Source organism: Neomonachus schauinslandi, chromosome 5, assembly GCF_002201575.2.
Source record: "Neomonachus schauinslandi chromosome 5, ASM220157v2, whole genome shotgun sequence".
NCBI lineage: Eukaryota > Metazoa > Chordata > Mammalia > Carnivora > Phocidae > Neomonachus > Neomonachus schauinslandi.
The window spans coordinates 160,355,319-160,426,534 of record NC_058407.1 but is presented as its reverse complement, the minus strand read 5'-3'; the positions used below and the strand labels follow the sequence as shown (position 1 = coordinate 160,426,534).

Below are 71,216 nucleotides of genomic sequence, written 5' to 3'. Positions count from 1 at the left end.
TAAGGACATCTGGAAAAGAAGAGGTAGGTAGAGATAGCACAAACCCAGTCAAGTAGTCTCATGCTCAAGAAAACTGATCTCACTGCCATATCCTCAGGTTGGTGTGTGGTTCCAGTGGGAACAAGGCAAGTCTTTCCCAGTCAAGTAATGTGGTGGGATACATCATAGTGGGAAGGAAGAAAATCATGGTGGACCAGCAAATCTGGAAAGGCCTCCTCTTAGAGTCAAGCCTTTCAGGTATAATTCAAGTGATATTTGCAGTTGAGGGTGTTCATAGATATGCTTTTAAACTGCTGCAGCAAGGGGAAGTTAAAGCAGTTGTTCTGGAATGAATGCAGTTTCTTGACATCAGGTGTTATTTTTTTTTTTTAAGATTTTATTTATTTATTTGACAGAGAGAGACAGCGAGAGAGGGAACACAAGCAGGGGGAGTGGGAGAGGGAGAAGCAGGCTGCCCGCTGAGCAGGGAGCCGGATGCGGGGCTCGATCCCAGGACCCTGGGATCATGACCTGAGCCGAAGGCAGACGCTTAACGACTGAGCCACCCAGGCGCCCCGACATCAGGTGTTATTGTCAACAAAGCTTTTCATTCTCTTCCTAAAGTTCCAAGTTCTTTAAAACCCCTTCAATTGTTAAACTGTATTACACTGTGTATATACTCTATATGTACTAACTCATTTAATCCTCACAGCAGCAGCCCAGTGAGGTTGGTTCTCTTACTACCACCATTTTACAGATGAGGAAACTGAGCACAGATAGGTGTGTAATGACTAAGATCCTGTAGCTAGGAAGTAACAGAACTGCAGGGATCTTCTTTGACATTTCTAACAACGTTTTCAGATATAATTCATATACCATACCATTTACTCTTTTAAAGCATACAACTCAGTGGTTTTAAGATGTTCTCAGAGTTATGCCACTATCACCAAATCAATTTTAGAACATTTTCATCACCTGCCAAAAAAATCCATACCCCTTATCACTCACCCCCATGTCCCTCATTTTTCTCCACCACCAGCACCTGACTACCCCTTATATACTTTCAGTCTCTATGTATTTACCTATTTACATTTCAGATAAATAGAATCATACAATATGTGCCCTTTATTTTCTGGCTTCTTTTACTTAGCATAATGTTTTCAGGGTTCATTCATGTTATAGCAAATACTAGTTCTTCATTCCTTTCATGGCCAAATACTATTCCATTGTATGTATATTTATTTACGATGGAATTTATGTGTTCATCAGTTAATGGACATTTGGATTGTTTCCACCTTTTAGATATCATCAATAATGCTACAGTGAACATTCATGTATAAATTTTTGTGTGGACATAGGTTTTCAATTCTCTTGGGTCATACAGTATACAATTGCTGGTCATACAGTAACTCTACATATAACTTTTTGAGAAACTGCCAGATGTGTTCCAAAGTAGCTGCAGCATTTTATATTCCCACCAGCAAGGTTTGAGGGTACCAAATTTTCCACATCCTCACCAATACTTGTTATTATCTGTCTTTTTTATTCTAGCCATCCCAGTGGGTGTGAAATGGTGTCTCATTGTGGTTTTGATTTGCTGATGACTGATGACTAATGATATTTAGCATGTTTTCATGTGTGTATTAGTCCTTTGTATATGATCTTTGGAGAAATGTCTATTCAGATCCTTTACCAATTTTTTAATTGGGGCTTTCTTTACATTTTGCCAAGGGAAGAAGCCCTCCCTTTTCAGGGAACTTTCCCCATTGAGACAGACATTTGGCAGGACTGCTGATGGCATGAGTGAATGGTCATATAGCATCCAGGAAGAAGAAGGGGTGAGTAGACAGGCAGACTGAGGCAGCCAGACCTAGACAGGCAACAGGGAGCCACCAAGAAACCAAGAACTGGGTTAGAAGTCAGGAGATTGGAACCTACCTCATCACCTTTCCTGATCCACTATAAACCTTGGACAAGTCAAATCATTGATATTCTCCATGCCCCAGATTTCATTTCTAAAGTGGGTCTGTTAATGCCTGGCCTATGTACCTTGTAAAGCCACTGGGGGATTAAAAGGTCTAAGTGGAGATGTCACTCAAGAATCAAGTCCTCATACAAAGCAGAGAACATACCAATGTGTTCATTTCTAAAATTCCACAGATTTTGCTTGCTGCCTACAAGGTGTCAGTGCTGGGCAAAGGAAGTAAGATGAGGTAAAGGAGAATTTTCTAGGTGGCAGAATAGAAAACAAGGAGAAGCAAGGAAGAAGTTGTAACAACCAGACCTGTGACTGGGCCTCACCTGACTGTGGGAGGTGCTGATGCCCAGTCCTGAGGTTCCATGAAATAAGTAGACAGCACCCCGGCTCTCCTGCTCTCCTGGGGCCCCAATGGCCACGTCTGTCAGCTTGTCCCCATTCACATCCCCCAGCACTGTCAGGGCTGCCCCAAAGCGGCCCCAGGGGTGGCCCTGCTCCCCACAGAGAATGACCTCACATTGCCACTTAGCCCTCTGTAGAACAAAACCAGTGTCAGGTCCCAACCCAGGCAACCCCTCCACCCCACACCCAGGCCTCACCCAGCCCAGCTCTCATCAGACACTCACCCCCTGGGGCAAGGGACACACAGACACCTGGCCCCCCCGGGTCGGCTTGTAGTAATAGGGAGCCCCAATGAGGACAAGGTCAGAGCTGCCATCTCCATCCACATCCACAGTGCAGAGGGAGGCCCCAAAGTAGGAGCCAATCTGCAGGGCAGAGCCTGAAGTCATCCTGCCTGCCCCTGCCAGAGGCACCCCCTTCTGCGACTGGACCCACTTCTCCCCAGCCACCAGGACCTTCCCCCCACAGGCTCCCAAACCCCTTCATCTCCTCCCCCTCTGCCCCTGGAGACCCTGCCACCCTCATGTTCCACTCTGGCTTCCTCAACACCCAACCTGAGTCCCTGCGACTTCAGCCTTTGGCCTCCATTGCCCAGACGTCTGGGTGAAGATGACAGCTTTCCCGGTATGTTGATGGCGGGGGGCCCCCAGGATCAGGCTCTGGACCCCCTTCCAAAGAGCCAGCTCAGTGGAGTAACCTGAGGAGGGCAGGCCTCAGCACAAAGGCTTCCTCCCCACCCTTGAGCTCCTGCCCTTCCCAGGCAGCTTATCTCCCACCTGTGCCCGCAACCTCAGCCTTTTCTCACCCAGGTAAGAGTCCCTCATGTCCACATTCTCTTGAGACATGTTGATGAAAGTGGGGCTCATATTTGGGGGGTACAGGAAGGCACCTCCAGACCAGCTGAAGCTCCCCACAGCCCCCAGAACTGGTCCATCCTGGGAGGAAAAGATTCCAGGGCTGAGCAGGCCTTAGCCCAAAGAAGACAGCCTATTCCAAAGCAATGCCTACCACCGACTCTGCTCATTATTTGGAATTCTCTTCCTCCACTCACTTATCTAACACCTTACCTTACCTTCCCGCCTCCCACTCCTCCCTCCTCCTACATCAATGGCCTGAAAGGGACCCCACTCACAGGTGTGAACACAGCGCTGAAGCCCTCCTGGGACATCTCCAATTCAAAGGAACTACTGCTTATGGTCTGCGTACCTGGGGGAAGGCATGACACCTGGGTTCCAGAGGGAAAGATAGGCTTTGCCAAGTCTGAGAAGGACACCTCAGCTTTAGAGGATCTAATGTTGGAGATTAATACCCAAAGGGATGTGTTGGTGCCCATGGCATGGGGGCCAGATTCAAGAAGGGAAAGCATTTATGGGTGAGGGTTTCTGAAGTGAATACTTTCATCTGTAACTTACCCTCAATGGCAAAGATCTTCTCTTTCAGTTGGTTTTGAATGTCTCTCAAAGCATCAAAATTCTCCACTTTAAAAATGTACTCATGGGAGGGCTTCGATGCAATGTCATTTAATTCTTTCCAAGAATGTGTCTTTTGAAAAGCCAATCCCACCTGTCACCAGTAAAGACCAACTCAGTGAAAACAATCATAAATCTAATATGCCTAGCAAATGTTGGATGCTGATATCCTCCAATAACCCCACAAGGTCAATATTATTACACTCAGTGTACAGATGAGAAAAATGAAGCTCAGACAGCATCAAGGAGTTTAGGGAAAAGGATCAAGGTCCCCAGACTGGAACACAACTTTCATCCTGAAGGTAGTAGAAGCTGAGAGATCTGGGAGTTTTGTCCTAGAAAGGGAAGTTGCCTTAAGAGGAAGCAAGGGGGGCGCCTGGGTGGCTCAGTTGGTTAAGCGACTGCCTTCGGCTCAGGTCATGATCCTGGAGTCCCAGGATCGAGTCCCGCATCGGGCTCCCTGCTCAGCGGGGAGTCTGCTTCTCCCTCTGACCCTCCTCCCTCTCATGCTCTCTGTCTCTCATTCTCTCTCTCTCAAATAAATAAATAAAATCTTAAAAAAAAAAAATTTAAAAAAAAAAAAAAAGAGGAAGCAAGGGGAGGAAGTGGTGGCAAGGCATGTCCACATCCTACCCCAACTGCATAACGGATGATACCCGCAGCTTCAGCCATAGGGATGACATCCTCATAACCCAGGGGGTCGCCTTTTTTTTGCCCGTCGGTGATGACAATGAGGATCTTGGAGGCATCTTTTCGGGCCCCTCTTGAGGTACTGAACAGTTGGTTTCTGTCAGAGAAGAGGATCCAGAGACCTATGAACAGACCTGCTGCTAGCCCTTGATGCCTTTTGAGAAGGAGATGCCTCTTTCTCTTGGAGGCCCTGGCCCCACCCATAGGCCCCCACAGACCAAATCTCAGTCCCAACCTGTCCCTCTCTCATGGAGACTGATGAGGCCTAAAGGAAGACCCAGATGCTTTAGGGAAGGACCTAGGAGAAGTCAGGACTCACGTGACCATTTGGATGGCTGTGGCTGTGTGAGTATACCCTCCCAGCTGGCGTACAGAATCCAACAGGACTAGTGGGTTTGAGCTGTATGTGAAGTCTTTGAAAGTGAAGTGCACCTGGAAATTGCTGGAAAACTGCATCAGGGAGAACTGGGAGAATTGCAGAGAGCTGGGAGCCAAGGCCACTTGACCAGAACCCTGGGCACTCTACCCACAAACCTCCCACAGGGGCCCTGCACACTTGCCTTCCCTCCCCCAAAGGCACACCTGGGTGCTAGGTCTCTGGAACTGATTCATCACAGCTTCCACGAAATTCAGCATCTTTGTAAAATCACGGAAGGAGATGCTGCTCGAGCCGTCGATCAGGAACACGATATCTTGCTCTTGCCTTGGACACTCTGAGAAAAGAGGTGGCACCAGTCCTCCAAGGAACACTCCCAGAGCCTAGGACCCCAGCCTCCTGGCCATAAGAATTCACCGCCCCCTGACCCAGGGGCTTCCCCAATCCCTGCCTAAAACAGGGCCCTTTGGCCTCCTAAAGTCCTTAAAGAGGCTACATTTGTGACACAGCTGCTCACATATGTGTAGCCAGCCTGGTTTATAAAAAAGTGAAGGTTTTTTCAGACAATTCAGATGGTAAGAAGCTGGGGGCCCCTCCTTCTACCTTGGCTGTCTGTGTCCCTTTCCCAAGCCTTACTCTACCTCTTCCCCCACATCTCCATGATCTAGCAATGAAAGGGGACTGCTTCAGCCCCTGGCCAGAGTCTGTCCTCATTAGTCAGTGCCACACTGTACTTTTGTTAAATATTTTTAATGTCACCCCTGGCAACAGCCACACACTGGCCCTATTCTGTTCTCAGCTTAAATATGGGCCCTAGGCCCCTCCTGAGTGAATTCAGAATTGGTTAAAAAAAAGGAAGCTCTCCCAAACCTCCAAAAGGAGACCTCCCAGCTTCCCCTTTCTGTTCCAGAGGTTCTACCTGGGTGTTCTGAAGGGAGCCCAGGCTCCTATGGGTGAAGTCTAGAGTCTAGGAGGTAGTGGGAGGGCACTCCATTCAGTGGCCAGATGTCAGTCTCCCCAGGGGCCTGAGTGTAAATGTGAAACCAGGGAGGGGCTTAGGTCTGCCATGGCTGGGTGTAAAAAGCTCATTGTTCTTACCTCCTTATCTCCCAACCTTATCAACACTAGGGAAACCAGGCCCTATGCCTCAACCTGCACACACAGACACACACACGCACGCATACACATGTACATATATACATATGTGCATATGCATGCGTGCATGTATGCACATATACATATGTATACACGTGTGCACACATACATTCGTGCATACATATTCACATATACATACACACATATACAGATGCATGCTTATATACACACATACTCATGTATACATTTGCATGCAAGTGTACATGCAGACACACGCATGCACATATATATACATATGCACAGATATATGCATCCATACACACACACACATACCGCTCAGACTGTCTGCACCCTCATCACCCATTCCTACAAAGCAATTGGTTATACCCCAGGGTGTATTGGGTCAAAATAAATCCCCTTCTCCCTAAAAATAATAGCAGCTAGCATTAATTGAGCCATCAACACGTGCCATGCACTGTGCTAAACCCTGGCCATGGATCATCTTATGTCACTCTCAGGGTTGGGTGTGTCATTATCCCCATCTGACAGATGAAGAAACTGAGGCTCCAAAAGGGTAAGGTCATAGGAAAGTGGGACAGAGACAGGGCAAGGTGTAAAATCAGGCAGTGACTTCCCAGGCCACATTTGGTACCACTATCCCATCCAGGAATATTTTTTTCCAGATCTCTCTTTTTTTAGCCACTTTTGGCCCCACTGCACTCCCAGTCACAAGTGTGTGTGCTCCTCAAAGGAGCTAGCGGCCCCCAACACTCACCCTGCAGAGCAGCCGGGAGCCTCTGGGCTTGCCAGGAAGAGGAGCCCAGCAGGAAGCAGAAACCAGTCAAGTACATGTTCTCCTGGCATGTATGGTGCACTGTGGGGCCACAGGCCTAGGGACAGAGGCGCCTGATGGGAGGGGCTGCTCCTGCTTCCATCCCATCCTCCTATCCCAGTACCTTCACCCTCCCCAAGACCCCTAGCCCCACCAGCCCCAGGTTCCCACTCCTTCCCTCAGGACAGCTCCACAACCCAAGGCAACTCACCAGCAACTGAGAGGGGTTAGTGGAGGCTGCCAGGGACAGGCCCAGGGACATGTTCACAGCTTCTGGGGGAACTGAGGGGACAGATATGTGCATGGTTACCCTGAGGACAGAGGAAGCTGTATAAGATCTGGGCAGGGGTCACCCCAAGACAAGGAAATCTGACCGGTGAAGGGCTTTCAGGTCTTGATGGAGCCATGGGGGTACAGGGGTGTGATGGGCAGGGAGGCCATGAGGGGGTCAAGAAGCCTGTCTAAGGAACCATGAGAGACGATGGACTCTGAAAAACAAACTGAGGGTTCTAGAGGGGAGGGGGGTGGGAGGATGGGTTAGCCTCGTGGTGGGTATTGAGGAGGGCACATTCTGCATGGAGCACTGGGTGTTATGCACAAACAACGAATCATGGAACACTACATCTAAAACTAATGATGTAATGTAGGGGATTAACATAAGAATAAAAAAAAAAGAAGCCTGTCTAAGGTTAAGGGTCTCAGACAGAGCTGGAGCTGGGAAGTGGGTCTTCTGTGCTTCCCAGAGTTCCCCAGAGCTTGGGGGTCTGGACCTGGGTCCCAAGGAGAGGCAGTGACTCACTCTGCAGGTGGATGGGCTCACACTTGCCCATGCTGTAGTCACACTGGTAGAGGCTGCCTGTTTGGTTGGCAGCCTTTATCTCCTGGGGGGCTCCAACCACCACCCTGGAGGGAGACAAAGAACACTGCAATTAAAAATGTAGACAGCAGAGCCAGACTGCCGCTTCACTTCTCTAATCCTCAGTTATCCCATCTACAAAGTGGAGATTAATAACAATGTAAGTTCCACATGGGAGGAATTTTTGTCTGTTTTGTTCTCTGGTGTATGCCTGGCTCCTGAAACATTTAGTAGTAGGTGCTAAATAAATATTTGTTGAATGGTTGATACCTACGTACCTCATAAGGTTATTGTGAAGACTAAACCAATGCTCACCTAAAAATGCAAATCAAAACTACAATGAGATATCACCTCACACCAGTCAGAATGGCTAAAATCAACACAAGAAACAACAGGTGTTTATGAGGACATGGAGAAAAAGGAATCTTGTGCACGGTTGGTGGGAATGCAAACTGGTGTGGCCACTGTGGAAAAGAGTATGGAGGCTCCTCAAAAAGTTAAAAATAGAAATACCCTATGATCTAGCAATTGTACTACTGGGTATTTACCCAAATAATACAAAAATACTAATTTGAAGGGATACATGCACCCTGGTGTTTATAGCAACATTATTTACAATAGCCAAGAGATGGAAGCAGCCAAAGTGTCCACCAATTGATGAATGGATAAAGAAGATGTGGTATTTAGAGATAGGTATAGATAGAGATATTATTCAGCCACATAAAGAATGAAATCTTGCCATTTGCAATGACATAGATGGAGCTAGAGAATATTATGCTGAGTGAAATAAGTCAGTCAGAGAAAGACAAATACCATATGATTTAACTTATATGTGGAATTTAAGAAACAAAGCAAACAAACAAAGGGAAAGAGAGACAAACCAAGAAACAGACTCTTAATTATAGAGAACCAACCAATGGTTACCAGTGGAGAGGGGTATAGGGGGATGGATAGAATAAGTGATGGGGATTTAAGAGTGCATTTGTCATAATGAGCACCAGGTGATGTATGGAATTGTTGAATCACTATATTGTACACCTGAAACTAATATAACACTGTATGTTAACTATACTGGAATTTAAAATAAAATAAAATAGATCAGTGCTGGGTGCTTGGCACAGTGCTGGGCACTTAGTAAGAGCCTGATAAATACTAGCTGTGATTATCGAGATGGCATGCCAGCACCTGCTTTTAGTCCAACTCTTCATAGCACTGGGGGAATTGCCACACCAGACAGAGGATAAGAGGGTCCTGGGGAAGGACAGGACCCTATGCATGGAGAGGAGTTGATGAGAACCAAAGGCCAGTCACCACGCAGTCTTTACCAGGTATTGCCATACTGGACCACGCTGTGTCCAAATCCAGCACTGTCCATAAGGAAGATTTTTGGCTGGTCCGTGTCCAAGTTGAAGCAGAGAGAAGAAGCCAAGGCTGGGGAAGGGGGTGAGAAAAGAAACTCTGGAGAAGGGTCTTCCTCCTGTTCCATCTCCCCAACTCCTGCTCTCCCCTATAGGCCCAATGACCCAGCATCTCCTGGACTTCTGAACTCCCAGGCTCAGGCCTCCCTCAGCCCTGCTTCTCTCCTGCAGGCAGTCCAGAGACAGCTCTTCACCCATTGACCTGCTCGCAAGTTTCAATTCTCCATTTTCACAGAGCAACACACAGCTCTAAAGACACTCCTTTGCCGCCCTTACTACTGGGGGCTTCCAGGAAGAAGAATCCAGGAAAATTGGGCCAAAGTGACACTGTGAATAGAGCACAAGTTTGACTTGTTCTGCCTACTTGGGAAATCTCTGGATTGTTCAGGCAACTGGCTCCTTTTCTAACATCTCTTGAACTCCCCTAAAATTAGTTCTTCAATATACTCTTCCTCCAAAAACTCCGGATCCCAAACCCTATGTAATTCCAGATCCCCCTCTTAATGTCTGGGTCTAAAACATGTACAGTCTCAGCTCTCTCTCTCTCTCTCTCTCTGAACCCCAATCTTCTCATATCTTCATTGGGGCCCGTGACTTACCCATCAACAGAAAGAGGGATGTTCTGGTCCTGGTCATGACTGGAAGGTCAGACATGGGCTTCGGAGCTCCTCAACCACTGAGGGAACAGCTGAACCAGGGTGCAGAGGAAGCAAGTAAGCAGAGAGCTGGTCAGGAGGCCAGAAGCAGGGAGGGAAGTTGTCAGCATGACTCAGAGGTGGAGGGTGGAGAATAGGACTAAATTAAACAGAAAAAATGGTCAAGGCAGCCCACACATGCTGTGTTCCAGAGTCTTTCTTTTTTCTTTTTAAGATTTTATTTATTTACTTGACAGACAGGGAGAGAGAGCACAAGCAGGGGGAGTGGGAGAGGGAGAAGCAGGCTCCCTGCTGAGCAGGAAGCCCAATGCAGGGCCTGATCCCAGGACCCAGGATCATTACCTGAGCTGAAGGCAGACGCTTAACCAACTGAGCCACCCAGGTGCCCCTCCAGGAGTCTTTCTAACCAGAGATGTCTTGGCTTGCTTCTTTTGCCTTACCAAACTAGGTTTAGGTGGATACAAATCCCCTGCCCTGCACCACCTCTCCAAGGTTCTCTAGTTGTACTGGCAGAAGGTTCCTCTTGACCTTGAAACTTCTGTTTGCCTGGGGAGGGAAAACTGACAGATACCAGGGTAAAGTTAGGGTCCTAATGAAGACCCTGATGGGAACCCTCCACTTCAGACCTGGACACCTCTGGGCTAGAAGTCAAGCATCCAGGCCTTATGAGAACAAAGTGAGTATTCAGTCATTTACTCAACATGCTAATTTGAGGCTGATTATGTGCCTCTCTATTTTTTTTTAAAGATTTTATTTATTTATTTGACAGAGAGAGACATAGCAAGAGGGAACACAAGCAGGAGGATTGGGAGAGGGAGAAGCAGGCTTCCCGCTGAGCAGGGAGCCCGATGCGGGGCTCGATCCCAGGACCCTGGGATCATGACCTGAGCCGAAGGCAGACATTTAATGACTGAGCCACCCAGGTGCAGCGTACCTCTCTATTAACAAAGAGATAAAACACAAACACAAGCCCTGGGGTCAGTAGAGAGGGCAGATGTGCAAACAGCAAGATGTTGTTATGAAATGAGAAGCCCACTGACAACAGAATAGCTTACCCAAATTAGAAGGGTGTGGATTTCCGGAAAGTCTTCCTGGATGGGCACTTGAGCTGACTCTTGAAGGCAACTGACTATAGGGGAGTGTATTTCAGAAGGGGTAACCAAATGTAGAAGAGGCATAAGAGTGGGAGGCCTCTTGGGAAACTGATGAAGGGAAACCAGAGAGTGGGAGGTAGGAAGTGGCAAGAAATGAGGTCAATACCATGGGGGAATGGGGAAAGGAAAGCAGGCCCCAGGTCTGGAAAGCCCCTTAAGGCATGTCTATTTTATCCTGAGGGCAGAGGGAAGAATTGAATTAAATTAGGAAGACTGAGATCTTCAAATTTACATTAGAAAGCTAGAAAGAGGGGCTGTATGGATCAGGTTTCATTGGGAACTAACTGGAGACAAATCAGTTAAGAAGGAGGTAATGGGGCCCTATGGGGTGAGCTAGTGGGGGGGGGGTTGGGATGGACTGGAAGTTGACTGGTCCCTAAGGGGAGGACTGTGGTGATGGAGGGGCAGTGGGCTAGGACAACTTTGGTTTTTAGAAAACCAAAATTTAGTGTTTAAGAGCTTGGAATCTTTCAACCTCTCTAGGTTCCAGTTTCCTCATCCACAAAATAGTGGTGATAATAAAAGTACACACATCCCTGGGCACCTGGCTGGCTTAGTCAGTGGAGCACATGACTCCTGATCTTAGGGTTGTGAGTTCGAGCCCCATGTTGGTGTAGAGACTACATCAAAAACTAATGATGTACTATACAGTGGCTAACTGACCATATAATAAATAAATAAATAAATAAATAAATAAATAAATAAATAAATAAATACTAACCCTCAGATTCACCAAATAAAAAAAAGATTATTTAAAAATAAAATCTTCAAAAAAAAAGTACACACCTCCTATTGTTGCTGGGAAGGTTGAGTTAGTAAGTGTGAAATGCTGAGAAGAATGTGTAAGAGCTTCTGTTATTGGCTATTATCAATGCTATGCTGTGATGATTATTGTGTTAGTAAGAGGGGACTGAAGACCTTCCAAGAGGAGATGTCCTAGAAGAGGGTTGAATGAATGGGGCTAGATCTCAGGAGAAAAGTCTGGGTTGGAGATGAGTTTTAGATCCATCAGAAGTGTTGGATGAGATCCTGATGGGAGTGTAAAGAGGGAAGAGAAAGATAGGCAGAGGAGGGGGAGAAAGCCAGTGTTGGCAGCAGAGCAGGAGCCAAAGAATATTGAGAAGAAAGGAGTCCTCAAAGAGGGAGAAAGAAGCCAGGAGGAAAAAAAGGGGGAGCATCATGGAAGGGCTGCCTTGAGAGGAGTATAAACAGAATCACAAGCTGCCAGATATCAAGTGAGGTAAGAAATGAGGAAGTCCCAAATTCTGACAACAGAGGCTGCCAGAGACCATCGAGTCAGCTGTGCCAGAGTAATGGGAGAGGATCTGGGAATGAGGAAGGTGGGCAGAATGTCACCTGGAGATAAGGAGCCCTGAAAAGACCTCCAATACAATATGGCTGGAGAAAAGCCCTGGAATTCTTGGAGATGAAGAAAATTTGAGGGAGAAGGAAATGGTGACAGAGAAACCCAATAAAGAGAAAGGAGAAGTGACACAGATTCCAAAGAGAATAAAAGACAAACCAGAAAGGACTCAAGTCAGAAGATGTCTGTGAGACTAAGAGCTCACAGGCAGGGTGAGTACCAGAGAGGACCCCAGCCTTCAAAGGTGCCCTGAATCCTGATCTTTCCATTGCCTCCTTTCCTCGGGCTTGGGTTCCACCCTTGGTGGGTGAGAGTACACAAGACAAGAATATTGGACAAATAAGACTTCATTTCTTCTTTCAAGCTGCCCAACATACTTCCATGATACTTCAGAGAAAAGCCAAGCAAGGTAAGACATCTCACCTTTAGCAAAAATAACTTAAACCATAAAAGTGTAGAACAGAATATGTCTTTAACTCAACCCATCCATTTTACAGATGAGAGCAGGGAGGCTCCAGCCAGGAACTAAAATTCACAGACCCTTTCCATTTCAGTGAATCATGGTGTGACACTTCCAGAAAAAGGATGGCAACTGAGGGAGATAATATAAGCAAGGAAGAAGTGGACACCCAAGTCCCCTAATCTCCTCAGCCCAGTGGGACCATGAGTCAGTCACATCCAGCTCTGTCCATCTGGCACCCCAAAGGTGTTCAGAGGGAGAGGGTCTGGGGAAGTTTGGAGGGCAGCCAGCCTTTCCCACTGCTGGCATCCCTCACTCAATAAGTTTCTGCTCTGTCCCTGAGCCTAGATGTGCTGACTGAAGGAGATTCTGGCAGGGTGGTGGGGCAGGACGGGCTGCATCTGATCTGTCACATACTTAGGGGGAGGGAGGTTTGTTAGTGGAGAAACAAGGACAGAAGCTGTTTTAATTCTCGTCTGATTTGCCTGAGCTAAGTAGAACTGAATAATCTTGGGTCTGTCTCCCACGTTTCTTTTCCATGGAAAGAGAACAGAAATCTGGTGGGTGGAAACCCTCATATTTTTCAGTCCATTTCCACCCCAACCTTACTCTTGGGGCCCGAACGGATTTTCCCTAGAGTTTCTGCCCTTCCTCCTACTACATGAAATCTGTCTCACTTCTCTGTCTTTGAAGGACATTGCCCACCTCACCACCAGATTTTCTCAAAACAGAATTTATTTTAATTCTATAGTGTAGAAACACACATGCATACTCAGGTTCTCAGGAAGAGGCTGTCCTCCAAAAGCAACCGGTTTTTGCTGAACTCCCGGAGCTCTAAGCATAGAGTTCTGTTATGATGGATGATTTGAGAGTGCTAGAGGATTTTAGCCAGTGGTTGGGAAGCTTGGAACATGGACAAGAGAAGCAGGCATAGGGTGATAACATCTTGGTGGCAGAACAAAAGAGCTGAGGTAATACTAACATATCATTGTACACTTTATGTCTGTTAGCTCACTGAATCTTCACAACAGTCCTATGCGGGTGGGGAGTTTCTATTATCCCCATTTTACAGATGCAAAATTGAGGCACAGAGAAGTTGAGTCATTTGTTTCAAGTTGCCCAGCTAGTACAAGGTAAAGACAGATTTCAAGGCACCAAAATCTTGACCACACTGCTAATGATCTTACTTCCTCCTCTCTATCCCATCTGCTGCCTGGGCAGCATTTGTTCACTCAACCATTCATCCCACACACAGGAGCTGCTCATGTGACCCAGGCTGTGGGCTAGTTGCTGGGGAAGCAAGACAAGCAGGAAAGGGTGCTGGCCTTCAAGGAGATCATACCCTACAAGGGAGACAATATTTTCATGCATTCAAATCACAAGTTTTACTAGGCAGCAGGATGACTTGAATGGCTCAGGGAGGCAGTGATTAACTCTGCTTTGATGAGTCTCAGAAGGAGATGCTTGGGGGAAAAAAAATGCCTTGATACACCAGGGATTGAGGTAGGGACTATAGACTTCAATATAGGAACTATGTCCTGGCCCCTCTATCCCCAGCATTCAGCACAACACTGGACACACAGGAAGCACCCAATCAATACTTGGTACCTGCATGAAGTTAAACAATGGCAGAGCTAATACCAGGCAAGGGAACAAGTCTATTTGTACAGAAGATCCAATAGTTCTGGTCTCAGTCACTGTTGCAGCTCAGCTATGTGCCTGGGAAATAGCACTTGCTCCTGTTTGTTGCTGCAGCTTTTATAAGCTGAGGGCAAGGGTGAAAATTAACAATCAGTCTTCCTTAGTGAAAAATAAAAGGTGACACCCTCTCAATGAGAGCTCATTGAGAGCAGACACTCATTTCTCTTTGTCTTTCCAAGGATGGCCATTAGGACTGGAGTAGATATAACTAGGGCTCAAACATGTCTGTTGGGCATGTGGATGAATGAGTGTGATAAGAGGGTAGATGGGGGGGTGCCTGGGTGGTTCAGTTGGTTGAGCATCTGCCTTCGGCTCAGGTCATGGTCTCGGGATCCTGGATCGAGCCCCACATTGGGCTCCCTGCTCAGTGCTGAGCCTGCTTCTCCCTCTCCCTCTGCCATTCCCTCTGCTTATGCTCTCTCTCTCTCTCTCTGTCAAATAAATAAATAAAATCTTAAAAAAAAAAGAGTAGATGAGTTTGTGTGTGGACAGGTGAGCAGGTGACTAGGTAAATGGAAAGGTGAGTGGATGGGTGGGTAAGTGGGGTGGATGGGTATGTGGAAAGGGAGTCTGCACAGATTTGAAGTTAATGGACCAAGTGTTGAGCCCAGATCACCCTGGGATCTGCTCAATAATTGTATAAATCAGAAGGCTGCCTCAGAACAAGGCAGAAGCAGCCTTTCTAGGAGGCAAACTAACTTGAATTAGGGCAAATTTTGGATACAATAGGGATTTGTTTAGGTTGAGTAAAAGGCTTTAGGAAATAAGTAGAGGAATGTTAGGGAGCACAGCAAATGTGTACCTGGTGGATGAGGAAAATCCTGGGGCAACAGTGAAGGGAAGAGGAAGGAGCACTGACTTGGCTCATGTACAGACATTGGCAAAACCCCTGGGAGAGCCAAAGTGTTGCTCTTGCTCTAACTCCCACTGCTGGTAAGTGATTTAGCTGGAATGAGAAGAACATAATACTTAATTTGTACTTAAGTTCTGTGAAATAGAGGCAGAAGAGAAAAGGAGAAGCAAAGACAAATCACTGGGAGACGGGGGAAAAGAAGAGGAAATGATGTAGTCAGAGTAAGGGGGGGTAGGGGCTGAAGTGTTGATAACTGGTCTATCTCCTTCTGTGTTTCCCTTGGAGAGAACATTCATACTTTCTATCTGAAGGCTCCACAATGCTGTCCCAGTCCCCAGCCTTAAATTCAGCTCACAGAGGTGAGCGGGCCAAGCTGGGCTGGAGTCCAAGCTATGGAAAGTCTGCCTGACCTTGGTCAAGTTAACATAACCTCACTAATCATCAATATCCTCTTCCACAAAATGGGAACAATAATATCCACCTCACTGGGCAGGTGTGAAGAATTTCTTGAGAACTGGATTGGCCTTCAGGACAGGACTTATCCAGCCCTGTCTGAACTAGAGTCTGGTCAGCATACTCCTTAAAAATATATGAAACCTTGAGCAATGGGCTGATTCCACCTGAGCTGCAACACGTAGATCAAGATGCCCTTAAACCAGAAAAGATAGCAGTCTTCTGCCTACTCCACTCTGTTTGTAACTCAAAAACAATTCTAAATGAAAAAGTAAGTGCAAGAAACGTCCTTGAAGTTCTGGTTTTCCTTCCAATACTACTTTGATATTTCTTTGGGACTGACAAATATTATATCCCTTTCAAAAAATTATTCCCTCATTTTTTTTTGATGCCTTGACTTTAATGGAGCCTTAAGCACAGGAGCTGTGGGAGTTCTGGCTCAGAGCTGCTATCCCAGGTTAAGTATTACCAGTGCCCCTTTCCATCTCCAAGGTTGTCCTGCCTAAACATACAGTCAGCTGGGATAGGCAGCCTGAGTTTAAGCAACATGGGAAATAACCTAATGGGTGTCATAGACTTCTTGACCAGAACTCCCCCAAAAGTCACCCCTCTCCGATACACACATATATCCACTTTCCTTTCTAAGTCTGTACAAGACTTAGCATTTGTAAAAAGCTGCAAGCTCCCTCAAAAGCAGAAAACGTAAATGCATTTACAAAAAAGCAGAGGGAGTAAGTTCCCTTGCTACTACTGCAAGCTATACATCTGTCATTCGTTCATTTGCAAGGATCCATTGAGCACCTGCTCAGTGCCAGGTATAGTACCCAGGGCAAAGAAACAAATAAACTCAAGCATTTTTTCAGATAGTGATAAAGGTTATAAAGAAAACAAAATGGTCCAGAACATTCTTTAGAGTGGCCATTGCCTTGGGTCTGGTTTCCTAGCAGCAGTCTGAGATGGGAATTTGGGGGCTAATGATTATTGAAGGAGGCTCTTAAGAGAAGGGGATGAGGGAAGCAGGATATAGCAGAGAAAAAAGCTAAATGATAATGAGACTGGAATCTAGCTTCAGCCTGATCCCAGGGGGAGCTCTGGAACAGGAATTGCATCCCAGAATGGGCCCCACTTTGAGACCAAGGTCTGGTCTGTGGTACTTGCTGTGTCCATTAGTCATTGACCACTGGCCATTCTTCCACCTTCTCCCCACACCCAGGGATAGAGACTGCTCCTGTTCAGCCAAGGATGATTCTCCAGAGAATGGGGCAGCTGTGAAACTTTAGCAGCCAACACATTCAACATAGAGAAATTGTTCTTGACCATTGTAGAGGAATGTGGGAGGGGAACATACAGCATCTAGTGATTATAGAATCATTTAATCTCAATTTCCTTTTAGGGCAAAATGAAAGAGCAAGGTGTCCTAGGAAGGTAGGGTGGGAGCACAGAACAGCAGGCATCTACTGTCTTGGAGAGAACATGGGCCAAGAGGGGCTACACCTGGGAGAGGCTAGGCTGGAGATGCTTGTGGGAATTAGGGGAGGGAGAATTCCAGAGAGTAGGAGTAAGGCTGGGTCTTCAGGCCCAACTTCTATATCTTGGTCTTGGCTTGGTAGCTGGGTTATTCTCAACAGGCAAATGTATGTATGGCAGAAACTGGCAATCTATGCATTCAATTTTTGTTTACTCAGAGGGGCCTGGAACTTCAATGGACAGCAAGGGATGAGGGCAGATTAGGGGACTGATTTCAGCAATTGTTCAAAGTCTGTGCCAAAATGGGAATGCCCACAGAGAAACTGGAAAGGAGATGGCTGTGTTTATTTTTCTTTTTATCACAGTAACTGGACCAGGGGATTGTGGAAATAAATGAAAACTAATAAAATGCCTGTTCAGTCAAAGACTATTTATTCAGAACTTGCTCTAGCAAGAAAGTCACTTGCTAGACTATCACTTGCATTTTGACAGGTACCCAAAGACAGGCAAAGAGGAATGGATAAGCTTTATCATATAAAAGAGGAAGTCTTTAGGTGTGCCTTGCCTGGAGGCTGTCGGCTCAGGGAAGCTGGAAGCTGGTTAACTAGAAGCAGGACATCCTGTGATTGGTTAGGGGAGCATATTTGGCTTTCTCTGGTTGGTCCTAAGTTGGATCCAAGGACAAAGATTAGTTATTAATCAAGGCCAGTGGCTCATTTTGAGCTAATTATTACAGGTGTTATTGTTTGGCTTCCTGGACCACTTGCTGAAGATGTGACTTCCTACAAGTCTGACTTACAGGTGGCAGGCTGGCTTCTTTGTCTGAATATTGTAGTTAATGGGTGGGTTTCTCGGGCTGGTTACTGCAGATTGTGGGTCAGAGTTCTGTTTCAATGTATGGACTGTCCATTACCCATTTGTATATTCATTCTCTCAAGATATAGAAAATGTGAAGTACTTCTTATGATGAGCACTGGGAATTATATGTGATGAATCACTAAATAATATTTCCCACAGGTGGGAAATAAAGAAAATGTGAAGTAGTTACATATAGCCAGATACTATATAGTCCTGAAGAAATGTTTTGTACCACAGGGAAACAGATTTCTTTTTATTATGTTATGTTAGTCACCATACAGTACATCATTAGTTTTTGATGTAGTGTTCCGTGATTCATTGTTTTCATATAATACTCAATGCTCCAAGCAATACCTGCCCTCCTTAATACCCATCAAAGAGCAAACCCATCCCGCCACACCCTCCCCTCCAAAACCCTCAGTTTGTTTATCAGAGTCCACAGTCTCTCATGGTTCATCTCCACCTCTGATTTCCCCCACTTCATTTTTCCCTTCCTTCTCCTAATGTCCTTCATGCTATTCCTTATGTTCCACAAATAAGTGAAACCATATGATAGTTGACTTTCTCTGCTTGACTTATTTCACTTAGCATAATCTCCTCCAGTCCCACCCATGTTGATGCAAAGTTGGGTATTCATCCTTTCTGATGACTGAGTAATATTCCATTGTATATATGGATCAAATCTTCTTTATCCATTCATCTGTTGAAGGGCATCTTGACACTTTCCACAGTTTGGCTATTGTGGACACTTCTGCTATGAACATTGGGGTGCATGTGGCCCTTCTTTTCACTACATCTGTGTCTTTGGGGTAAATACCCAGGAGTGCAATTGCTGGGTCATAGCGTAGCTCTATTTTTAACTTTTGAGGAACCTCCACACTGTTTTCCAAAGTGGCTGTACCAACTTGCATTCCCACTAACCCCTTTCTCCACAACCTCTCCAACATTTCTTGTTTCTTGCCTTGTCAATTTTTGCCATTCTAACTGGTGTAAGGTGGTATCGTAATGGGGTTTTGATTTGAATTTCCCTCATGGCTAAAGATGATGAACATTTTTTGATGTGTCTGTTAACCATTTGTATCTCTCTTTTTGAGAAGTGTCTGTTCATGACTTCTGCCCAATTTTGACTTAATTATTTGTTTTTTGGGTACTGAGTTTGAGAAGTTCTTTATCGATCTTGGATACCAGCCCTTTATCTGTAGTGTCATTTGCAAATATCTTCTCCCATTCGGTGGGTTGCCTCTTTGTTTTGTTGACTGTTTCCTTTGCTGTGCAGAAGCTTTTTATCTTGATGAAGTCTCAAAAGTTCATTTTTGCTTTTGTTTCACTAGCTTTTGGAGATGTATCTTGAAAGAAGTTGCTGTGGCTGATGTCAAAGAGGTTACTACCTATGTTCTCCTCTAGGATTTTGATGGATTCCTGTCTCACATTGAGGTCTTTCATCCATTTTGAGTTTATCTTTTGTATGGTGTTAGAGAATGGTCAAGTTTCATTCCTCTGCATGTGGCTGTCCAATTTTCCCAGCACAATTTATTGAAAAGACTGTCTTTTTTCCATTGGATATTTTTTCCTGCTTTGGCGAAGATTAGTTGACCATAAAGTTGAGGGTCCATTTCTGGGCTCTCTGTTCTGTTCCATTGGTCTATATGTCTGTTTTTGTGCCAGTACCATCCTCTCTTGGTGATCACACCTTTGTAATATACCTTGAAATCAGGCAACGTGATGCCCCCAGCTTTGTTTTTCTTTTTCAACATTTCCTTGGTGATTTGGGGTCTTTTCTGATTCCATACAAATTTTAGGATTGTTTGTTCCAGCACTTTGAAAAATGCCCTTGGTATTTTGATCAGGATGGCGTTGAAGGTATAAATGGCTCTGGGCAGCATAAACATTTTAACAATGTTTATTCTTCTGATCCATGAGCATGGAATGTTTTTCTACCTTTTTGTGTCTTCTTCAATTCCTTTCATGAGTGTTCTGTAGTTCCTAGAGTATAGATTCTTTACCTCTTTGATTAGGTTTATTCCAAAGTATCTTATGGTTTTGGTGCTATTGTAAATGGAATGGATTCTCCAATTTCTCTTTCTACAGTTGCATTGTTAGTGTATAAGAAAGCAACTGATTTCTGTGCATCGATTTTGTATCCTGCCACATTACTGAATTGCTGTATGAGTTCTAGTACTTTGGGGGTGGAGTCTTTTGGGTTTTCCACATAAAGTATCATGTCATCTGCGAAAAAGAGTTTGACTTCTTTGCCAATTTGAATACATTTTCTTTTTGTTGTCTGATTGCTGTTGCTAGGACTTCTAGTACTATGTTGAACAGTAGTGGCAAGAGTGGGCATCCGTGACGTGTTCCTGATCTTAAGGGAAAGACTCAGCTTTACCCCACTGAGGATGATATTTGCTGTGGGTTTTTCATAGATGGATTTTATGAACTTGAGGAATGTTCCCTCTATCCCTGTACTCTGAAGAGTTTTAATGAGGAAAGGATGCTGTGTTTTGTCAAATGCTTTTTCTGCATCAATTGAGAGGACCATAGGGTTCTTCTCCCTCCTCTTATTAATGTGTTCTATCACATTGATTGATTTGTGAATGTTGAACCACCCTTGCATCCCAGGGATATATCCCACTTGGTCATGGTGGATGATCCTTTTAATATATTGTTGGATCCTATTAGCTAGGATTTTGTTGAGGATTTTGGAATCCATATTCATCAGGGATATCTGTCTGATATTCTCCTTTTTGATGGGGTCTTTGCCTGGTTTGGGGATTAAGGTAATGCTGGCCTCATAGAATGAGTCTGGAAGCTTTCCTTCTGTTTCTATTTTTTGAAACAGCTTCAGGAAAACAAGTATTATTTCTTCTTTGAATGTTTGGTAGAATTCCCCAGAGAATCCATCAGGCCCTGGACTCTTGTTTTTTGTGAGGTTTTTGATCACTGCTTCAATCTTGTTACTGGTTATTGGCCTATTCAGGTTGTCAATTTCTTCCTGTTTCAGTCTTGGGAATTTATAGGTTTCCAAGAAGGCATTCATTTCTTCCAGGTTGCTCAGCTTATTGGCATATAGTTGTTGATAATAATTTCTGATCATTGTTTCTATTTCCTCGGTGTTAGTCGTGATCTCTCCCCTTTCATTCATAATTTTATTAATTTGGGTCCTTTCTCTTTTCTTTTGGATAAGTCTGGCCAGTGGTTTATCGATCTTATTAATTCTTTCAAAGAACCAGTTTCTAGTTTCATTGATCTAATCTACTGTGTTTCTGGTTTCTAATTCATTGATCTCTGCTCTAATCTTAATTATTTCTCTTCTAATGCATGGCTTAGGCATTGTTTGTTGCTTTTTCTCTAGTTCTTTAAAGTGTAAAGTTAGTTGGTGAATTCGGGATTTTTCTATTTTTTTGAGTGAGGCTTGGATGGCTATGTATTTCCCCCTTAGGAATGCCTTTGCAGTATCCCATAGGTTTTGGACCGATGTGATTCCATTCTCATTGGTTTCCATGAATTAAGTTCTTCTTTGATTTCCTGGTTGACCGAAACATTCTTAAGCAGAGTGGTCTTTAGCTTCCAAGTGTCTGAATTTCTTCCAAATTTTTTCTTGTGATTGAGTTCCAGTTTCAAAGCATCATGGTCTGAGAATATGCAGGGATTAATCTTAATCTTTTGGTATCGGTTGAGACCTGATTTGTGACCCAGTATGTGGTCTATTCTGGAGAAAGTTACATGTGTGCTGTAGAAGAATGAGTATTCTGTTGTTTTAGGGTGGAATGTTCTGTATATAACTATGAGGTCCATCTGGTCCAGTGTGTCATTCAAAGCTCTTGTTTCTTTGTTGATTTTCTTCTTAGATGATCTGTCTATTGCTGAGAGTGAAGTGTTGAGGTCTTCTACTATTAACGTGTTATTATCAATATGTCTCTTTATTTTGGTTAACAGCTGGCTTATGTAGATGGCTGCTCCCATGTTGGGGGAATAAATATTTACAATTGTTAGATCTTCTTTTTGGATAGACCCTATAAGAATGATATAGTGTCCTTCTGTATCTCTAACTACAGTCTTTAGCTTAAAATCTAATTTGTCTGATACAAGGAATTGGTACCCCAGCTTTCTTTTGAGGTCCCTTCACTTTCAGTCTGGATGTATCTTCAGGTTCAAAATGAGTCTCTTGTAGACAGCATATGGATGGGTCCTGTCTTTTTATCTAATCTGCAACCCTGTGCCGTTTCATGGGAGCTTTTAGGCTGCTCACATTGAGAGTGATTATTGAAAGATATGAATTTATTGTTATCATGTTGCCTGTGAAGTCCTTGTTTCTATAGATTATCTCTGTAAATTTCTGTTCTATATCACTCTTGGGGTCTTTCTCCTTTTATAGAACCCCCCCTTAATATTTCTTGTAGGGCCGGCTTAGTGGTCACATATTCTTTCAGTTTCTGCCAGCCCTGGAAACTCTGTATCTCTCCATCCATTCTAAATGACAGCCTTGCTGGATAAAGTATTCTTGGCTGCATGTTCTTCTCTTTTAGTACCCTGAATATGTCTTGCCAGCCCTTTCTGGCTTGCCAGGTCTCTCTGGACAGGTCTGACGTTATTCTGATGTTCCTCCATCTGTACATAAGGAATCTCTTCCCCCTAACTGCCCTTAAGATGGTTTCCTTGGTTCTAAGATTTGTGAGTTTTACTATTACATGCCATGGCATTGGTCTATTCTCCTTGATCTTGGGAGGGGTCCTCTCTGCCTCTTGGACATGAGTGCTTGTTTCATTTCCCAGATTAAGGAAGTTCTCAGCTATGATTTGCTCAAATATATCTTCTAGTCCTCTCTCTCTCTCCACCCCCTCAGGGATCCCAATAATTCTGACATTGGAACGTTTCATAACATCACTTATTTCTCTAATTCTGTTTTCATGGATTTTAAAGTGTTTGTTCCAGGCCTCCTCCTGTTCCTTCCTTTCTATCAGTTTGTCTTCTAGATCACTAATTTGTTCTTCTGCCTCATTTACCCTAGCTGTTAGACTATCTAGATTAGATTGGATTTCATTGATAGCATTTTTAAATTCTGCCATATCAGCTCTCATTTCTGCCCTTAGAGAATCTATGTTGCCATTAATCGTTTTCTCCATCCTAGCTATTGTCTTCATAACTGTTACCCTGAAGTCTATTTCCAACATCTTTCTTATATCCATATCCATTTGTTCTGTGGCAGAGGTCACAGTCTCTGAGTCTTTCCTATTTTGGGGGTTCCTCCTCTTAGTCATTCTATTGAGGGGTGGTTGAGGGAATCTACAGAGTTCAAATTATTGACCACCACCCAAGCAAAATGCACCTGTTTTATAGTGACCTTAGGGTTGTCGGCCTCTTGTTCTTCCAGCCTGTCTTCTGGGGGAGGGGTCTGCCATGCTGTTCCTCAGGCAATCCTGTTTGGGCAGAGTTACCCTGCCACCTGTGGGGGGGGGAGGATAGGCTCAGTGAAAACCGGTTTGGGGGGGCTTTTTTTCTCTGGTGGCTTTCCCAGGTGGCTTTCCAAGAGTCAGAGCGTAAGTGACTGTATCCAAACCTCTGCCTCAGACAGAGAGATCGCAGTCTGTTCTTCAGTGAGCTCTCTAGGCCACACTGTCTCCGTTTCTGTCTGTGCTGCTAAAAACTACAACACCCTGGAAGCAAGGGCTGGGTTAACGTGTTATTATCAATATGTCTCTTTATTTTGGTTAACAGTTGGCTTATGTAGATGGCTGCTCCCATGTTGGGGGCATAAATATTTACAATTGTTAGATCTTCTTTTTGGATAGACCCTATAAGAATGATATAGTGTCCTTCTGTATCTCTGTGAGCACTCCCAGCCCTTGCTTCCAGGTCCAGGCATGTCTCTGCCCTTTGTGCTTCTAAAACCACCAGCCACCCCCAGTTCACACGTCTACCCCTGCAGCTCCAGGTTTCAGCGGTGGGGGGGGGGCTGCCCTAAAGTCCTTTCCCCACTGCTACCCATCTGTGAGTCTGTGCCCTGTCCCCAGCATGGGATGCTTTCAAGCTCCCTCAGCTCAGGATCCTGGAAGCTCCATCCCCCTTCCGTTTATCTTCCGATATCTACCCACAGAATCACAGCTCCCCACTTCATACCTTGAAACCAACCACTGGAGATATTCTGTTTGTAGAGATCCAGATATATCATCTTACATCTCAGGCTGATTTCATGGGTGTTCAGAATGGTCTGGTAGATATCCAGCTCAATTCAGGGGACCAGTTGAAATAGGATCCCCTACTCCTCCACCATCTTTCCCTCCTCCCTGGGAAACAGATTTTTGAGAGCTATGTCTTCAGGGATGAAAGGCACAAAAAGAACAAGAAGCCAGGAAAACCAAGCCTATTCATTCATTCATTCATTCATTCACCAAACATATAGTCAACAATTGTCTGCTCTGTGTTCCAGATATTGTCCTAGGGGTTCCTGCCCTCCAGGAATGCAGTGTCAAAGAGAAAAAACACATGTTACTGACAGCATATGAGAGGTGAAGCTTCTCTTAGCTAGGCAGTCAGGAGGCTGTGGAGGAAGTGACCTTCAAGCTGAGACAAGAGTCAAGTGAAGGAGGAGAGGAAGTGAGTTCTGGGCAGAGGATAAAGCATGGACAGAGACTGGGAAGTGAGAGGGAGTATCAGAGGAACACAGATACATCCTGACCTGTCCCCCAAAAATCATGTTTAGGCCTGACATCCCAATGAAATTATTAATCACACTCCTTTTCACTTTCAAAAGGGTCCTGGCTGGTCACCCTGTAGTATATGAGAGAAATATGACCTTGAGAGGGAAGGGCAGGAGCAGAAGGTGGGCTGCAGAGGTAGGCAGTGATCACATAGGGTCTTCAAAGTTCACCTTTAATACAATGGGCCCTGGCCTCAGAGCAGGAGAGCTATTTGGAGTGAAGAGCGATGTCCTGCCTGTTCATGGTGGCTCTACCTAGCTGCAGCCTCATGTTGCGTCATTCCCATTTTTCAAGAAAAACCATAAATCTGGATTTCTCTCAGAAATCTCTCAATTTTAGGGTGGGGAGAAGGAGTAACTGGGTGATGGGCATTAAGTAGGGCACGGGATGTAATGAGCAGTGGGTGTTATATACAACTGATGAATCACTGAACTCCATCTCTGAAACTAATACACCATATGTTAATTAACTGAATTTAAATTAAATTAAATTTTAAAAAGAAATTTCTCAATTTTAAAATGTCAGCAACTAATAAAAAAACAAATAAACAAAACCATGTAGGCTAAATAAAACCTGAGGGCTGGATTTGGCCTAAGGGTTGCCAGTTAGAAATCTCTTTTCTTTTTTTTATTATGTTCAATTAGCCAACATACAATACATCATTAGTTTTTGATGTGGTGTTCAATGATTCATTAGTTACGTATAACACCCAGTGCTCATCACTACAATGTGCCCTCCTTAATTCCCATCTAAACTGTAAATGAGTAAAAGGGAAGAATAAAAAAAAAAAAAAAGACTGTGAGCTTTCCCTGAGGAAGGGAAATCCACACTATCAGAATGCACATCTCTGGTAATCTTGAGAGAGAGGAAAGAGAAATACCTTACAAGTACCTTTCTCATGCATCTACAGGGAAAACAGGTCAGCTAATTTCTCTATCAGGTCATTTAACCACCTAGAGGGAAGGAATAAATGGGTGGGATCCCACCTTTGTGCTTTCAGAGGTTGATGATAAATCCTGGAGACCAAACCAAGTGGGTTCATCAGGAAGGTCTCACAGATGGAGAAAGTATAACTGAAACCTGTGACCATCCTGAGGATGGATAGAGTGGAACACTCCCAGCCCCCCATTTTGGGTGCCAGCCATATCATAAGTCCTGACAAGAAGGAGGGGCCTGAAATGCTAGGAACTGGGCTAGTAGCACCATCAAGAAACCTTCAGGCTTTACCACAAATTTAGTTTCTTGGACCAAGTAGGAAAATAGAACTTTTTTTTTTTTTTTTTTAAAGATTTTATTTATTTATTTGAGAGAAAGAGAGAGAGACAGAGAAACAGCATGAGAGGGGAGAGGGTCAGAGGGAGAAGCAGGCTCCCCGCTGAGCCAGGAGCCCGATGTGGGACTCGATCCCAGGACTCCGGGATCATGACCTGAGCCGAAGGCAGTTGCTTAACCAACTGAGCCACCCAGGCGCCCAGGAAAATAGAACTTTTGAGAGGGTAATGGTATTACTTACAATACAGGGGCAGCTGCTGTATTGGAGGTTCAGAATACCAGTGTCATAAAGATTAGTGTTCATTTCTCTTTCTTATAACAATATGAGATTATGGAGTCCAGGGCTAACATGGTAGTTCTACAGAGTTAGAACCCAGATTCCTTCTATCTCACTCTGGTCTTCTTGGATGTTGCCCTCATGTGCAAGGCCCAAAATGGTGCACCATGGCATTCATGCCCCAGCTGGTAAAAAAGATGATAAGGAGAAAGGAAGGACACTTCTCTCAGAGGGCCTGACTCCAAAGTTGTTCACTCAACCTACTCATATCCCATTAGCCAGAACCTAGTCACACAGCCATCATAGCTGCTAAGAAACTGGGAAATGTGCTCTTTAACTGGGTGGCTATATTAGTTACCCATTGTGGCATAACAAACCATTCCAAAGCATAGTGGATTGAGATATCAACAATTTATTATTTCTTTTTTTTTAATTATATTATGTTAGTCACCATACAGTACATCATTAGTTTTTGATGTAATGATCCATGATTCATGGTTTGCGTATAACACCCAGTACTCCATGCAATACATGCCCTCCTTAATACCCATCACCAGGCCAACACATCCCCCCATCCCCCTCCCCTCTAAAACCCTCAGTTTGTTTCTCAGAGTCCATAGTCTCCCATGGTTCATCTCCACCTCTGATTTCCCCCACTTCATTTTTCCCTTCCTTCTCCTAATGTCCTCCATGCTATTCCTTATGTTCCACAAATAAGTGAAACCATATGATAATTTTCTTTCTCTGCTTGACTTATTTCACTTAGCATGATCTCCTCCAGTCCCACCCATTGATGCAAAAGTTGGGTATTCATCCTTTCTGATGGCTGAGTAATACTCCATTGTATATATGGACCACATCTTCTTTATCCATTCATCTGTTGAAGGGCATCTCAGCTCTTTCCACAGTTTGGTTATTGTGGACAGTGCTGCTATGAACATTGGGGTGCATATGGCCCTTCTTTTCACTACATCTTTATCTTTGTGGTAAATACCCAGGAGTGCAATTGCTGGGTCATAGGGTAGCTCTATTTTTTTTCCAAAGTAGCTGTACCAACTTGCATTCCCACCAACAGTGGAAGAGGGTTCCCCTTTCTCCACAACCTCTCCAACATTTGTTGTTTCTTCCCTTGTCCATTTTTGCCATTCTAACTGGTGTAAGGTGATATCTCAATGTGGTTTTGATTTGAATTTCCCTCATGGCTAATGATGATGAACATTTTTTTTAATTTTTTAAAAAGATTTTATTTATTTATTTGACAGAGAGAGAGTTAGTGAGCGCTAACACAGGCAGGGGGAGTGGGAGAGGGAGAAGCAGATTTCCACTGAGCAGGGAGCCTGATGCGGGGCTCAATCCCAGGACCCTGGGATCATGACCTGAGCCAAAGGCAGATGCTTAATGACTGACCCACCGAGACGCCCCATTTTTTTAAAGATTTTATTGATGATGAACATTTTTTCATGTTATCTGTTAGCCATTTGTATGTCTTCAAACAGTCAACAAAACAAAGAGGCAACCCACGGAATGGGAGAAGATATTTGCAAATGACACTACAGACAAAGGGCTGACATCCAAGATCTATAAAGAATATCTCAAACTCAGGGCGCCTGGGTGGCTCAGTCGTTAAGCGTCTGCCTTCAGCTCAGGTCATGATCCCAGGGTCCTGGGATCAAGCCCCACATCAGGCTCCCTGCTGGGCTGGAATCCTGCCTCTCCCTCTCCCACTCCCCCTGCCTGTGTTCCTTCTCTCGCTGTCTCTCTCTGTGAAATAAATAAATAAAATCTTTAAAAAAAAAAAAAAAAGAATATCTCAAACTCAACACCCAAAAAACAAATAATCAAGTCAAAAAATGGGCAGAAGACATGAACAATTTATTATTTCTCACAGTTCTGGGCAGTTCTTTTGTTGGGCTTGCCTGTGGCTGCAGTCATCAGATGGTGGACTGGGATGGAACTCCCATGATGGCCTCAAGCATGCAGTTGTGCTGGCTGTCAATTGAGAGCCTTAGTCATTTCCCCACTGTGGCTGCTCTTTCTCTAATGAACTAGATGGGTCTCAGGATGGTGGTCTCAGGATTCTGAGAAGGTGAAAGCAGAAGCTGTAGTGCTTCTAAGCCTAGGCTCTAGAACTCCCATACATTCCTTAATCCACCACATTCTATTGGACAAACCAAGACACAAGACCAGCTCATATTCCAGGTGGTAGAGATAGGCCCCTCCACTTGATGGAAAGAGCAGCAATGTCCCGTTGCAAATGAGTGGGACACAAGGAGACCCAATTCACTGGGGGTCATAACTCTTTTTTTTATGTTGAGTTAGTAAGCATATAGTACATCATTAGTTTTTGATGTAGTGTTCAACAGTTCATTAGTTGTGTATAACACCCAGTGCTCATCACAACACGTGCCCTCCTTAATACCCATCACCTGGCTACCCCATCCCCTCACCCCCCTCCCCTCTGTAACCCTCAGTTGTTTCCCAGAGTCCAGAGTCTCTCATGGTTTGTCTGCCTCTCTGATTTCTTTGGCATGGGGGTCATAATTCTAATGATCTTCCATGATGGCCCAGATAAGAACCCTATTCCTAAATAAGAAAATGAGGATAGAGACTGAAGGGATCTATTTATTCTGAAGCAAGGGACCCCAAAAAGTAAAAACAAGAGCAAATTTTCCTGGGTTTGACTGCTTATCATGAGAGACTTATGGCCCTGTTTATTATTAACTTTGTGGTCATGCTAGGGTAATTTGTCACTAGAAATTATTTATTTTCAAACCCATCATAAAACTCCTATCTGGCTGAATTCAGCACAAGCTTCCAACTCAATGATGTAAATGTGAACTCTGAGCCCACAGGACCTTAACTGTCCATTCAAAGACAGGCCCCTGCAAATACAGAGGCCCTCCCCTTTCCTGGGTCAGTTAAGAACTTCGGAGACATTAAGGTCTTTTATCTTTCAACTTAAGGAAGTAGAAAAACATTTTTAACGAATTTTGAAGTCAGAAGAGGAAATTGTGTAGACTCATCCAGAGGTGACATGCGCTATGGCACCCCCAAGGATACAAAGGACCATTGTCTTATTAGTCACCCTTTAATAACATCATATTGCACTTTGAGTAAAATTGAAACTCCTCACTCTGGCTTACTAAGTACATCTGCCCAAGCTCCTGCCCACACTTTAGCCCTGTCTGTGCTGCCTCTGACTGGAACAGTCCTGCCCCTACTTGAGTCAGGTGTTGCCTCCCCTGGGGACCCTTCCCACACCTTCCCAAGCAGGATAAGCCCTCCCTCCTTCCTATCATCTCTGTTCTTATCCTGGAACAGATGTCTATCTAAGCCATGATTGCCTATATTTTGATGAGCCCCATGAAATTGCCATTTTTGTCAACAAACATGTTGGCAATTTCATATGGTTCACCTAATATTATAACATCTAAATAACAGCCACTGTCTCCCCACACCTCCCTTGTGCCTGCCCCTGCCACAGGGCCATTCCTCAAAAGCCATCAGGACAGTAAAAGAGAAAAGCTTTGGAAGCAGACAGAGCCAGATTTGAATCCCAGCTCCATTCTATTCCTATCTGTATGACCTCAGGCAATTGGGGTGATCTCTCTAAGCCTCAGTTTTCTCATAAGTGAAATTTAGGTATTATTAAATAGCAAGTGGTGGCTACTTAGCAGGACTGGGGTGAGAATTACACTGTGCACTAAGGCCAGAGTCATGGTTACTGCGTTGGCAAAGGTATGGGAGAATGGGCACCGGATGTGCTCCCCTGAGGAGGGAAGGCTGTCTAGAAACAGCTATCTAAACTTCACACACCCTTGGTAGCAAGTGCTGCCAGTGCCGGGCCTGGATCCCTGTGGACCTTGCCAAAGGAGCATAGGCTCATCTGTCAGACTTACAACTAGCAGAACCTATTATCTCTTTGGCCACCAGACCCCATTCTGTCCTCATTCAGGTGAGGTCAGAAGTGCCAGGGAATTGGTGTACAGTTGACTCTTGAACAACACAAGTTTGAACTGCACAGGTCCATTTATATGTGGATTTTTTTCAGTAACTATACATACAGTACTACAAATGTATTTTCTCTTCTTTATGATTTTCTTAATAACATTTTCTTTTCTCCAGCTTACTTTATTATAAGAATACATAATATAATACATACAACATGCAAATTAGGTATTGACTGTTTATGTTATCAGTAATGCTTAGTTCTTGGGGAGTCAAAAGTCATACATGGATTTACAACTGCATGAGGGATCAGTGCCCCTAATCCCAGCATTGTTCAAGGGTCAACTGTATACATACTCCAGTTCCTTCTGTCTTCGAGTGGGACAATGCTGAGGTTTGCATTCTACTCTGTCTCCCAGAACTCCCAATGGGGTTATGCTCCAGGGGCTCACAGGAGTGTCTCTTGAAAATACAGCCTTTTCTGGATGACTTTCCTTCCTAGCTTACATCTTTCCCCTATTTCTTGGGGCCAGTCTTAAATAACCTTCTTTGACTCAAATTCTTATCTTGGGTTTGCTTCTGGGAGAACTCAAACTTCTGAGAATATATCCTATAAATTATCTTTACACATATGCAAAAATGACATATATTCAATTTATTAATTCACCATTGTTTATAATTGCTAGAGGTTGGAAATAACATATCAAAAGGAAACTGGTTAAATACATTATGATCCACCCACACAAAGGGATACTATGCAGCCGTATAAAAGAATGAAAAAATATTTTGTCTGATATAAAACATCTGAGCTATATTAATGAATAAAGCAAGATGCCGAACAGTATAAATAATATATCTGTTACCATTTGTGTAAAAAAGCTTGTATTTGTGATTGTGTTTGCATATGCCTAGAACCTTTGTGAAAGAGACCCCAAAACACACAACCTTGACAGCCCCTTATGAGGGACTGAATGGCTGGGGGGACCATAATGGAAGGGAAACTTCACCACACATGCTTGCACATCTTTTGATTTTTGTACTATGGACAGGTTTATCTATCAAAAAAAAAATAAAAATAACTTTAAAATAATAAGTAAATGCATAGATAAAGGAAGGTGCACCATTGCTCCTTGGACCTTATATAGCTCAAGTATGGAATGGGTGGACAGGCTCCTGGTGGCTGACCAGATCCTGGCTCCACCATGGTTCTTCCAATGTGGTCTCCATCCAGCTGCACAGGCTCCTGCAGGTCTGTGTCCTCACCCATGAAAGGAAGTCTCTCTTCCCTCAGCAGGAGCAGAATCTGTTGCATTCCCTTTATGTTCACCCACAAAAGCTGCCGTCACCTCTGTCCGGAGGAAGGTCCAATGGCACCTTAACCCACACATGAGGAAGCCCAAGCACTTCCCTTCTGCCTGAGAAGTTGTACTGAAGGCACTCAACCCCATCCAAGAGACATCTGAGTCATGCACACAACTCATGCACATGCTTGCACACACACTTATACAAACATACACAAACATGAATGGAAGTCCAAGCTGTTCTTTCCTGAATAAGATGCTACCACCCCACTCTCCTAATAGATGAATCTGTCCAACAGCCTGGGGACCTGCATGTTGGTCTAACCAATGTCCTAATTGCTGCAGGAGAGGCCACTCAATGGGGAAGGAGCTGTTACTGGGTCTGGGCAGCATCGGGACCAGCTTCACTCATCATGTCCTTGTACTGCCGTTTGAAGAAGCCGAGCTGTGGAGGCAGAGACAAAGTAGTAAGGACTACCAAAGCCAGGGAATTGGTGAAGGCCATGCAGACCAGGAGGGGAGACAGAAGGACCAGGAGGCACAAAGAATAATGTGGCAGAGTGTAAAGAGACCTGGGGAACATGGGGCAGGGAAAGAGATGGCATTGATGTTAGAGACAGGAAAGAGAGAAAATAAATAAAACACAGAAGAAGGAGAAGAAGAATTAATACCTATATAGTGGTCATTCTATACCAGGGGCCATTCTAAGTGCATTACATATATTGGGTTAATACCTGATTACCGTCACAAAAATGGTATTGCTACTCTCATTTTATAGCTGAAGAAACAGACTCTGTGACTTGGTGGGAGTCAAAGCCAGTAATGAGCTGCTGGGTAAGAAGCAGTAATGGAGAGGGGAGCAGACAGGAAAAGGGGATACCTTGTACAGTCCAGCGGTGATGAGGGCCAGAAGCACCAGCCCCCCCCACTGAGCTGCCCACTATAAGTGGTACAGGATTGTGCACTTCATTTGGCTCCACTTTGGTTTCTGTCTGTGGCAGGGGGAGGGAGGGTACATCAGGGGAGATGATGAACTTCAGATTTCTGGGGGTTCCCCAGTCAGACCTTGTGAACTCCCTGAACCCAATGACTAACCCCTCCCTCTGCCCTCACTCCTCCTTCCTCTCCTCCTCCTTTGTCTCTTTCTATCTCTTTCCCTAGAGATCTCCACAAGCCCAGCCTCCCTTCCTCCCTCCAATAGTCCCTCTGGGTCAGAGACAGATACCTGGGCCCTCAGAAATGCCTCCTGTCCTGGAAGCAGGGCAAACTTCGAATTATCAAATAAGACCTCTGCCGTGCTCACAACCTGAAGGTAGTTTGTTGAAGTCTATGGGAGAGAGAGGATGGAAGCTGGACACGTGGGCCCCTGAAGTATCATGTCTGTGCCCAGCTGAGCCTTGGCCCTCACATACTTTGATATACCAGTCAAACGAAAGTTTGCCTTGGAGAGTGATATTGACTTTTTCCTGGATGCCAAAGGACAGGATGTCACACTGGATTCTCTGGCAGAGAGCAATGGAGCAGTTCTGGGGGAGGGAGCAGAGGGGAGAAATGACTAAGCTGGATACAGAAAACGTCCATGCACCCAGCCCACTCAGTTGACAGATGGTACTCAGCACCAACAAGGGAACAGTGCTGAGTATGCACAGGTCCTAAAGCTGGGTTAGGTTTATTCTCACCACAACCGGAGTCTTCTTAAGCTCCACCAGGAAGTCAGAGAGAGGAGGGTCCCTCTCCTTGGTGTGGCATGTGCTGGAGAGGTTCTAAGGAAAGAGAAACACTGTGAGAAGGGAGGGAATTGAGGGCCCATGGGTCCACCCTCAAGGAGAATGAAATGGCCAAGGTCCAGGAAAGGGTCAAAATGGCTCCAAAATCTAACAGAGGAAACAGAGATTTTAGGAAAGACCAGGGCTGTGGTCGTAGGAACTGGGTCACTCCTCAAGGCCAGCTAGACTTACCTTGGAAAAGGTGACCTGGGGGTTGTCCCACACAGTCAGTTGGTTCAGCTTGATAGGCACCCAGAAGACCACACTGATGGGGAGGCTCCTCTGCCCCAAGTTGTTGAACTGCACAGTGGGAGGAGGGTGGTAGATATCAGAGCTCTGGCCTTTCTGCTCCCACCAGCAACTAGAATCAGGCTCCCCTCTCCTGACAGCCCAATACAACTAAATAAGGCTCAAAGACCCTAGCAGCCTGCCTCTTGATGCTTTCTGGGAGGCAGAAGAGTGTAGGTGTTAAACACACATTCCAGAGCCAGACTGGTACTAAGTAGTGGCTCTTCCACTACTAGTGCTGAGACCATGGCCATGTTCTGTTAACTTCTCTGATCCTCAGTTGTTCCATCTGTGAACTGGAAATAATGATAGTCCCTCCTTCAAAGAGTCATTGTAATGATAAAATGAGTTAATTGTCTGTGTGTGTGCACTTGTGTGTGTGTGTGCTTGTGTGTGTACAGGGTGAGAGTGAGCTTGGAGCAGAGCCCAGCACATAGAAGGCATCTGATGCATGTCTCCCATCATTATTTCCCATTATTGCATTCCCATCACATTGATTTCCCTCTTTGGTCTCCTTCTCAGCTACCCACCTCATACTTATGCTCTATAGTGTGGCTGGTCTTCTCCGCAGCTATGAAGTTGAGATATTTGGTGGAGACCTCATGGCTGATGGGAGAAAGAAGAAAGTACAGGAGGTGTCAGGACTTCAGAGGTGTCCTGGGAGGGGTCTTGGGCTAAGTGTGTTAGGGAATAAATAGACACATGGGTAATGCTGACCTGAGAGGGTGACAGTGGGATGGTGTGTAGGGGGCCATGTGTGTCAGACACACAGGATGTGCTAGCTTGGGTCATGCACACACACACACGTGCATACATGCACAAATACACACCCATGCACACATATGCTAGACACACACACACACACAAATACACAATGGGCCGCCCATTGGTAAAGGCAGAGCTAAAGCCCTAGAAGCCAGCACCTGGTGACTACCATGAAGGCTGTGTATTTCACAGGCAGCTCCAGCTGGAATTCAGTTTTGTTGGTCCTTGTTGTGTTGTTCTCACTGAAGGGAAACAGAGAGCTTTCTTGTATATCTTTTCCACTAAATTATAATCTCTGTAAGGGCAGGAACCACAGATGTCTTGTCCATTGCCATCCCACCAGCAGCATTGGGTACAATGCCTGGCATATGGTGGATGCTCAGTCAGTATTTATTGAATGAATGAATAAATAAATAAGTGAGCTGAAGGGAGAACCAGTGGGGAGAGGGCAGTGGTCCACACTGGGCCAGGGTTTGGAACCTCAAAGCGGGGAAGCTGGGCATAGCACACCTCGTCACATTGGCCTTGAGGAGTAGTCTGTCTCCAAAGGAAGCATCAGATTCCACACCAAATGTGATATTAAAAGTGACCTGGAGTTAAAGAAAAGAGAGACAGTCGGGGCACCTGGGTGGCTCAGTCATTAAGCGTCTGCCTTCGGCTCAGGTCATGATCCCAGGGTCCTGGGATGGAGCCCCGCATTGGGCTCCCCACTCTGCAGAGAGCCTGCTTCTCCCTCGCCCACTCCCCCTGCTTGTGTTCCCTCTCTCGCTGTGTCTCTGTCAAATAAATAAAAATCTTTAAAAAAAAGAAAAGAAAAGAAAAGAGAGACAGTCAAAAGAATAGAAGAAACAACTCAAATGTCTATCAACTAGAGAATGGATAAATAAAATGGGGTGCATCCATATAACAGACTACTTTCAGCAGTAAAAAGAAATGAAGTATTGATACATGCTGCAACCATGGATGATCCTGGAAAACATGACCACATACTGTATAATCCCATTTCTATGAAATATCCAGAATAGGTGAATCTAGACACAGAAAATAGATTACTGGTTGCCTAGAGCTTGAAGAAATGAGAGGACTGGAGCTGATGGCTTAAGAGAGCATGGTCTTTTCTTGAGGTAATAAAATATTCTAAAATTGATCATGGTGATGAATGTGTAACTCTGTGAACATACTAAAAGCCATTGAATTGTGTACCTGAAATGGGTGAATTCTTTGGCATATGAATTATATCTCAATAAAACTATTTTTCAAAAAAAAAAAAGGAGCCTCTACCTTAAAAAAAGAGAGAGAGAGAGAGAAGAATTCAGAAGAAAACAAAAGAGAAAAAAGGAGGACAGCAGCCTGACCTCTGAGGAGTTTGGGAAGATGGGGTGGTTTATGCTGCAGCTGCTATTCTTCAAGCGCTCAGGCCCATTGATGGAGTCATCAGCCTCACAAGTCAGGCGCCAACGTTGCCATGAGAGCTGCTTCTGGAAGGCAAGGGAGACAAAGGTAGTGATGTCAAGCACCCCCTGCAGGGACAGGGAAAGCAAAGTCAGACAGAGCCTGAGAAGAATTTGGCTACCTGGGCCACTGACACCCTCCGATAGGACAAGCCAGGTGGGTAGAAGACAGTGACCTGAGTCCTGTAGGAGTCCTCGCCCTGGTTTCTCACAGTCAGTGTCACATTGAGGTCTCGGGGACCACCCACTACCAGGGTGTCCAGGCTGTGGGAAGAACAAGCCAGGCCATGAGATGCTGAGGGCTTCCATGTGGCAAGTCTGCCCTGGTGGGAAGGAGGCACAGACACTTGGAGAAAGAAGACAGTGGATGGGGCAGCCACACAAACACCCTGAAGCAGCTGCTCTGTGCCAGGCTCCCTCAGGGGCCAGGGGAAGAACAGAGCACCAGGTTGTAGTGCAGATTTGCAGGTAGCATGAGGAAAAGAAACTCACCCCATAAAAGTGAAGGTGATGCTGAGGTCATCATGGCAAATGCCGTCACTGCCACAATTCTGCTCGAAGGGAAACTACAAAAATATATATATATATATGATGAAAGGAAAGGAAAGAATGAAATGATGTGAAATGAAACAATAAAATAAAATATTGAAATAAAATTATGTGAAATGAAATAAAATGTGCTTCAGTGATCTTGGCCTCTGGTCCCTTCCATGCCCCTGCAGGACCCCAACTTGAGGACTCACCAAAGCTGCGAAGTGTCTCTGAGCATCCACAGCCAGCACTGGCTGGAGGTTCTTGAATAAGGGCATGGGCTCCCCCACCAGAGAGAAGTTGAAGTGCAGGATGATGGGGGTCACTGAGTCCTCTACACAATACTGAGAGATAGTAGGGGTTTAAGGGTGTGCCCTCCTCAGCTTCCCAAGCCCACACCATGCTTGGAGGACCCAGAAGTGTGGCCAACCCTTGCTCACCACTAACAGTAGCTTTAGGGTTTCACATTCTCGATTCAGTTTCAAGATCCTTGTCTGTCTGCGTGTGCTGTTCTTTGTCTCATCAAAGACAACTCGGGGATGTGGGAGACGTGGGTCCAGAGCCAGGTCATATGTAACATTGCTCTGGATCTCTCCTGAGGAGACAGGGCAGCATGGTGGTGAGGAGCCCAGCTTTGGAGTCAAACAAGCATGAGTTTGAGGCCCAGCTCTATTGCTCTCCAGCCATATGACTTTGGACATGTTATATGACCTCTTTGAGTCTCCATTCCTTATTTTTAAATTGAGAATAGTAATTGTACCTTCCCAGTGGTGAAAATTAAATGAAATAGTATCCATAAAGCATTTAGCACAGTGCCTGCCACATAGCAAGTGCTCAATAAATGGTAGCTATTCTGTCACATACTAGAAAATTATATTTTCCTGGCTGCTCTTAACTTTTTTAACATTGGTCTTCAGCAGTTTATGCTTTGGTATGGTACAATGTATAATGTTTTATACATTGGTATAATATACTATGGTATGGTTTCCTTTATATTTATCCTGCTTTGATTTGGCAGAGAATCTTGATGTCTCTACTCTCCACACTGGCTGCCCCAAACTGATTGCTGTCTCCTCAGCCCAGTAAGATTACTGCTAGAAACCTAATTTTATTTCCTCCCCTTTTCTCTCTAGTACCACCATTACTATTCCTCACACCAAGCACAATGTTATTTTTTCAGAATAGAGATAAGGAGGAAGTCAAGTTAGTTGTGATAAAATGCATGTCTGAATGTTTTATGAATCTGTGTTTAGCTTCATCAATTCAACTGCCCCTTTAAATGAGTTATCTCTTGAGCTTAAAAACAAATCCTGGTTGGTTCATAGGTGTGGGGCCATTGCTGCTCTGGAGAACTGAGAGAGTAAGGGAGTGCCACATACTCACTTTTTGGTGGGGGCCTCTCCACCCAGCCAGGAAAGTGACTGCACTCCAGCCAAGCTTGGAAAAGACTGTCAGAGCCTGTCTGGAAGTTTGCTCTGAACTGCCAGAAGGCTGAGAAGACTGAAGTGGGCCACCCATCAATGCCTCTAGTCATTTAACCCTTTCAGGCTTACCTACCCAGCCTCACCTTCTCTTAGTCGGTCCCGTGTGTTCTTGCGGACATGGAGGCAAACTCTGACCTCTCCAGCAGTCTGACCTCTCTCCACCTTTTCATGACACTCAAACACATTCCTTGCCACTTCCTTGGGTGTGAACTCCATGGTCACCTCAAGTCTCAGCACAGGCTGGGATCTGTAGGGACACCAGAGGGCTATTAAGGGCCTTCAGGCAAGAAAGCCATTCCTTAAAGGGAAGATATTTGGTGTGCTCTAAAAGAAGTTCTCACCTGAGCAGCAGCACATGGCCTTGGGCCCCTATAGCCAGGTCCACCAGTCCATCCATTGTGAGGTCCTGGCCCCCACTTAGTGACTGACCAAAATACTGGAGCCCAGGGGAGACCTGGGAGGCTTGAATCCGCTGAGAGTAGAAAAGGGGAGAGAAAGGGTGTGGGAAAGAATATGGAAGTGGGTAACTCAGTTGCCCAGAGTGACCCAAGGACATATTGTCTGGGCTCCACTCAAGTCTCATCTCCTACAACTTCTCAAGGAATTAGGGCAACTATGCAGCTTTAGACCACAGCCTTGAGATGACATCCAAAGTTTCCATCAATTACCTAGGTTTTCCAGGAAAAACAAAGTTTTACAGGAAAGAAGTGACATAGCATGCTATTTGACTCAGCTGAATCTCATTTACATGGTCAAGATAATGCAAACACTGAATATTGATCTTACCAGAATTCTCATATAATATAAGGAGTGGAGCAAGAGGGCAAAAGTTCCTAGGTGGCAAGCTCTCTGAAAGAGAACTCAGTCCCCCATAATGGGGAGTCAATGCTAAAACAATAATGAAAAAGCAACAAAATAATCATGTCATTGGGAATTATGGAGAATGATTGAAAGAGCTGCAAGAAAGTTTCAAGAGAAAATGAAGAGGAAGTCACAGTGTGAGTGTGGTGATTGTTATTTTCATAATGATACTTTAAGAATAATTTTAACTCTTGGGGCACCTGAGTGACTCAGTCGGTTGAGCATCTGCCTTCGGCTCAGGTCATGATCCCAGGTTCTGGGATCGAGCCCCACATAGGGCTCTCTGCTCCTCAGGAAGCCTGCTTCTCCCTCTCCCACTCCCCCTGCTTGTGTTCCCTCTCTCGCTGTGTCTCTGTCAAATAGATAAATAAAATCTTTAAAAAATAATAATAATTTTAACTCTTTATGTGCAAGAATAATACTGTAACATTAAGGAGGGCACATGATGTGATGAGCACTGGGTGTTATATGCAACTGATGAATTACTGAACACTACATCTGAAACTAATGATGTACTATATGTTGGCTAATTGAATTTAAATTTAAAAAAAAGAATAACACTGTGAGAATAACAGCCAAATAAATTAAAAAGAAATTTTAAAAGTGATTTTGTCATGCACTTAATGCCACTGAATTGCACACCTAAAAATGGTTAAGATGGTGAATTTTATGTCATGTATATTTTATCACAATTTTTTAAAAAGTGACTGTCAACTAAAAGGAAGGATGAGGAAGCATGAGATGCTGGGAATGTGCTAAGCCTTAATCTAGATGGTGCTTACTCAGCTTCACAGATATGTGAAAATTCATCACTTAAGATTTGTGTGTTTATTGAATGTACATTATACCTCAAAGTTTTTTGAGAAAAATGTATGGTATTCTGTTGGGAGGAAGTTCTGTTTTGTAATTAGGTATAATGTTGGGAGATCCACAATATGCTTACTTATCCAAACACTGACCACCCTCATCCCTAATCATAGAGAAAAAGCAAGAAAAAATACGAACAACGGAACAGGATAGGATAGTAGAACAGTAGAAAATGATAGAATGGTCTTTTTTGCATTTGTTTTTGATTCCTGGGTCTGGGGTGTGTGTGTGTGTGTGTACATAAAAAGCACACTCCCCTTACCCTTGTTTTCCTTTGCAGGATGAGTTATGATGCAAATAAGGGGAGGGAACTAGGGCTTTCACTGCTTACTTTAGATTGATAAATTTATACAAGTATGTCAAGTTTTTGTTATAAAATAAAGTAAAACCAGAGCCTTCACACCCCATTTACACAGAGAAGCAACAGGTGTCAGTGAAAAAAGGCCTAATTATAATATTCACACAATGGTGGAAAGAGGCTCTATGATGCAGAGAGAAGTAAGACAGTGGTTCTTAGCCCTGGCAGCAACTAACAAGTGTCTTTAAAATACTGGAGTGGGTGTTGTATGTAAGTGATGAATCACTGAATTCTACTCCTGAAACCAATATTGCACTGTATGTTAACTAACTAGAATTTAAATAAAAATTTGAAGAAAAAAATAATAAAATAATAAAGATACAAAATGTTAAATAAATAAATTTAATAAATAAATAAAATACTGGAGCCTACATGGTATACTATTCCATTTATATGAAGTTCTAGAATGGGCAAAACTAATCTATGGTGGAAAATAATCAGAACAGTTTCCTCTGGAATAGAGCGGGGTCAGAAATTGACTGGATAGGAGCAGGAGGGAACTTTCTGGAGTGGTAATTATGTTCTATATCTTGATAGGAATGTGGGTTACACAGGTGTATGCATTTGTCAAAATCATTGGATGGCAAAGGATTTGTGCATTTCCTGTCTGTAAATGTTATCTTAAAAACAACAGTAAGCAAATATTGAATTCTAGTTAGTGATATTGTAACTAGATATATCTAACTAGAAAATCCAACTAAATATTCTAACTAGTGAATTCTAGTTAACTGCTTAAGTAGTTAAGGGTATTGTAACTTTGAAATGCATTAAAAACAAGATGGACTCATGGATGGATAGAAATAGGATGAATAAAAGGATGGATCTGTGATAACATAAATGTAGTCAAATGTTCATTATAGATTCTAGGTTGTAAATATATGGGTGTTCGTTGTACAATTCCTTCAACTTTGCTGTAAATTTGAAAATTTTCTAAATAAAATGCTGGAAAACTCTACTGATACCTGGGACACCAACCCCAGACCAATTAAATTGGAACCCTTACTAGCAGGGCCTAAGTATCTGTGTTTTTTTAAAACACAGGTGATTTCAGTGTGTTGATAGGATTGAACCTCTGGCATGAGGGATTTGGCAGGAGCTATGGAGGGACAGAGAGAAAAAAGACTTAAGAAAAATGTGAAGCTGGAAAAAAGCCAGAGACCCAAGGGCAGAAGACCAGATGGCCTCAGCTGTCAGTGATGGGAAAGAACCAGACTGTGGGAGTCCCTCCCAACAGTGGACTCCATCTAGCAGGTAACAGGGAGGCATTTTAGAGAGGAAACCAGTTGTAGTGACCAAGATTTCAAGTGACCAACCATCAAGATGGGCTACATAATTTGCAGGATCCAGTACCCCCCCCCCAAAAAAGTGCAGAACACCTTGTTCAAAAATTAAGAATTTCAAGAGAGCAAGAGCAAAACATTAAACTAAGAGCAAGGTTCTTCTTATTTTCGGTACTAAAACCAGGACAACAGATCTGAACAAACCAGGACTATTGGTCTCCCTACCAAGACTGACTGAGATTCAGAAGAAAGGAATGCCTACATCCCAACACTTCCAGCTGGCCATTTACCACCTCTGAGCCTTAATCTCCTCATCTGTAAAGTGGGGATGGTGATGCCCCATGCACCTCCTATAGTTGTGGTAAGAATTTCTATGAAGTGTGTTATTACTTTTGAAGGTTCTGAAAAGTAGTACTGGGAGAACTGATCTGGCAGCTGTGGGGATGTTGAATGAGAAAGGGACAGATCAACAAAGAGGTTACTGTCATGACGGGGACAGTGACCCGACCTCACCTGGCTGTGAGACAGACTGATGCCCGGTCCTGAGGTTCCATGAAATAGGTAGACAGCACCCTTGTTCTCCTGCTCTCCTGGAGACCCGATGGCCACGTCTGTCAGCTTGTCCCCATTGACATCTCCCAGCACTGTCATGGCTGCCCCAAAGCGGCCCCAGGGGTGGCCCTGCTCCCCACGGAGAACAGCCCCACACTGCCACCTAGCCCTCTGCTGAATAAAAAGAGTGTCAAGTCCCAACCAGGGCAACTCCCCCACCCCACACCCAGGCCCCACCCCGCCCAGGCTCCAATAATCACTCACCCCCCGAGGCAAGGGGCACACAGACACCTGGCCTCCCCTTGTCTGCTCGTAGTAATGGGGGGCCCCGATGAGGACCAGGTCAGAGTTGCCATCATTATCAATGTCCACAGAGCAGAGGGAGGCTCCAAAGTAGGAGCCAATCTGAAAGAGATGAGTCCAGGATCACATCTCTTGCCACCAAAATCAAAGTGTGAGTGTTTTCTCTCTGTGAGGAAAAATCGTACCAGCTGGGGAAAGCACTTGGAAGCACATGTGATTTCCTGTATGATTCAGATTCTCATTTGAATGTACTGCCAGCTAAAGAAAAATATTATAGAGTTGATGGGCAGTGGCTGAGGATTTACCAACAATGGTGTTCCAGAGAGATGATTAGTATAGCAAAGAAGTTGAATTGGAAACTACACAGAAAAGCCTGTAAGAGCATACAGAATACCTTTGCAATATATTGTTAAGTCTTTAGGGGGGTAAAAAATACAAAGTTGACAGTCTGGCTAGTAAGGAAACAATTGGCTTAGGTAAAAATAACTATTGCTACAGGAATTTTTTTGCATGATATTGAGAGGTATTGTCTACCTTTTAAAATAATTTTTAAAAAATAAAATATAAATAAAATAATTTCTTAAGTATGTTCCAAAAAAAACAAAAATACGTTCGATGTCAATGTGTAGAATTCATCCACAAGACTCATCCATTTAGTCATTCATTCATTCATTCATTCATTCATTCAACAAAGGTTTGCTATTTGCTGAGCATGAGGCTGGGTGGTGGAAACACAGTGCTTTCCAGGGCTCTCCATGGAGCAGGGTAGAGCAGAGGGAAACAGTAACAGACAAATAGGGAGACGTATTCGGCAATTTCAAAGTGGGCCAAGTTCTAGGAAGGAAAAGTGCAGGAAATGTCAAGACATGATTCACTACAATCTGATTTCTGCCCCAAACACCATTTAAAAAGGCCTCACTCATTGTCCAATAAAGGTATTTAAGCCTTGAAATTGGGAAACATGATGCCCCCAGCTTTGTTTTTCCTTTTGAACATTTCCTTGGTGATTTGGGGTCTTTTCTGATTCCATACAAATCTTAGGATTGTTTGTTCCAGCACTTTGAAAAATGTCATTGGAATTTTGATCAGGATGGCATTGAAGGTATAGATTGCTCTGTGTGCCATAGACATTTTTTTTTAGGTTTTTTTTTTTAATTTTATTATGTTATGTTAGTCACCATATAATACATCATTAGTTTTTGACGTGGTGATCCACGATCCATTGTTTTCGTATAACACCAGTGCTCCATGCAGTACGTGCCCTCCTTAACACCCATCACCCTGCTAACCAATCCCCCCTCCCCCCTCCCCTCTAAAACCCTGTTTGTTTCTCAGAGTCCATAGTCTCTCATGGTTCATCTCTCCCTCCGATTTCCCTCCCTTAATTTTTTCCTTCCTTCTCCTAATGTCCTCCATGCTATTCCTTATGTTCCACAAATAAGTGAAACCATTTGATAATTGACTTTCTCTGTTTATTTCACTTAGCATAATCTCCTCCAGTCCCATCCATGTTGATGTAAAAGTTGGGTATTCATCCTTTCTGATGGCTGAGTAATACTCCATTGTATATATGGACCACATCTTCTTTATCCACTCAACTGTTGAAGGGCATCTCGGCTCTTTCCACAGTTTGGCTATTGCGGACATTGCTGCTATGAACATTGGGGAGCATATGGCCCTTCTTTTCACTACATCTGTGTCTTTGGGGTAAATACCCAGGAGTGCAATTGCTGGGTCATAGCGTAGCTCTATTTTTAACTTTTTGAGGAACCTCCACACTGTTTTCTAAAGTGGCTGTACCGACTTGCAGTCCCACCAACAGTGTAAGAGGGTTCCCCTTTCTGCACAACCTCTCCAACATTTGTTGTTTCTTTCCCTGTCCATTTTTGCCATTCTAACTGGTGTAAGGTGGTATCTCAATGTGGTTTTGATTTGAATTTCCCTGATGGCTAATGATGATGAGCATTTTTTCACGTGTCTGTTAGCCATTTGTATGTCTTCTTCAGAGAAGTGTCTGTTCATATCTTCTGCCCACTTTTTGACTTGATTATTTGTTTTTTGGGTGTTGAGTTTGAGAAGTTCTTTATCGATCTTGGATACCAGCCCTTTATCTGTAGTGTCACTTGCAAATATCTTCTCTCATTCTGTGGGTTGCCTCTTTGTTTTGTTGACTGTTTCCTTTGCTGTGCAGAAGCTTTTTATCTTGATGAAGTCGCAAAAGTTCATTTTTGCTTTTGTTTCACTAGCCTTTGGAGATGTATCTTGAAAGAAGTTGCTGTGGGCGATGTCAAAGAGGTTACTGCCTATGTTTTCCTCTAGGATTTTGATGGATTCCTGTCTCACATTGAGGTCTTTCATACATTTTGAGTTTATCTTTGTGTCTGGTGTTAGAGAATGGTCAAGTTTCATTCTTCTGCATGTGGATGTCCAATTTTCCCAGCACCATTTATTGAAGAGACTGTCTTTTTTCCATTGCATATTTTTTCCTGCTTTGTCGAAGATTATTTGGCCATAGAGTTGAGGGTCCATATCTGGGTTCTCTATTCTGTTCCATTGGTCTTTATGTCTGTTTTTGTGCCAGTACCATGCTGCCTTGGTGATCACAGCTTTGTAAAATAGCTTGAAATTGGGCAACGTGATGCCCCCAGCTTTGTTTTTCTTTTTCAACATTTCCTTGGCAATTCGGGGTCTTTTCTGATTCCATACAAATTTTAGGATTGTTTGTTCCAGCACTTTGAAAAATGTCATTGGAATTTTGATCGGAATGGTGTTGAAGGTATAAATTTCTCTGGGTAGCATAGACATTTTAACAATGTTTATTCTTCCAATCCATGAGCATGGAATGTTTTTTCACCTTTTTGTGTATTCTTCAATATCTTTCATTGAGTGTTCTGTAGTTCCTAGAGTATAGATCTTTTACCTCTTTGGTTAGGTTTATTCCGAGGTATCTTATGGTTTTGGTGCTATTATAAATGGAATCATTTCTCTAATTTCTCTTTCTACAGTTGCATTGTTAGTGTATAAGAAAGCAACTGATTTCTGTGCATCGATTTTGTATCCTACCACATTGCTGAATTGATGTATGAGTTCTAGTACTTTGGGGGTGGAGTCTTTTGGGTTTTCCACATAAAGTATCATGTCATCTGCAAAAAAGAGTTTGACTTCTTTGCCAATTTGAATATATTTTCTTTTTGTTGTCTGATTGCTGTTGCTAGGACTTCTAGTACTATGTTGACCAATAGTGGCGAGAGTGAGCATCCTTGACGTGTTCCTGATCTTAAGGGAAAGGCTCTCAGCTTTTCCCCATTGAGGATGATATTTGTTGTGGGTTTTTCATAGATGGATTTTATGAACTTGAGGAATGTTCCCTCTATCCCTATACTCTGAAGCGTTTAATGAGGAAAGGATGCTGTATTTTGTCAAATGCTTTTTCTGCATCAATTGAGAGGACCATATGGTTCTTCTCTCTCCTCTTATTAATGTGTTCTACTACACTGATTGATTTGTGAATGTTGAACCACCCTTGCATCCCAGGGATAAATCCTACTTGGTCGTGGTGGATGATCCTTTTAATGTATTGTTGGCTCCTATTAGCTAGGATTTTGTTGAGGATTTTGGAATCCATATTCATCAGGGATATCTGTCTGATATTCTCCTTTTTGATGGGGTCATTGCCTGGTTTGGGGATTAAGGTAATGCTGGCATCATAGAATGAGTCTGGAAGCTTTCCTTCTGTTTCTATTTTTTGAAACAGCTTCAGGAAAACAGGTATTATTTCTTCTTTGAATGTTTGGTAGAATTCCCCAGGGAATCCATCAGGCCCTGGACTCTTGTTTTTTGGGAGGTTTTTGATCACTGCTTCAATCTCGTTACTGGTTATTGGCCTATTCACGTTGTCAATATCTTCCTGTTTCAGTCTTGGGACTTTATAGGTTTCCAGGAAGGCATCCATTTCTTCCAGGTTGCTCAGTTTATTGGCATATAGTTGTTGATAATAATTTCTAATAATTTTTTCTATTTCCTTGGTGTTAGTCCAACGATTATTACAAAGGAGTGATCACCAAGACAGCATGGTACTGGCACAAAAACAGACATATAGACCAATGGAACAGAATAGAGAACCCAGATATGGACCCTCAACTCTATGGCCAAATAATCTTCAACAAAGCAGGAAAAAATATGCAATGGAAAAAAGACAGTCTCTTCAATAAATGGTGCTGGGAAAATTGGACATCCACATGCAGAAGAATGAAACTCCATCATTCTCTAACACCATACACAAAGATAAACTCAAAATGTATGAAAGACCTCAATGTGAGACAGGAATCCATCAAAATCCTAGAGGAAAACATAGGCAGTAACCTCTTTGACATCGCCCACAGCAACTTCTTTCAAGATACATCTCCAAAGGCTAGTGAAACAAAAGAAAAAAATGAACTTTTGGGACTTCATCAAGATAAAAAGCTTCTGCACAGCAAAGGAAACAGTCAACAAAACAAAGAGGCAACCCACAGAATGAGAGAAGATATTTGCAAATGACACTACAGATAAAGGGCTGGTATCCAAGATCGATAAAGAACTTCTCAAACTCAACACCCAAAAAACAAATAATCAAGTCAAAAAGTGGGCAGAAGATATGAACAGACACTTCTCCGAAGAAGACATACAAATGGCTAACAGACACGTGAAAAAATGCTCATCATCATTAGCCATCAGGGAAATTCAAATCAAAACCACATTGAGATACCACCTTACACCAGTTAGAATGGCAAAAATGGACAGGGAAAGAAACAACAAATGTTGGAGAGGTTGTGCAGAAAGGGGAACCCTCTTACACTGTTGGTGGGACTGCAAGTTGGTACAGCCACCGGGATGGGTTAGCCCGGTGATGGGTATTAAGAAGGGCATGTACTGCGTGGAGCACTGGGTGTTATATGAAAACAATGAATCGTGGATCACTACATCAAAAACTAATGATGTATTGTATGGTGACTAACATAACATAATAAAATAAAATTTTTTTTAAAAAGGCATTTAAGCCTTAACCTAAAGTCAGTAGAATTTTTTTATCTTTAGGTCGTTGATTAGGGTATAATTTACATACAATAAAATTCAGTCTTTTTAGTACAGTTTTGTGTTTTGACAAACACACAAAGTTATGTAACCACCACCAATGATCAAGATATAAGTTTCATCATTCCCAAAATATTCCCTTATGCCCTGATGTAATCAACCTCTTCCCTCAAACACCAAGCCCTGGCAACCACTGATCTGTTTTCTGTCCCTATATTTTTTCTTTTTCTGGAATCTTATATAAATGGGATTATGTAGTATGTAGCCTTTCATCTGGCTCCTTTCATCCAGAATAATGCATTTAAGATTCAGTCAGGTTGTTATGTATATAAGTAGTCCATTCCTTTTTATTTCCAATATTTCTGATATTCCACTGTATGGATGTACCACAGTTTGTTTATTCATTCCCCAGTTGAGGGACACTTGGATTGTTTCTAGTTTTTAGCAATTATGAATAGGACCACTAGAAATAGTCACATGAAGGTTTTCAATGTGAACATCTGTTTTTGTTTCTCCTAAGTAAATACCTAAAAGTGGGATTGCTGGTATGGCAACTGCATATTGAATTTCATAAGATATTGACAAACTGTTTCCAAAGTAGGCATGCCATTTTTCATTTAGACAGCAATGTATGAGAGTTTTAGTTGTCACACATCCTTGCCAGTACTTGATATTGCCACTTTATTTCTTTATGTTAATCATTCTAATAGCTATGTAGTAGTATCTAGTAGTGGTTTTAATTTGCCTTTCTGTAATGATTAATGACATGGAGGATGTTTTCATGTGCTTATTTGCCATCCGTGTATCTTCTTTCGTGAAGTGTCTGTTAAAATATTTAGCTTACTTCTTAAATGGATTGTTTCTTGTTGAGTTTTTAAGAATCCTTTATATAGGGACGCCTGGGTGGCTCAGTCGGTTAAGCGTCTGCCTTCAGCTCAGGTCATGATCCCAGGGTCCTGGGATTGAGTCCCGCATCGGGCTCCCTGCTCCGCGGGGAGCCTGCTTCTCCCTCTGCCTCTGCCTCTCTCTCTCTATCTCTCATGAATAAATAAATAAAATCTTTAAAAAAAAAAAGAATCCTTTATATATTGGGGCGCCTGGGTGGCTCAGTCGTTAAGCGTCTGCCTTCGGCTCAGGTCATGATCCCAGGGTCCTGGGATTGAGTCCCGCATCGGGCTCCCTGCTCGCCGGGAAGCCTGCTTCTCCCTCTCCCTCTTCCTCTCCCTCTCCTCCTGCTGTGTTCCCTCTCTCACTGTGTCTCTCTCTGTCAAATAAATAAATAAAATCTTTAAAAAAAAAAAGAATCCTTTATATATTCTGGGTATAAGTCTTTTGTCGGCTATATACTTTTTAAAAAGGAGGAAAATTTGCAAATATTTTGTCCCAATCTGTAGCTTGTCTGTTCATTCTCTCAATAGTGTCTTTCATAGAGCAAAAACTTTTCATTTTGATGAAGTCTTATTTATCAGTTTTTCCCTTATGGACCATGCTTTTAGTGTTATAGCTAAGAACCCTTTGCCTAACACAAGGTCACAAAGATTTTTCTCGGATGTTTTCTTCCACAAGTATTGTATTTTAGACTTTACATTCAGCTCCATGGTCTATTTTGAATTAATCTTAATATGATACGAGATATGGGTAGAGGTTTTGTTTTGTTTTGTTTTTTACTATGGATGTCTAATTGTTCCATTGAAGTCTCCACTGAAAGGTCTTTATACACAAACAATGAATCATGGAACACTACATCAAAAACTAATGATGTACTGTATGGTGACTAACATAACATAATAAAAAAGTATTCAGGAAAGAAAAAAATAAAATAAATAAAATAAAATAAATTGACTATGTATGTCAGTCTGTTCCAGACCTATTCTGTTCCACTGATCTTCATGTCTATCCTTTTGCCAAAACAACACTGTCCTGATTACTATAACTTTATAGTAAGTCTAAAATCAGGTAGTGTATGAATTCTCCACTAAATACCCAATGGTATTTGTTTAGCTTCTTTTCAAACTGTTGGATATGCAACTTTCTTTGATTTTCCATATAAATCTTAGAATCAACTTGCCAATTCTACAAAATAAACATCTAGGATTTTGACTGGGATTATGTTGAATATATAGATCAGCCTGGGGAGAATTGACATCTTTTTTTTTATGTTAGTCACCATACAGTACATCATTAGTTTTTGATATAGTGTTCCATGATTCATTGTTCTCAACAATACTGAGTCTTCCAGTCCATGAACACAGTATATCTCTCAATTTATTTAGGGCTCTGATTTCTCTAATTGGTGTTTTCATAGCTTTCAGCATACAGAAATCATACACATTTTGTTAAATTATATCTAAGTATTTCATCGTCTTTGGTGCTATTGTAAATGGTATTTGTTTTCCTCTTTTTCCCTTCTTTCTTCTTTTTTTAAATTTTTATTTAAATTCAATTTAGTTAACATATAGTGTATTATTAGTTTCAGGGGTAGAATTTAGTGATTCATCAGTTGCATATAACACCCAGTGCTCATTACATCAAGTGCCCTCCTTTTTTTTTTTTTAAGATTTTATTTATTTGACAGAGACAGACAGCAAGAGAGGGAACACAAGCAGGCAGGGTGGGAGAGGGAGAAGCAGACCTCCCGCCTAGCAGGTAGCCTGATGCGGGGCTCGATCCCAGGACCCAGGACCATGACCTGAGCCGAAGGCAGACGCTTAACAACTGAGCCACCCAGGCGCCCCCCTCCTTTTTTTTTTTAAGATTTTTATTTATTTATTTGACAGAGAGAGACGCAGGGAGAGAGGGAACACAAGCAGGGGGAGTGGGAGAGGGAGAAGCAGGCTTCCCACTGAGCAGGGACCCCGATGCAGGGCTCAATCCCAGGATCATGACCTGAGCCGAAGGCAGACACTTAACCATCTGAGCCACCCAGGAGCCCCACCAAGTGCCCTCCTTAATGCCCATCACCCAGTTATCCCATCCCCCCACCCACCTCCCCTCCAGCAACTCATTTGTTTCCCAGAGTTAAGGGTCTCTTATGATTTCCCTTGCTCTCTGTTTTCATCTTATTTTTCCTTTCCTTCCCCTGTGTACCTCTCTTTTGTTTCTTAAATTCTATATGTGAGTGAAATCATATGGTATTTGTCTTTCTCTGACTGACTTATTTTGCTTAGCATGATAACTTCTAGTTCCACCCATGTCATTACAAATGGCAAGATTTCATTCTTTTTGATGGCTCAGTAATATTCCATAGTGTGTGTGTGTGTGTGTGTGTGTGTGTGTGTGTGTACCACATCTTTATCTATTCATCTGTCACTGGACATCTGGGCTCTTTCCATATTTTGGCTATTGTAGACTTCTTTCATTTAAATTTCCAAATGTTCATTGCTAGTATAGAAATACAACTGATTTTTATATATTGAGCTTGTATCCTGAGAACTTACTGAAATAGCTTATTGGTTATAATAGCTTTTTTGTAGATTCTTTGAGATTTTCCATGCAACATGTAATCTGCAAATGAGACAGTTTTATCTCTTCCTTTCCACTCTATGCTTTTCTCCCTCTTTTTCTTGACTTACTGCACTGGTTACATCTTTCAGTATGATGTTAAATAGGAGTGGTGAAAGTGAATATTATTTTTTTCTCTCATTCTCATTTTTCTATTTAAAATCAATTAATTAACATACAGTGCATTATTAGTTTCAGAGGTAGAGTTTGGTGATTCATCAGTTGCATATAACACCCAGTGCTCATTACATCAAGTGACCTCCTTAATGCCCATCACCCAGTTACCCAACCCCCCACCCACCTCCCCTTCAGCAACCCTGTTTGTTTCCTATACTTAAGAGTCACTTATGGTTTGTCTCCCTCTGATTTCGTCTTATTTTATATTCTTTTTCTTTTCTGTTATTTTTCTTCTTTTCTTTCTTTCTTTATGAAAGTGAATATTCTTGTTTTATTTCCAATTTTAGGGGGGAAGTTCTCTTGTTTTTTAGTATGATGTTAGCTGGACTTTTTTTTTAGGTTTTATTTATTTATTTATTTATTTGAGAGACAGAGTGAGTGAGAGCACGAGCGGGTGGAGGGGGGAGGCAGAGGGAGAAGCAGACTCCCTGCTGAGCAGGGAGCCTGACATGGGGCTCAATCCCAGGACTCTGAGATCATGACCTGAGCTGAAGGCAGATGCTTAACCAACTGAGCCACCCAGGTGCCCCTGGACCTTTTTTTTTTTATTAAAAAAAAATCCCTCCTTTTGTGCCCCTGTCCCCCCCACTCACACTCTCTCTATAAAAAAAGAAAAGTGAGGACACAACATTCTCAAATGCAAAGCTTATTCCTGTGACTTTCCAGCTCAAAGCCCTCTGAAACCTCCTTTACAAAACTCTGACACACATGGCACCTGGTGATGTCCATCCTGGAATCTCAGCCCCCAGGGTGCCTCTGTTTGCACATTTGTGCTCCACATTCTCTGCACTTACCTGGCTGCCCTTGATAACAGCGTTGGTCTCCCAGGTACCAGCATTCTCTCTGAACATCACCACCAGGCCAGTGTGCTGATATCGAGGTGCCCCAAGAACCAGGTTTTGTACCCTGCTCCTCAAGATGACTTCAGCAGCATAACCTGAAGATGGTGATCTGAGAAGGTAAGTGCTTTCCTTCACAGACCCTGCCCGCTCTGAGAGACCTATCCCTTGAGTAGGGGCAATGCAGTGGCCCCATGCTTAGTAGGTGGGGATAACTGGACCCTGCACAATATTCCCCTTTGTTAACATAATTAAATGGAAATTTTGAAATTTCTGTCTTTAAAGTTATTCCAAGGGCCCACGAAAAATCCAATGATATATATGTTTTGAGTTATAGCATATCCTGACCCCTTCTTAAAGTTACCCTACCCTTTCCACTTACCCAAGTAAGCATCGTTCATGTCTGAATCTACCCTGGTTGTGTTGATGAAGGTAAATTTATCCTTTGACACATGAAGAAAGGCTCCACCAGCCCAGTTAAAGCTCCCCACAGCACCTAGCAAGAGACCATTCTGGAAAACAGGGTAGAACAACAAGATTGAGCAACCTGCAACTTCAGTGCAATCTTTATCAAAATTCCAATAGTGTTCTTCACAGAAATATAACAAACAATCCTAAAATTTGTATGGAACTACAAAAGACCCCAAATAGCCAAAGAAATTTGGGCAGCCACTGTGGAAAACAGAATGAGGTTCCTCAAAAATTTTAAAATAGAATTACCATTATTATCCAACAATCCTACTTCTGAGGATTTATCCAAATTAAATGAAAACACTAACTCAAAAGATATCTACACTCCCAAGTTCATGAAGCATTATTTACAATAGCCACAACATAAGGGCACCTGGGTGGCTCAGTTAGTTGGTCGCCCAACTCTTGATTTCAGCTCAGGTCATGGTCTTGAGGTTGTGGGATTGAGCCCCATGTTTGGCTCCATGCTGAGCATGGAGTTTGCTTGAGATTCTCTCTCTCCCTCTGGCTCTGCCCCTCCCCCCACTCACACCCACTCGCTCTCACTCTCTGTTTCAAAATAAAACGATGAAAAAAAATTCTTAAAAACAATAGCCAAGATATGGAAATAATCTAAGTGGAAACATCAATGCATGAATAAAGAAAATGTGATATATAACACAATGGAATATTATTTGGCCATAAAAAAGAAGGAAATCCTGCCATTTGTGACAACATGTATGGACTGACCTTGAAGGCATTTTGCTAAGCGAAATAAGTCAGAGAAAGACAAATAGGGTATGATCTCACTTATATGTGGAATTTAAAAACAAAACAAAACTGAATTATATAGATGCAGAGAACAGATTGGTGGTTGCAAAAGTCAATGAATGGGTTGGGAAGGTAGGCAAAATGGGTGATGGTAGTCAACAGGTACAAATTTCCAGTTATTAAATAAATAAATGCAGGGAGGGATGTAATATAAAGCATAGTGAGTATAGTTAATAAAATTGTAATGTATATTTGAAAGTTGCTAAAAAAATAAATATTACCAAGAAGCAGTCCCAAATGGAGGCTATAAAAATGAGAATGAATGAGGCAGAAGAGCAACTCAGTGATATAGAAGATAAAATTATGGAAAATAAGGAAACTGAAAAGAACATAGAAAGAGGGTGCGTGGGTGTCTCAGTCGGTTAAGCATCTGCCTTCGGTTCAGATCATGATCCCAGGGTCCTGGGATCAAGTCCCGCATTAGGCTCCCTGCTCAGCAGGGAGCCTGCTCTCCCTCTGCCTGTTGCCCTCCCCCCCCCGCTTGTACTCTCTCTCTCTCTCTCTCTCTCTGTCAAATAAATAAATAAAATCTTTAAAGAGAGAGTGAGAACTACTGAATAACAAAGGGGGACTTAGAGAACTCAGCAGTTCCATAAAGTGAAGTAATAGCTGGATAATAGGGGTCCCAGAAGATAAGCAGGAGAGAGGGGCAGAAGGTTTATTTGAACAAATTACAGCTGATAACTCCCCTAATCTGGAGAAGGAAACAGGCATTCAAGTCCAGGAGGCACAAAGAACCCCCTTAAAATCAATAAAAATAGGTCAACACCTCGGCATATAATAATGAAGCTTGCAAATTTCAGAGATAGACAGAAAATCCTGAAAGCAGCTCGGAACAAGAGGTCCCTAACCTCCAAGGGTAGAAACATCAGGCTGTCATCAGATGTGTCCAGAGACATACATGGCAGGCCAAAAAGGACTGGCATGACATATTCAACGTGTTAAATGGGAAAAATATGTAGCCAAGAATACTTTATCTAGCAAGGCTGTCATTCAGAATGGAAGGAGAAATAAAGAGTTTCAGAACAAACAAAAACTAAAGGAATTTGTGAACACTAAACCAACCCTGCAAGAAATATTAAAGGGGGTCCTCTGAGTGAAGAGAGAGCCCAATAGTAACAAAGACCAGAAAGGAACAGAGACAATCTACAGAAACAGCAACTTTACAGGTAATACAACAGCACTAAATGCATACCTTTCAATAATTAATCTGAATGTAAATTGACTAAATGCTCCAATCAAAAGACACAGGGTATCACACTGGATTAAAGAAAACAAGACCCATCGATATGCCACTTACAAAAGACCCATTTTAAACCCAAAGACACCTCCAGATTGAAAGTGAGGGGTAGAGAAGCATCTATTATCCAAATGGACATCAAAAGAAAACTGGGGTAGCAATCCTTATATCAGACAAACTAGATTTTAAACCAATGACTGTAATAAGAGATGAAGAAGGACACTGTTCCATAATAAAAGGGTCTATACAACAGGAATATCTAACAACTGTAAATATTTATGCTCTGAACTTGGGATCAGCCAACTATATACACCAATTAATAACAAAATTAAAGAAACACATTGATAATACAGTAATAGTAGCAGATGTTAACACCCCACTGACAGCAATGGACAGATCATCTAAGCAGAAGATCAACAAGGAAACAAGGGCTTTGAATGACACACTGGACCAGACGGACTTCACAGATATATTCAGAGCATTTCATCCTAAAGCAGCAGAATACACATTCTTCTTGAGTGCACATGAAACATTCTCCAGAATAGATCACATCCTGGGTCACAAATCTGGCCTCAACTGGTACAAAAAGACTGAGATTATACCAGGTATATTTTCAGAGCACAATGCTTTAAAACTTGAAGTAAACCACAAGAAAAACTTGGGAAGGAACACAAATATATGGAGATTAAAAAATCATCATACTAAAGAATGAATGGATCAACAAGGAAATTAAAGAATTTTGAAAAAATACATGGAACTAAGTGAAAATGAAAACATGACAGTTCAGAAGCTTTGGGATGCAGTATCTATCAATAGAGACCTTCCTCATGAAACAAGAAAAGTCTCAAATACACAAGCTAACATTACACCTAAAGGAGTTGGAAAAAGAACAGCAAATAAAGCCTAAATCCAGCAGGAGAAGAGAAATAATAAAAATTAGAGCAAAAATCAATTATATAATTTAAAAAAAAAAAAGGAGTAGAACCAATCCACTAGGAGCTGGTTCTTTGAAAGAATTAAGATTGATAAACCCCTAGCCAACTTATCAAAAAGAAAAGAGAAAAGACCCAAATAAATAAAATCATTAATGAAAGAGGAAAGATCACAACCAACACCGAAGAAACACAAACAGTTATAAGAACATATTATGAGCAACCATTGCCAACAAATTAGGGAATTTGGAAGAAATGGATGCATTCCTAGAAACATAAACTACCAAAACTGAAACAGGAAGAAATGGAAAATGTGAAGAGACCCATAATCAGCAAGGAAGTTGAAGCAATAATCAAAAATCTCCCAACAAGCAAGAGTCCAGGGCCAGATGGCTTCCCAGGGGAATTCTACCAAATATTTAAAGAAGAATTAATACCTTTTCTTCTGAAGCTCTTTCATAAAATAGAAAAGGAAGGAAAACTTCAAACCCATTTTATGAGGCCAGCATTACCTTCATCCCAAAACCAGACAAAGACCCCACCAAAAAGGAGAATTACAGACCAAAATCCCTGATGAACATGGATGCAAAAATTCTCACCAAGATACTAGCTAATAGGATCCAACAGTACATTAAAAGGATTATTCACGGGGTGCCTGGGTGGCTCAATTGGTTAAGCGGCTGCTTTTGGCTCAGGTATGATCCCAGGGTCCTGGGATCGAGTCCTGCATCAGGCTCCCTGCTCCCCAGGAAGCCTGCTTCTCCCTCTCCCTCTCCCCCTACTTGTGTTCCCTCTCTCATTGTCTCTCTCTCTGTCAAATGAATAAATAAAATCTTTAAAAGATAAAATAAAATAAAAGGATTATTCACTATGACCAAGTGGGATTTATTCCTGAGCTGCAAGGGTGGTTCAACATCCACAAATCAATCAATGTGATACACCACAATAATAAAAGAAAGGACAAGAACCATAAGATCCTCTCAACTGATGCAAAAAACCTTTGATAAAATTCAGCATCCTTTCTTGACTAAAATTCTCCACCCTTTAGGGATAAAGGGAACATTCCTCAACATCATAAAAGCCATATGTGAAAGATCCACAGTGAATATCATCCTCAACAAGGAAAAACTGAGAGCTTTTTCCCTAAGGTCAGGAACATGACAGGCATGACCACTCTCACCACTGTTGTTCAACATAGTACTGGAAGACCTAGTCTCAGTGATCAGATAACAAAAAGAAATAAAGCTTTTCATTTTGAAAATCAGCAAAGAAGTCAAACTTTCACTCCTCGCAGACAACATGATATTCTATGCAGAAAACCCAAAAGACTCCACCAAAAAGTGCTAGAACTGATATAGGAATTCAGCAAAGTTGCAGGATATAAAATCAATGCACAGCAGTAATTTGCATTTCTCTACACTAACAATGAGGCAGAAGAAAAAGAAATCAAGGAATCAGTCCCATTTACAATTGCACCAAAAACCATAAGATACCTCAGAATAAACCTAACCAAAGAGGTAAAGGATCTGTACTGTGGAAAAACTAGAACATTTATGAAAGAAATTGAAGAAGGCACAAAGAAGTGGAAAAACATTCCATGCTCATGGATCAGGAAAACAAATATTGTTAAAATGTCCATGCTACCTAGAGCAATCTACACATTTAATGCAATCACTATCAAAATACCATCAACTTTTTTCACAGAGCTGGAACAAATGACCCAAAAATTTGTATGGAACCAGAAAAGACCCTGAATAGCCAAAGAAATATTGAAAAAGAAAACCAAAGCTGGAGGCATCACAATCCAGACTTCCAGCTATATTACAAAGCTGTAATCATCAAAACAGTATGGTACTGGTACAAAAACAGACACATAGATCAATGGAACAGAATAGAGAACCCAGAAATGGACCCTCAAGGTCAAATAATCTTTGACAAAGCAGGAAAGAATATCCAATGGAAAGAGACAGCGTCTTCTACAAATGGTATTGGGAAAACTGGACAGTAACATGCAGAAGAATGAAACTGAACCACTTTCCTATACCATACACAAAAATAAATTCAAAATGGATGAAAGACCTAAATGTGAAACAGGAATGCATCAAAATCCTAGAGGAGAACACAGGCAGCAACCTCTTTGACCTCAGCCACAGCAACTTCCTGTTAGACATGTCTCCAAAGGCAAGAGAAAAAAAGCAAAGATGAACTCTTGGGACCTCATCAAAATGAAAAGCTTTTGCACAGCAAAGGAAACAATCAACAAAACTAAAAGGCAACCTACGGAATGGGAGAAGATATTTGCAAATGTCTTATCAAATAAAGGGCTAGTATCCAAGATCTATAAAGAACTTATGAAACTCAACACCCAAAAAACAAAAAATCCAATCAAGAAATGGGCAGGGGCACCTGAGTGGCTCAGATAGTTAAGCGTCTGCCTCCAGCTCAGGTCATGATCCCAGGGTCCTGGGATCGAGCCCCACATCGGGCTCCTGGCTCAGCGGGGAGTCTGCTTCTCCCTCTTCCTCTGCTTCTCCCACTGCTCATGCTCTCTCTCTATATATATCTCTGTGTCTCAAATGAATAAATAAAATCTTAAAAAAAAAAAAAGAAAGAAATGGGCAGAAGACATGAATAGACACTTTTCCAAAGAAGACATGCAGATGGCTAACAGAACATGAAAAAATGCTCAACATCACTGGGCATCAGGGAAATACAAATCAAAACCACAACGAGATATCACCTCACACCAGTCAGAATGGCTAAAATGAACAATTCAGGAAACAACAAATATTGGCAAGGATGTGGAGAAAGAGTGTGGGTGGGAATGCAAACTGGTGCAGCCACTCTGGAAAACAGTATGGGGATTCCTCAAAAAGTGAAAAATAAAGCTACCCTACAACCCAGCAACTGCACTGCTTGGTATTTACCCAAAGGATACAAACATCGTGATTCGAAAGGGCACATGCACCCCAATGTTTATAGCAGCAATGTCCACAATAGCCAAAATATGGAAAGAGCCCAGATGTCCATCCACAGATGAATGGATAAAGAAGATGTGGTATACATATACAATGGAATATTACTCAGCCATAAAAAAGAATGAAATCTTACCATTTGCAATGATGCGGATGGAACTAGTGGGGAATTATGCTAAGCGAAATAAGTCAGAGAAAGACAAATACCATATGATTTCACTCACATGTGGAGTTTAAGAAATAAAACAGATGAACATAGGGGAAAGGAAGGAGGGAAGGAAAAATTAAATAAGATGAAAATAGGGAGGCAAAGCATAAGAGATACTGAACTTAAGGAAACAAACTGAGGGTTGCTGGAGGGCAGGTGGGGCGGAAGGGGTAATTGAGTGATGGGCATTAGGAGGGCACTTGATGTAATGAGCACTGGGTGTTATATGCAACTGATGAATCACTAAATTCTTCCTCTGAAACTAATAATACAGTATATGTTAACTAAATTGAATTTAAATAAAGAGATTTTTAATTTTTTTAATTTAAAAAAGAAAATAAATCTTAAAGTTTTCATCACAAGAAAAAAATTTTTGTAACATATGTAGGGATGAATATTAATTAGACTTATTGTAGTGATCATTTTGCAATATATACATATATCAAATCATTATGTTGTATACCTGTATGATATCATACCATATACCCATATCCATATCATGTATCCTCAACAATAACAACAAAAAAACAGGATTGATAAGGAAAAGAAAAGGGACCACTGCTCCCCATCAAAGAAGTGCCTCCCAACAAGTACTCATTGCAGATAAAAGCCCCCAAACCCTTGCACGTCTTCTCCTTCCTCTTGCCCAATCCCAATTTAATGAAGGACCACTTACAGCGGTGATGGCAGCACTGAAGCCTTCCTGAGACATCTCATGCTCAAAGGAGCTGGTACTTCCTGTCTGAGTACCTGTGAGGAGGAGAGCCTTCTACATTAAAGAAAGCAGAAGAACTGGAACTCAAATGCTATGGTGACCAGACAAAAGGAGGTTCAGATGGCAGCTATTTGAATTAGAAAGCATATACCCCTTTTAAAGAGATGGTGGCTATTTGGCTCCAACTGGTTTTTGCCACATGGGAATGCAGTCTAATCTTCCAACTTTTTAAGACAAACCATAAATCCAGATTGTATTTGACCCTTCCCTCAGTGTTTTAAATTCTTTTAATCAGTAAACATTTATTGAGCACCCTCTATGTACCAGGCACTATTCTAGACACTGGAGATACAGCAGTGAATCAAACAGACAAATGCTAGCAACATATCCAAATTCTTGGAGAAATACTGTCTGAGGTTTGGCTCCCCTACCCTCCAATTTTCCAGCCTACAGCCAAGGCTTGCAAAGTAAAGATAAAGTCTAGATCCTTTGATTTCAAAGGAAATGACCAAGTGAGGCCAGAGCTGCTGGGAACTAGAGGAAGTAGAGAAAGAGTTGAATTGATCCTGAGAGTCAGGATACCAAGGGTTAGGAGGGTCTAGTTTCTAGAAGGGAAATGCATGTTGGAGGGTAAGGGGCTGCCTCTGGAGCTGCTGCAGGAATGCAGAACCTTAACTTACCCTCAATTGCAAAGATCTTTTCCTGAAGCTGGTTTTGAATGGTCTTCAGAGCTTCAAAGTTATTCACCCGGAACACATGATCACGAGGAGGCTTGGATGCAATGGTATTAAGCTCTTCACGATTTTTTGGAGTGTTGAAAGCATCACCCACCTGTTACCAAGGAATAGTGGCCAAATCAGACACCATCTGGGGTTAGCAGTCTCATCCAGCAAAGAAAATTCTGCAGGAAAAGAATCTGAAACAGTATCTGTCAAATGAGGGAATGCACCAGAAGGCCCCTGGGACAGGGCCACCAAGTATAATAAAACAGGTTGTGCACTGCATGAGGCATTCTGTCAAGGGAGTAATTAGCAGCTAAAATCCAGCTTTTCATCCTTTTGCTGTGCCATGCCCAGCACATGTGTGGGGCTGACCTCTCCCCAGAGTAAAGGGAGTCTTTTCCTCTATATGAAGCAGTTTCCTACTTGTCAAGCCATGCACCGATGACGATACCTTTCTCTATGTCATACAAGGTACTGTGGTAGTTTGATTACACTGATGATCCCAATTCTTTACCCTTTCCTATATCCAAGCCCTTTCCCCCAAAACTTTGCTGTATCCTCTTACTCATAGCAGAGTAATCTGCCCTGCTTATGTCTCTGGGTGCAGCCATGTGTCTTGATAATATCCATTAGCATAATATCCATGATGCAGAAAGAGGTTTCAAAAAGTGCTTGCAACATTTCCATTTGCTCTTTTGTTCCTCTGCCTTCACCATGAGGATATGCCCAGGCTGGCCCATGGGAGGATAACACAGGGAGCAGAAGAACCAAGTTACCCCACTTGTTCCAGCCATTCCAGTCCAGCAAACAGACATAACTGGCAACCCTCAGAAATGGAGAGAGTTCAGCCAAGATCAGCAGAGCTGCCAACCAACCTTCAAATGAATACAGATATACAAGTGAGCCAGTCAAAACCAGAAAAATTGCCCCGCAGAACTACAGACTCATTTAGTGTTTTAAAGACTGAATTCTGAGATAATTAGTTATACAGCATCATTGTAACAATAGTTAACTGATACAGGCCCATATGGGCTAGCAATGACCCTTGGCCCACCCTGGTTTTAGGGATATTTTCAAACTGAAGGAAGGGTGTATCCAAACAGAAATGCTCCACAGAAGCATCAGGCCAGAGAGCCACATTTCCTACCCCAATGACATAGCGAATGATCCCCTCTCTGTCTGCTTCAGGGATGACATCCTTGTATTCCAAGGGATCGCCAAACTTTTCTCCATCTGTGATGACAACTAGGATCTTAAGGGCATTCTCCCGGGCTCCACTACTGCTACGAAACAGTTCTCTTCTGTCCAGGGAAGAGGAAAGAAAAGTCAACTGTGAATAGACAGAGATACTCTTAATGCTAGGGAGGGAATGTCAGCAGTCACAGACACAGATGCAGCTAAGAGGAGTTCGGGCTCCCCTGGAATGAACACTGAGATGTGGCTGCCCCAAGACCTGGAAAGGCAGCAAGAGAAAGGAGAAGCATGGAAGGAAAGGAAATCCTCACTGCCTTTATATACTTTTGCATAGACTGATTTTTTTTTAGCTATTATTCCTCTTAAATTAAAACAAAATTTAAGCTTAATGCACCCTCACAAACCTTTCCTGGTTTGATGCAAAAGCTCTCTAGCTCATCTTCCTGAACTTTTGTCCCAACCTCCACCCTCACCTCTGCACACACACACACACACACACACACACCAGAGTGAACTTCCAAAACAAGATATGGTGACATCTTCTCACTGCTTAAAACATTCAGTGGATCCCCACTCACTTTCCAGTTGCCTTAAGTGACCTGGCCTCAAATGATCTCTGTAGCTTCCCTCTAACCTTACCCTCACATCTCCCCTTCACTCCTACCTTTACTCACAACTTGTATTTCATGAGTGTACCATGAAAAGTCCCTCCTCCACCTTTACTCATGTCCTTCACCCCAACCCTGTCTGAACAATCCCCTTCATTCTTTGAATCCCAGCAAAAAAATATCACCTCCTCCTTCCATCCTAAGCAGAGAGCTTACACTACTTTGCGGATTCCTGTGGCAGTGTGTGTCCTCCCGTACAGCTGTCTTATTGATTTCACCAGAAATTCTGGGTCAGGGTTTTTCTTGAACTGATTGAAGGTGAAATGAGTCTGGAAGTCTTCAGAGAACTGCATCAAAGAAAACTGGGAACAGGCATCTGGCATTACATTGGAGAAAGTGACCCTCCTCACACTTACCCATCTCCCAGGAAGCCCTACATAAATCTTGAAACATTCCAGTCTCCAAATCCCTCCAAATTCTACACTGTCCCCAGTCCTTCTGCCTCACCAGGACAGAGATCTGCCATCAGCTCCCACTTCTAAGTATTAGAACTCAGCCTGAGATGATATGTTTTATCTCCCATACCAACCCTTATCAATTAGAGCTGCTTGCTTTACAGAGGGCTGGAAGAAGCTGAGGCTGCATCCAGACAGAGCAGGAAAGAGAATCATGAAAGAAAACCATGATCAATTGGCAATTTGACAATGTCTGCAATAGAAGTAAAAGGGGAAAGTGGCGGCCTCGTTGCCATGTATTTGCCAGCATTATATGAGCTATTTTCTAACCTACCCATACGCCCTCACCAAGGTTTTGGACTTCTTGAATCGATTCATCACAGTTGAGACAAAGTTCTTCATCCGCTGAAAGTCATTCGGGATGATGCTACCAGAGCCATCAATCAAGAAGGCAATATCACTGTCCTGTCGAGGGCACTCTTGGGGAACAAGAGAAAGAGCATGAACTAATTAAGTACTTGAGACTGGGGTTCATTTTTTGCATGTCAGCTCTCTGCTAAGCAGTGAAAATAAAAGGTAAACAATATGCAACCCATGTTCCAAGCTTAATAAAAACATGGACACAATCCCAAGATCACAGCCACCAAGAAGAAGGCATCTGCCAGAAAATACCAATGTTACTTTTGAAGATCAACAAAAGATAAACAAATTTTCATGGAATACAAGGAGAATCCTGTAACTGAAGGAAGAAATAGAAGTAAAAAAGAAACAACTACAAAATTCAGAAGATGCTTGTAAGGACATCATGCTTGCAGATAGATGACTACTGCTTAATGATACCTTACCAAACTGGTGATGTTTTCATTAGCCATTCACAAGAATAAACACAAGAAATGCTCAGAGAAGCAAAGAAAAATTTGCAGGAAGAAATTGATGCCTTTGAATCTGGAGTGGAATCAATTCAGCAGGTGTTAGCATATTTAAAAGTTCAATTATATGCAAAATTTGGGAGCAAAATAAACCTTGAGGCTGATGAAAGTTAAACATTTTATAATACTTTTTAAAATTTGTTTAATAAACTTGAATGTTGTTTCATACAATTTGAAATATGGATGAAGTATAGAGAATTTTGGTTAATTCTGCCCAAGGAAGTCAGGAAAAGTAGTGATATGAGAGCTAACTCTGAGAATGAGAAAAAATTTGCCAGAAATACAAAGAAAGAAATATATTATAGTAAAAAAATGAATAGTACATATAACAATATGCTGGATGTCCTCCTCCCTTCTGTCTCCAGCCCCAAATCCACTTTCTACCCTCCTCCAATCTGCTCTGCACTCCAGGAAGTCAGCCACATGGACCACATGCATTTTGGGTTTCTTTGCCCCCTGATTTCTATCTGGATTTGCCCAATTAGGAGCCTCAACAGAAGACTGGAGGGAGGGAAGAATGAGATCAGAGTATTCTCCCTGTACTCCCTCCCGGGAAGGTTGCTTTGGGCCAGCTGTGACCCTCAGTGGAAGATCATTGTGTGCTCCTTCAAGGAGGCACACTCCTGACAACTCTCTCCTCTTCTGAATTCTGGTTACTTCTCCCTCTCCTTGTCCAATCAGCCTAGGAGTGGAAACAGTTCTGCTGCTGCTTGCCCTGGGTTCCTGGATCATCTACTGTAGTTCCCTAAGACTCTATCAAACCTTTAAAATTAGTCCCTTTGTAAATAAACCCTTCCCAAATTATTCTAACTGGAGTGTACCATCTATTCCAGTCAAAACCCTGACTGATACAAAGGAAATGAACCTAAAATAATTCTGCAGAATTGAGGGATGGAAATGGCACTACTAAGATAAATCTGTGTGATGAGGATGGAGATGAGCCTATGTCATTAAGCACAGGAAAGTTGGGAAGGGCCTCTCTATCCAAAAAAAGAAGTTTGACTTTATACCTTAGGCAGTGGAAAGCCACTGAAGTTTTCTTAGAAAAGGGGGTGAGGTGATCTTTTTTGTATTTAGAAAGATTACTGTAGCAATGAAAAGTTTCTAGCCACTCTATTCACGATTGCCAAACATTGGAAACAACCCAAACATCTTTCAATGTGTGAACAGATGAACTTGTGACTGGGACTGTGGTAAATCTATGCAATGGAATACTATTTGGCAATGAAAATGGAAAGAACTACTGATACACGCAACAACATGGATGAATTGCAAATACATTATGCTAGTGAAAGAAGCCACTCTCAAAAGGTTATAATTCCATTTATGTAGCTTTCTTGAAAAGACAAACTATATTGTGATGGAGAACAGATTAGTGAGTGCCAAGGGCTAGGATGGAGGGGGAGAAGGCAACTAACTATAAAGAGATAGCACCAGGGGCCCCTGGGTGGCTCAGTCAGTTAAGTGTCTGCCTTCGGCTTGGGTCATGATCCCAGGGTCCTGGGATCGAGCCCCATGTTGGGCTCCCTGCTCAGTGGGGAGTCTGCTTTTCCCTTGCCTTCTGCCTGCCATTCCCCCTGCTTGGACTCTCTCTCTCTGTGTCAAATAAATAAATAAAATCTTTTTTTAAAAAAAGAGAGATAGCATGAAGGATTTTTTTAGGGGAGTGACAGAACTCTTGTATTCTGTTCATGTTGGGTTTTTTTTTTTTTAAGATTTTATTTTTAGGGATGCCTGGGTGGTTCAGTCAGTTAAGTCTGCCTTTGGCTTGGGTCATGATCCCAGGGGCCTGGGATAGAGTCCTGCATTGGGCTCCTTGCTCAGTGGAGAGCCTGCTTCTCCCTTTGCCTGCTGCTCCCCCTGCTTGTGCTCTCTCTCTCTCTCTCTGACAAATAAATAAGATCTTTTTTAAAAATATTTTATTTTTAAGTAATCTCTACAACCAGCATGGGGCTGGAACTCACAACCCGGAGATCAAGAGTCACATGCTCTACCAAATGAGTCAGCCAGGCACCCCATGTTCATGTTGGTTTTTTGTGAAAATCTATACATACCTTAAAATTCAGGGAACTGGGGCGCTTGGGTGGCTCAGTTGGTTAAGCGACTGCCTTCGGCTCAGGTCATGATCCTGGAGTCCCTGGATCGAGTCCCGCATCGGGCTCCCTGCTCGGCAGGGAGCCTGCTTCTGCCTCTGACCCTCCCCCCTCTCATGTGCTCTCTCTCATTCTCTCTGTCTCAAATAAATAATAAAAAAAAAAATCTTTAAAAAAAAAATTCAGGGAACTGTACACTAGAAGAAAAAAGGCCAATTTTACTGTATGATCTTTGAAAAAATAAAATTACCCCAAAGTATTGGCTTTTTTTTTAAATTTTATTATGTTATGTTAGTCACCATACAATACATCATTGGTTTTTGATGTGGTGATCCACGATCCATTGTTTTCATATAACACCCAGTGCTCCATGCAGTATGTGCCCTCCTTAATACCCATCACTGGGCTAACCAATCCCCCCTCCCCCCTCCCCTCTAAAACTCTGTTTGTTTCTCAGAGTCCATAGTCTCTCATGGTTCATCTCTCCTCCAATTCCCACCCCCCCCCGTTTTTCCCTTCCTTCTCCTAATGTCCTCCGTGCTATTCCTTATGTTCCACAAATAAGTGAAACCATATGATAATTGACTTTCTCTGCTTGACTTATTTCACTTAGCATAATCTCCTCCAGTCCCATCCATGTTGATGCAAAAGTTGGGTATTCATCCTTTCTCATGGCTGAGTACTATTCCATTGTATATATGGACCACATCTTCTTTATCCATTCATCTATTGAAGGGCATCTCAGCTCTTTCCACAGTTTGGCTATTGCAGACATTGCTGCTATGAACATTGGGGTGCATATGGAGTATTGGCTTTTTAAAAATAGATAAGCAGATTCTAACATTTATATGGAAAATATACAAAGAAAATTAACCAGAAAAAATTTTGAAAATCTCAAAGATATGTTAAATGAAAAGAATCAAGTGTGTACAACATGCTACCATTTGTGGCACAAAGTGAAGACTACAGATATGTATATGTTTGTGAATATAGAGTATCTCCAGAAGACACAAGAAACTGGTAACAGTGGTTGAATCCCAGAAAGAAAACAGTAGGCTGTGGGAACCAAGAGAGAGAAGTATTATGTGCTTTGAATTTTGAATCATTTTTAAAGAACTGAAAATGTTTTTTAGAACGAAAAGTATGGAATCCTGAGAGTGAGGACTGAAGACAGAAATGTGAGGGTAAGAGCTGAAGCCACAGAACTGAATGTAATTGGGCAGGAAGAACACCTGGACAAGAATAGAAGCTGTAACCTGGTACCCCTACCATGCAAAAAAGGCAGAGGAAGTTGGCCTGGAGATGAAGTTTAGCAGAAGCCTTTGGCAGGGGAAGAAGCAAGAGGGAAGGAGAGAGGGGAGGGGGGAGTGGAAGAGAAGGGAGGAGAGGAGAGAAATCTGGAGCCAAGGTGTCTGGCGAAGGAAGAGATGATCTGTAGGTTACATCAGAAAAGTCAGCAAACATGAGGACAGAATAGAGATTTGGCATTTAGGGAGTCACAAATGCCATTGGCGAGAGGAAGATTTATATGATGGTTGGACAGAAGCCAGATGTCAGACAGTGAAGAATGGTGATATGGGGGAAATGGAAACAAGAGGAGAGAACTCTTTCAAGAAGTTTAGTGGTGAAAGAAAGGAGAAATAGCAGAAGATGTAGAGGAGACCAGGGAGAAGAAAGGTTATTTTCATTGCTATCAATTTTGGTGATTGGTTGTTTTTAAGTTATGGGTAAGTGTGAGCATGTTTACATTCAAAGGAGGGGGAGAAATTTAAGCTCCTGGAGAGAATTAATGATTGAGGATGTGGGCTTTGAGTTGGTGATGTGATAAAGCCTCAAAACCCCAGATAGGGGGCGCCTGGGTGGCTCAGTCATTGGGCATCTGCCCTCAGCTCAGGTCATGATCCCAGGGTCCTGGGATCGAGCCCCACATCAGACTCCCTGCTCCGTGGGAAACCTGCTTCTCCCTCTCCCGCTCCCCCTGCTTGTGTTCCTTTTCTCACTGTCTCTCTCTCTGTCAAATAAATAAATAAAATCTTAAAAAAAAAAAAAAAGCCCAGATAGAAAAGTGATTCATGGAAAGACAGACAGTCAGGTATCCCTCTAAAACCAGTGAGACACTGCCAAAAGTGTTGCCATTGCAAAAATTTGAACAAGGAGAAGGGATAAGCAGAGGGAGTTCATCCCTCACAACCTTGATTTTCTTTGTGAAGAAGGAAGGAAAGTTATCTGTTGAGAGTAAAGTACAAAGGAGCAGAGTTGAGGAAAAAAAAAAAAAACTATAAAAGGAAGATATATCTGCCCTTGGTAACAGAACCAACTTGAAGACAAGCAAAAGGATGGCCAAGCAGTTGAAGACAGAAGTGGCAGAAAGCAGTTTAGAAAAAAGATACAGTCACTCACTCACTCTCTTTCAATCAAAAAATGTTTGGGAAACAAGGGTGTGATAGGCAGCCACCAAGGTGGTGCACAAGGTTCTCAACCTCCTGGAAATAACGTCCTCACATAGTCACCTTCTCTTGAGTGGGAGATGGACTTTTTGTCTCACTTCAAAGGAACATAAGATGGCAGAAGCAATGTACTATTACTCTTGAGATTAGATTATGAAAAGACTGATTTCTTTCTTGGGTATTTTTTCTCTCTCTTGCTCTCCTACTCCCTTGTTTACTCACTCTGAGGGAAGTCAGCTGCTCTAGGAGGAGCAGATGTAAGCTGCTTTATAGGGAGCCTCATGGGACAAGTAACTGAGAGAAGCCTCCAGCCAACAGCCAGTGAAAACTGAGGTCCTCAGTCCAACAATCTTGTTGGACTGAGCTTGGAAGTGGATATTCTTCCCCCAGTCAAGCCTTTAGATGGGAGCACAGCTCCAGTTTAACAAATTAACTTCAATTTCATGAAAAACACTGAGGCAGAGGCACCCAGCTAAGCCATGCCCAGATTCCCGATTCACAGGAACTGTAATATAATTAACGTTTATTGTTTTTAGCTGCTAAGTTTAGGGCAATTTGTTAAGCAGCAATAGATAAAAGAGCATAGAGTAATGAACAAGGTAGGCAGTATCCCTGCTATCATGAAGCCTACATTCTAGAAGAAAACAGAAAAGAAACAAGTAAAATATGTATATACAGATATGAAGATGGTAAAGTGTGACAATATGGTAGGAAGTAATGGTGGAAATGATAAGAGCCACTCAGGAAAGGCCTCTTTGAAGAGGTGACATTTGAGCTGACAATAATGGGTTGTCAGCTAAGATCTGAGGGAAGAGCATTCCAGTCTGAAGGAATAGTAAGTGTAAAGGCCCTGAGGCAGGGACAGCTTGGTGTCATTCTTGGAGACGAAAGGCAGCCAGAGTGCCTGGAGCACAGTGGCCGAAGTAGGAAAGTTGGGAGAGCCTCAAAGGCTATGATCAGGAGACTCGGGCACTTACTCTAAGGATGATGGGGGGGATATCATCTCACAAAGAAGAGTGGCTATAATCAGGACTTTTCTTAAAGTTCAAGACCCTCGCATCTCCCCCCACTGTTTCTGTTGGAGCCCAATTCCCTCCGGCTTCTGCACCTAGACCTCTAAGTCAACTCTCAGGCTGTAAACAGCCCCCATCCCAGTTCTGCCCTTACCCTTACATTGCCCATCTGTATTCTCTGCCAAAAGCCACCTACCTCTGAGCTTCTCTGGGAAAGTCTGGGGCTGCTGCCATAGGTTGGGTCCAAACAGGAAGCATAAGCCGTTCACATAGGTGTTCTCATTACAAGTTTGGTGCACAGTGGGGCCACAGGCCTGGGGAAGTTGCAGGTGGGAGGGGTTGTTCCTGCTTCCTGTTCTTTCACCCCAGCACCTCTACCCTCCCAGACCACAGCCCCAGCAGCCATGGGCCCCTAACACCTTCCCTCAGGACACTCCCATGACCAAGGACAACTCACCAGCAGTCGGAAAGGGCTGGTGGCAAATGCCAGAGACAGGCCCAGAGACATGTTCACCGCTTCCAGGGGGACTGAGGAGACATATATACATGGTCACCTTCATGGAGTAAAAGGGGTTCTGTGAAGGTGAACAGAGGTCACTTTGACCTGAGAGACATGGAGACCTGACAGGTCAAGGAGGAACCCAAGTCCTAGGAAAGGAACATGAACAGGGTATCTGAGGATGTCTGAGGTAGAGTCTGTATGCAGCACAGAGGCTGGGGAGCTGAATACCTGGGCCCCCAACCATACACCCCCCAAAAAAAAGGAATGCCTGGCAAGTACATACAGGTGGAAACCTAGCCCTGGGTCCCGGGGGGGGGCAGTGACTCACCCTGCAGGTGGATGGACTCACACTTGCCCGTGCTGTAGTCACACTGGTAGAGGCCACCTGTTTGGTTGGCAGCCTTTATCTCCTGGGGGGCTCCAACCACAAACCTGGGGGGGGTAAGGTAGGAACAAATCACCTCAGGGACAAGAGAAAACTCTGACATGTGGGGAGAGAAGGAGATCATAGAAGTTCAGCTACCCAGAGGAAAGTGAGGAGAGCCAACCCTCACATATACTTCCCAATTCCCAGAAAGGGAAGGAAGACTCAGCAAAGAAAAAAGTGGGAAAATTTTAAATCTTGGAAGGGGAAGGGCTCTCTAAGAATGACACAAAACCAAGAAGTCATTTAAAAGTTGTTGAATCCTATATTATACACCTGAAACTAATATAACACTGTATGTTAACTATACTAGAATTAAATTTTTTTTAAAATGAATAAATTCAACCACAGACCACAGTCATTTTAAATAAGTTTCTGTATGTGATATTGGGGAAATGCAAATCAAAACCCAATGGGGGGGGAGGAGCAAGATGGCAGAGGAGTAGGAGACCTGGATTTCGTCTGGTCCCAGGAATTCAGCTGGATAGGGATCAAACCATTCTGAACACCTACGAACTCAACAGGAGATCAAAGAAAAGAATAGCAGCAACTCTCTGAACAGAAAAGCAACCACTTTCTGGAAGGTAGGACGTGCGGAGAAGTGAATCCGAGGCAATATTTGGGAAGATAGACGACGGGGGAGGGTGCCTCCATCAGCCGCTACCAGCAAGTGATAGAGCAGCGGAGCACAAAATCGGAACTTTTAGAAGTCTGCTCCGCTGAGGGACGTCGCTCCAGTGGCTAAGCGGGTGTGGAACCCTCACGGGACAGTGTGGTCTCAGGACCCTCGGGGTCACAGAAAGACCGGGGGTGCCTGAGTGCGGCAGAGCTCCCAGGTATTGGAGCGGGGAAGCCGGCTGCAGAGACGGAGCCAAGGAGTAGGCTCTCAGCTCGGGGTGGCCATAAACCATGATCCGCGGCACAGTCGGACCACTGCTCTTCCAGCAGGGACCCAACAAGCGGCAGATCCGGGGAGACTCCCCTTCCTCCCCCAGGAGGAGGGGCTCGGGAGCGCACCGCAGGGATCTGCTGGGTTTGGAGACTCCACACCGAGTCAGGTGCCAGAGATAAAAATGCTCGGTCACAGGCCGGGTGAGCACGGAGTGCGGCCGGAGACCGGGGAGACAGGAGTGAGTGACTGCTTTTCTCTGGGGGCTCACCGAGGAGCAGGGCCCTGAGTTCTCGGCTCCTCCGGGGCAGAGATTGGGAGGCCGCCGTTTTCACTCTCGTCCTCCAAAGCTGTACAGAAAGCGTTCAGGGAACAAAAGCTCCCGAGAGCAAACCTGAGCAGATTACTTAGCCAGGACGAGCGAGGGCAGGGCAATTCTGCCTCGGGCAAAGACATTTGGGAACCATGGCAACAGGCCCCTCCCCCAGAAGATCAGCAAGAACAGCCAGCCAAGACCAAATTTACCAATCAATGAAAGTGGCAGAACTCCAGCACTAGGGGAATACTGCACATAGAATTCATGGCTTTTTTCCATGATTCTTTAGTCTTTCAAAGTTCATTTTTTTTAACTTTTTTGTTTGAATTTTTCTTTTTCCCTTTTTCAACCAACATCTTATCAATCCGTTTTTTAAAAAATCTTTTTTATTTTTCATTTTTAGAGTCATATTCTATCCCTTCATAGTAGTTACCCTTATTTTTGGTATATATATATATAATATATATATATATTATATATATATAATATAATATATAATTTTAAAGAGAGAACAACTTATATATATAAGTTGTTCTCTCTTTAAAATTTTGGGATACAGTTTCTTCTAACAGATCAAAACATACCCTAAATCTCTAGTGTATGGCTTTGTTCTAGTCTCCTGCC

At 43.0% G+C, this 71,216-nt stretch overlaps 2 protein-coding genes and 1 pseudogene across 2 annotated transcripts in view; 1 reads left to right on the top strand and 2 right to left on the bottom strand.

Annotated features, from left to right (window-relative positions):
- ITGAX (integrin subunit alpha X) overlaps positions 1-9,804 on the bottom strand; it is a 60,282-nt gene extending 50,478 nt beyond the window's left edge. Inside the window, exons 1-14 of the mRNA XM_021700345.1 lie at positions 9,695-9,804; positions 9,003-9,108; positions 7,621-7,724; positions 7,033-7,103; positions 6,765-6,879; positions 5,101-5,231; positions 4,838-4,983; positions 4,462-4,615; positions 3,772-3,922; positions 3,492-3,565; positions 3,165-3,294; positions 2,914-3,056; positions 2,584-2,724; positions 2,281-2,490 (exon numbers count right to left, since the gene is read on the bottom strand). Coding sequence (XP_021556020.1) covers positions 2,281-2,490; positions 2,584-2,724; positions 2,914-3,056; positions 3,165-3,294; positions 3,492-3,565; positions 3,772-3,922; positions 4,462-4,615; positions 4,838-4,983; positions 5,101-5,231; positions 6,765-6,879; positions 7,033-7,103; positions 7,621-7,724; positions 9,003-9,108; positions 9,695-9,749 — 1,731 coding nt within the window. The 5' untranslated portion in view covers positions 9,750-9,804. The remainder of the gene's footprint in view (positions 1-2,280; positions 2,491-2,583; positions 2,725-2,913; positions 3,057-3,164; positions 3,295-3,491; positions 3,566-3,771; positions 3,923-4,461; positions 4,616-4,837; positions 4,984-5,100; positions 5,232-6,764; positions 6,880-7,032; positions 7,104-7,620; positions 7,725-9,002; positions 9,109-9,694) is intronic.
- A 22,110-nt stretch (positions 9,805-31,914) lies between these two features.
- On the bottom strand, positions 31,915-68,975 carry ITGAM (integrin subunit alpha M). Its single transcript, XM_044915116.1, has 27 exons — positions 68,919-68,975; positions 68,658-68,775; positions 62,328-62,458; positions 61,741-61,886; positions 60,870-61,023; positions 59,681-59,831; positions 58,962-59,035; positions 52,032-52,161; positions 51,605-51,747; positions 42,021-42,161; positions 41,718-41,927; positions 38,180-38,310; positions 37,922-38,085; positions 36,795-36,949; positions 36,567-36,698; positions 36,316-36,389; positions 35,946-36,087; positions 35,728-35,850; positions 34,883-34,962; positions 34,531-34,614; positions 34,138-34,213; positions 33,512-33,619; positions 33,233-33,316; positions 32,966-33,079; positions 32,779-32,880; positions 32,434-32,545; positions 31,915-31,998 (listed from the first exon to the last, which is right to left on the bottom strand). The coding sequence occupies exons 1-27, from the start codon at positions 68,967-68,969 to the stop codon at positions 31,958-31,960; spliced, it is 3,171 nt and encodes a 1,056-aa protein (XP_044771051.1). The 5' UTR covers positions 68,970-68,975; the 3' UTR covers positions 31,915-31,957.
- On the top strand, positions 62,522-63,022 carry LOC110589942 (annotated as a pseudogene).
- Positions 68,976-71,216: the final 2,241 nt, after the last annotated feature.

Bases quoted from the DNA above. Each gene is read 5' to 3' on its own strand.
- ITGAM (XM_044915116.1), bottom strand. From the start codon at position 68,969: ATGTCTCTGGGCCTGTCTCTGGCATTTGCCACCAGCCCTTTCCGACTG. The intron at 42,162-51,604 runs GTAAGTGCAGAG...CATCTCTTTCAG, and splicing joins CTGTTATCAAGGGCAGCCAG to ATTGGCTCCTACTTTGGAGC. The intron at 41,928-42,020 runs GTGAGTGATTAT...TTTATTCAGCAG, and splicing joins TGTGCCCCTTGCCTCGGGGG to AGGGCTAGGTGGCAGTGTGG.